Consider the following 72,089-nt stretch of genomic DNA (forward strand, 5'->3'; position numbering starts at 1 on the left):
AATTTAAATTATTACAGCTTGTGGAATGAGGTACTGAAGACAATTCTTCCAGCAGAAATTAAAGTCCATATGAAAATACTTGAGTATCTCGCTTGCAATAGGTTTGTTACTACATTTCAAATTTTCTTTTTTCATTGTCCTTAGGATCCTCCTGACAATCCTAGTGACTCTTGAGTGAGAAGAAAAGTTTTTCCATGTTTATATGGATCAAAATTTATTTCACATCAAAGAAAAGAACCACAATCCAACACAGATATCATTTTGATATATCGTATTATTGAGCAAAATTATAAATAAAGAAAATTACAAACAGACAATATTAAATAATAATAATAATAATAATAATAATAATAATAATACTTATTTACTGGCTTTTAAGCAACCCGGAGGTTCATTGCCGCCCTCACATAAGCCCGCCACTGGTCCCTATCCTGAGCAAGATTAATCCAGTCTCTACCATCATATCCCACCCCCCTCAAATCCATTTTAATATTATCCTCCCATCTACGTCTCGGCCTCCCCGAAGGTCTTTTTCGCTCCGACCTCCCAACTAACACTCTATATGCACTTCTGTATTCACCCATACGTGCTACATGCCCTGCCCATCTCAAACGTCTGGATTTAATGTTCCTAATTATGTCAGGTGAAGAATACAATGCATCCAGTTCTGTGTTGTGTAACTTTCTCCATTCTATATATTATTTTAATGTACCGAAGTACATATGATATTTCCATGCAGATATTCTGCGTCATCATACGATGAAAGAGTAATGGAACGGAGAAAAATTCTCTCCGGCGCCGGGATTTGAACCCGAGTTTTCAGCTCTACGTGCTGATGCTTTATCCATTAAGCCACACCGGATACCACCCCGGCGTCGGACAGAATCGTCTCAGATTAAGTTCCAACTCTTGGGTTCCCTCTAGTGGCCGCCCTCTGCACTACGTCATAGATGTCTATGAACGTAGGACTGAAGTCCACACATGTGCTGAGGTGCACTCGTTATGAGTGACTAGTTGGCCGGAATCCGACGGAATAAGCGCCGTCTTAAATTACGAAGTGATTTACGCATGTCATATATATATATATATATATATATATATATATATATAATTTTAATGTACCGAAGTACATATGATATTTCCATGCAGATATTCTGCGTCATCATACGATGAAAGAGTAATGGAACGGAGAAAAATTCTCCTCTTTCCATACTTAGCGCTTGCTGCCCGCGCAAGACGTCAAGGTCAGAAAAATGCGCTTGCTTCGACATCACTGGCCTATGTATTTCCACATAACAACGAGATAGGCTTGATCGTCGAGTAATTGAGGACTGAATATGGTAAACGATGAAAGTGTCACAATGTCAATTTCTGTTTCTTTGCATCAAACGATAGTAGGCTTACCTATGTGCCGTGCTTTGTAACCTGATAAACGTGGAATGTGCCAGATCCATCCGGTTTAGTCATAATTTTTGTCGTAAGATTTCCCTAATGATGAAAAGGCCTATCTCAGTCGAGTGACACTGGGGAACGCTGGAAGTGCCTCTGCTAGGCGTGATGCCATCTGTAGTTGAAAGGGGCGGCCGGCTTGTTCTTATTTTATTGTATGATTGATTTTTAAAAAATCCAGCTTTTCTTACATCCTTATCCAAATTTTGTCGTGTTTGGTTTTGAGGGATATCTGTTATTTTTTAATGTAGCCTAATAGCCTACAGAATTTTTAAGTCTAATACAAAATACAAATTTGTAGGCCTAATAAGGTAAAATAAAGATTTCGAAAACTAAAATAACAAAATTTTGTAGAATAAATCTTAGTATGTAGGCCCTAATTCATTTATCCCTAATGCTCATTATTTTTTCATAACAATTAGCCTATTCATTAGCCTAATTCTACCAATATACAGTAGGCCTATAAGTTATAGGCTATTATTTCAGTGCAATAAAATATGTTTCTTAATAAAATATGTAGAAATGGTGAACGGTGAAAGTGCCTTAATAAAATATGTGGAAATGGTGAACGATGAAAGTGCCAGAATTATGGAAAAATACTGTTTGGCAAGATTCCCACACATTTTGTTTGAGACACTTTAATCGTTTACCGTATTGAGTCCCCAATTATTGTGTACAGCCTATGTAATTAGATCTAATATCAAGCATAAATGATTGTGATTTGAACTTACACTTCTACCTGCTAGGAGAGACACGAAAATTTCTATTCCGCTGAATGTGCCGACGTCAGTACTCTGTACGGACATGACTTTCTCAGTAGCGTTTAACTTATTTAAGTTATTTATTTATTTAGGCCTATTTATATATTAAGCGGAGCCGTCCCGTGTGCCCCGTCGTGCAGCAGAAAGAAGTAGAGAGCACACCCGCTAGCGCCTACGAACGCACCATAGTGCAGTGTGTTCTCCGCGGGTAACAGACGCTAGTCACAGGGTGCTCTGTGCTGATGACCGCTGCTCTAGAGCGAAGTTAAAAGTAAAGGTGATAGTGCATCTCCTTGCTTTAGTCCACAGTGCATTGGAAACACATCTGATAGAAATTGACATATACGGACTCTGCTGTACGTTTCACTGAGACATTTTAATTAATCGAACTAGTTTCATGGGAATACCAAATTCAATAAGAATATTATATAAAACTTCTCTCTTAATCGATTCTTATGCCATTTTCAAAATATAAATAGGCCTAACTGATGTACTGTAATTTTATAGGTTAACTTACTCCCATTTTTCTACAACATCTGTCGAATACAAATATTTGGTCAATAGTTGATCTATTACGCCTAAAACCACACTGATGATCCCCGATAAATTTCATCTACATATGGAATTAACCTCCACAAAAGAATATTCGACAAAATTGTGTATGACGACAACAAAAGTGATATTGTCCCCCTTCTTAAAGATAGATACCTACAATTATGGACCCCTTCCATTGTTCTAATACAATTTCCTTTTCCCAAATAGCAAGTAAAGTATCACTATTGATGTTAATAAATTTTGAAGGAAACCGAAGTAAAATAACAGTAACTACCAGGGATGAATCAGCCGATATGTGTCTTTTACTTCAATACAATTCCCGTAACCTATGCAAATAAATACATTACGTTATTGTGATATACCTCTTTATAATCATATTTGTTAATTTGACTAAATCTGCATTAACGAACAAAGTACTTCTGTGTACGATGACAGTGAGAACTTTATTTATGAAAGTAGAAATATAATGCAACTTACCAAGTTATCGTCTTGCGATGAAGACTAAATGCCTGACAGTTATCTCTATCCCTGTAGTTTAGAAGTTGCACCACAGACAGCGAAATAAGACGAATCCATGTTGTGCAAGCTGCAAGGTCAACTTTTCCCATAAAAACTAAAAGGCAGGAAGGGAGTTTCGTATGTCAGGAATTATATTGGCATTCTCCTCACATCTGTATCGTGTTCGGTGTGGTGCGCGGAGTGTTTCATTATTCTTAGAATAAATGTGCTTGTAAAGATTTGAATTCTGTGAATTTTGTAAGTAAAATTATCCAGTAGCAATCTGTGATGCGTGTGTCGCCATAAAGGATATTGATTTATTATGTGCTAGATAACACAGACTGTTCTTGTGTATTAATATTTGAAAATGGAAGGAACGAAGATTCCGGATCTTAAAAGGCCTTGATCATTATGCTTATAGATAAAAATTATATTGAGTGTTAAAATACAGCATAAAAATGTTGTGTCATTAGGACATAGGCCTAGTGATGTGTAGTATTGTTCATGAATATCATAAATAATTACGTTGCAATTTTAGTATTGCGTTTATAGATAGATACTGCGTCCGAATTTTATAACCAAGCATTCTACTTCTTCCACATGTAATACATTGCTAGTGGTTTCAGAAAAGCGACGAGTATATTTTTAATAATATAATTCTTTGTATAATTTATTAACTTTTGTTTAAATTTTTATCTCTGTATTTATACGAAAATAAGATGAGTATTCCAATGTATTGCAATTTCCATTATTAACGATAGATGTGTAGAAATTTAATGTGTCTTATTATGTGATATATTCTACAAATGTTTTCATAGTTTGTTAGCAATTCGTAACAGTCTTACGTTGTAGGTTGCACTATTCTCTTCACAGTTTACGTGGAAATATGAGATAATATTGGGTAGCGCGGTGTGATGAAATCTAACCATAATAATGTTCGCGTTCATACGGTAAACACAGAGTGTGTCACTATTTTAACTGATGATTATTCATGCTATGGTAATTGTGAATTACAGGAGCGCCACTTCTTACCTTTTTCAAAATCGCTGAAATAAACTATAAAATTAAAGTATTAAAAAAAATCGTGTTAGAAGATTGAATTTGTGTATTTTTGGTCCAGGGAGCATCCGCTTTTTGGTGCAAAGATAATTCGTTTGGCGTGTTTCTCAATTGAAATTATGAAATGGCGTTCCTATGCTTCACATTTAATAAGTTTACAATAATAGACGTTTTGCAACGTTGTTGGATGGGGAGGAGGGAGTTTAGAAGTACAGCGGGTGGAAGGTGGTTTAGAAGTACACAGTACAGCTCAAGCGGGGTGGAGGGGATCCAACAGATGCTTTGTTCTAATGCAGGAGCGACCGTGACAATACTGTTGTTTACATAAAACGAGCAGCAAATACAAACTTTCAATGTCATTAATAGAACATTATGGTAAATTTACATTTTGTGTAACAATATTGCTCCTTTTTTTATTGTACGTCTAAAAAATAAACTAATGATTTTCTGGACAAAATCACACAAACATTTTTTTTATGCAACATTTTAATCTCTCCCGCTTCCGTAAATCAGTATCATTTTTAAACAAATTCCTGGTTGTGTGACTTTGGAAATGGGGTAAGCAACTCCTAGTTTTGAAAAATCGTTGAGATTCTGCTACAAAAGTTCTCCGATTAAGTTAGGTAACCTTCTTTGAGGAAAACGTTGACGGTATATCTTCTTGCCTTACTTGATATTCCTGAACTGTGAATGACATTGCAAATTGTTTATGGAACACCCTGTACCGAACTGCCATCCGCTCGGCAGTAGAGCTTGAACTCAGCTGACTCGTACTTACGTCTGTGCAGAGTACTGCCTGCTGAACGTTGCTACGTCTCTCACGCCAGAACATTAACAATTTAAGCATGCATTTTTATTTAATTTCACGAAAACGTAATGGAACAAACAAATATTTATTTAAACTAATATTAACTCTTTGCTAGATGTACCTACTGATGTAGCCTATTTGTCTTCGTAATTTTACTAAAGATATAAGCAGTATAACGTAAATAAAATAAAAAGAAATATTTTTTCTGGGACAAATATCAAGTTTTGACCCTATTTTGTATGGACATTTTTGATCCTGTAAACCAGCGGTCCTCAGCGCAGAACACCCTGGGGCTAGCGTCTTTTACCCGCGGAAAACACAGTGCACCATGGTGCACTCGTAGCTGCTAGCGGGTATGCTCTCTACCGCTTCCTGCTGCACGACGGTGCTCACGGGACGGCACCGCTTACCCTTTGCACATTCAGCGAGTGCTGACGACCACTGCTGTAAACTGTCCACAACGACTGTGAAAAGGACAGAACTTATACCCCTTACACTCTGTATTGATATTGCGTCCGAGGTTTAGAACCAAGCATTCTAATTCTTCTCTTCATTGTTTACGTGGAAATAGCCTATGAGATAATATTGGGTAGCGCGATATTATGAAACAACCATATTAATGTTCGCGTGCAGTGTATATATACATGACACATAACAAATAGGCTCGATTGACATAGACTAACAAAATCGCAAAGCAAGGAGTAGAACTCTTCTAAAAAAAAACCTGGCTAAACGTGAAGACTTCATATGACGAATGTAATGCAGATACGCGGAAAGTTTTAAAATCATAATTGTTGTTTTTGTATAACATTGCTCGACGTACCCTACATTTTGACAGCGAAAGGTTAATATCGAACAGCAGCAAAACTTGCTTTCATGATTATCTTTTTAAAATACTTCCTCATAATACTGTCGTGAGAGTTCTTATGACTAGGAGTTTATATCTCGTAGTAAATTTTAAGCTTTACTATTAAACAGAACTATGATGCAGTTTATTGTAATGATGTCATTTTGCTTGAAGTGTGATACTTTCCCAGTAATTTTGTACGAAGTCCGAAGAATAAAATACTGGTGGTACCTTTAGATCAAAGTAGGCTTAAGTGCACAATACCGGAGCGGGCGTCTGGTAATTGCGTAGAAGATGCCAGCTGTTCACATGTGCCACTTTTGAACTACTCTCAAATCTCGTAAGCATTATTGTTTTTTTTTTATTACTGGGTTATTTTACGACGCTGTATCAACATCTCAGGTTATTTAGCGTTTGAATGAAATGAAGGTGATAATACCGGTGAAATGAGTCCGGGGTTCAGCACAGAAAGTTACCCAGCATTTGCTCGTATTGGGTTGAGGGAAAACCTCGGAAAAATCTCATCCAGGTAACTTGCCCCGACCGGGATTCGAACCCGGGCCAGCTGGTTTCGCGGCCAGACGCGCTGACCGTTACTCCACAGGTGTGGACGGCATTATTGTTAACTCTGACAATTTTATCTATGTTTGTTATGCATTATGTTGGTTTTTGACGGTCTGTATAGAAGGGTTATGGCGAAGGTATCTTGGGGGCAGCGGAGGCTACAAGCCCCCGGCTGTATCGTAAATGCAATGAATATCGTCTTTGCAGGTATGTGGAAGCATTGACACACAAATATATAGGCCTATAGATAATATGTAATTTTAGTGCCAGATAATATGTAGTTTTAGTGCTAGGTAATATGTAATTTTAGTGCTCACCTTGAATCTAATTCACGTCTTCATTCGTACTTTTGAATTGTCGATGTGATGTTTTGTAGTAATAAATCACTATTAACATTAACCTATACGGATATCGTTCGTAACATTGAAGTAGGTACACTGCACTGACGGTTCACTGCTCTCTGTTTACTGTTGATTTCACTCAACGCTGGTTAACTGTGTCGTGTTGAGGGAACGTCTGCTTAAACCCTGTTTCAATGCTCGGAATTAACATCGTTGTTGATGCCATCTAGTGTGGAGTTTCTATTACTGAAGGTGTATTTATGTAGGAGATATAGAGCAGGGTTGGGCAGAATTATGCACTCTGTGCTTGCACCACAGTCTACTATATACAGTCACGAAGCTTGAGTTTTGAGGTGCTAGAAACAATAGACTGTGACGGCACTATTTTGCATTGCCTGTAATGAGGCGATATTAGCGATCCTAGTGGTGAGCAACTATGTAATGTATTGAGCTTCGCGATTGTATATACTAGACTGTGCTTGCACGGTGCAGGCCCTACTACGAGAGAAGTGTGCTTATAGAGTGCACGAAAACCGGTTTATTCAAGTTGCGTACGTACTGTATGTTTCAAAAGAAAATGTTATTCTACCAAACTGAATAAGAACACAAAGTAATGAAACACTTCCTTAAACACAAAACAAAACATGTCTGTTGCACATTAATTCATATTACTCAATTTCTCAAGATTTGGAGAAACTGTATTAGCACAAGCTATGCGAAGAACTGCCGTTAAAGCCGTCATTTCTTGTTTGAGATTTGTTTAGTTTCGTAATAGAAAATAACTGTTCACATCTGTAAGTGGAACCAAATAAACACAAAACATTCTCACACAGCTTATGCAGTCCGCAAGCAATGATACGTATTTATTTATTTAAAATAACAATACAGTATGTAAAGAAATCCACTCATAAAAAGTATGTTTTTTATTTTGCATAATATGATTATGTTTAGTTTTTAGGGCTTCATGTTACCTATTATTTGCAATGTATTAGGTACTGGTAGATTACTTTTTATAATTGATAGCATTCCCTTTATTAATTGAAGAATGACTTATAAATTCAATGTAATTTGGCTACCTTTGCGCATTATATTTTGCGTGGTTACTTATGCCCTGTGGTCTAAAAGTACCGGTAAAATAATTTTCGATTCTCTAAAACTTAACAACAGGTCTATACTGATTATCACATATTTATTTCACTCAAGACTTTGATTATAATAAGAACTTGTGTAATCAAGGTGCATGTATTTACGTCTTGTGATCTAAGAGTAATGTATGTTAATATAATTTTTGATTCTCTGAAACCTAACAATATGCTGATTAACGTAAAATTATACATTCTACTGGGTGTTCAGTTCAAAGCGTGTCATGGCTCGCTGTATGCCGTCATGTGGCTAGTTGATGAGCCTAGAGAATTCAATCTTCCTACACTTCCGCAGAGGTGTATTACATATGTGCCAGAGAAGTTGCCTAGCAAGTACGGCGAATACTTACCGATACGTACGGTAACGCCGGTAGTGGCAGGAATGTGAACTGTTTCGAAACATGTACTGAGGTGAGTTTTTTCTTACTGTCGGGATATGGGGAGAGGGTTAAGACGACTATTTACGTATTTGTTGACATTAATTTCGACGGTCAACATGGACACGGAGCATTTGATTTGTGTTGTGGAATGTTGCCGTACGCAACCGATGATAACAAATGCCCTGCGTACGACTTGGCCGCGAAAAGCACAGTTCGAAAGAGGTTATGGTAGCACACCTTACAGACCGTCATCTGTTGCTACGACGTTCAAGTTATACCGTACACGTTATCAAGTACAGATTGAACGCCTTGATTAATAGGCAACTTCTGTGACACAAAAGCTGAAACTCGCTTCAAATCGCTGACTCATCAACAGTGACGTCATGTCACATTTTGAAATGAACACCCAGTATAATGTGTATTGTGTAGGGCTATTTATGGATGTATGAACATGTTTTCTATCAATTGCTGCTTACGTATTTTCTTTCCTTTAATGCTCTGACCCACATCAATGAAACTTTGAATATATTTATTTTGTCCTAATTTTACATTAAACGTCGAAAATGGCCATAATCTGTCAATTTTAGATCATCACAGCGTTAAATTGTGTGATTTATGTACTCCTATTATGCGTCTGCTCTTCATCATCATGGCGGCAAGCGCAGCGTTCAACTTGTCTCGGTTTCCTCGTTCCGCGCAGCCGAGACTGTAGGGACTTAAACTAATCTGTTGTCAAGCATTTTATATTACTTCCGTCGTGTGAACTGAAGCCTTCGGTGGAATGAGGGATGGACTTCAGAGTCTATTCCAAACTACAAAACTCAAACTTCACTGTCATTCACTTATTCAGTAGGTAATTACAACTGATCTATTTGCTTAGAAAATGAATTAACAGACCTATTGGTAAAGAGGAAATTAAAATGCAATCCAAATGATCTAAAAGTTCTTCAAAGTATTAAAAATGACCAATAAATTGCGAAAAAAAAATATAAAATTGACTTATCAGTTCAAAAACATAAAAAAATGCAATATAAGGAATTATTTTTTACGTTGATATTAACATAGGAAGGATTTCTATATTAATAGACATCGTCCTAGTGTGAAAAATAAGAGGATGACTTTTCATCAACATTCGCCCCTACTTAGCCTATTTTCCATGATCACAGACTACTACTTACTTACTTACTGGCTTTTAAGGAACCCGGAGGTTCATTGCCGCCCTCACATAAGCCCGCCATCGGTCCCTATCCTGAGCAAGATTAATCCAGTCTCTACCATCATATCCCACCTCCCTCAAATCAATTTTAATATTATCTTCCCACCTGCGTCTCGACTTCCCCAAAGGTCTTTTTCCTTTCGGCCTCCCAACTAACACTCTATATGCATTTCTGGATTCGCCCATATGTGCTACATGTCCTGCCCATCTCAAACGTCTGGATTTATGTTCCTAATTATGTCAGGTGAAGAATACAATGCGTGCAGTTCTGCGTTGTGTAACTTTCTCCATTCTCCTGTAACTTCATCCCTCTTAGCCCCAAATATTTTCCTAAGAACCTTAATCTCAAACACCCTTAATCTCTGTTCCTCTCAAAGTGAGAGTCCAAGTTTCACAACCATACAGAACAACCGGTAATATAACTGTTTTATAAATTCTAACTTTCAGATTTTTTGACAGAAGACTAGATGGCAAAAGCTTCTTAACCGAATAATGACACGCATTTCCCATATTTATTCTGCGTTTAATTTCCTCACGAGTGTCATTTATATTTGTTACTGTTGCTCCAAGATATTTGAATTTTTCCACCTCTTCGAAAGATAAATCTCCAATTTTTATAGTTCCATTTCGTAAAATATTCGATCACAGATTACTGCAGCACTAAATTCCTCAGCATACGACAGGCAAACACCACCCTCTCGCTGATCCTCTACAGTCTACAGGCAGAAGTTATCAACACAGACATTATGTAAACATCACCCTCTCGCTGACTCTATACAAGCAAAGGGAATCAACTCGGACGTTAGGTAAACATAGGTAGAAATCAAATCTGGAATCCACTCAGACGTCATTCATCAGGATTTGGGGATCTATCCGGACGCGGTCCTCAGAGAGAGGGGAGGCACCACAGCCCCGGACCCGTGCACGTCCTGTCCCTACGAGCCTGCTCTGTCGGCGGGCAAGATGAGTCCACAGTTCCGCTCTCGGATCCAAGTTTGCGCGCATTCTAGAATCTGATACGGAAAGTTTTTTAATTGCTTATTTAACGACGCTGTATCAACTACAAGGTTATTTACCGTCGATGGAATTGGTGATGGCGAGATAATATTCGGCGAAATGAGGTAGAGGATTCGCCATAGATTAACTGACATTCACTTTACGGTTGGGAAAAATCTCTGTAAAAACCCAATCAGGTAATCAGCCCAAGCGGGAATCGAACCCACTCCCGAGCGCACTCCGAATCGGCTGGTAAGCGTCTCAGCTGTCTGAGCTACGCCGGTGGCGGTATGAAGTTCAAGGAATAATATAATACACTTGTTTTATTTGGTTATTTAACGACGCCGTATCAACTACTAGGTTATTTAGTGCTGATGGAATTGGTGATAGCGAGGTGGTATTTGGCGAAATGAGCTCGAGGATTCCCCACAGATTACCTGACATTCGTCTTACGTTTGGGGAAAATCTCGGACAAAACCAACTAATCAGCCCAAGCTGGAATGGAACAGAGAATAGAAGAGAACAATGGAAAACTAAAAAAATACCGAAAGTCTTCGTAAATATTTAAAAGTAAATACGAAACAGGTTATACAGCTATATGCAGTACTACAACTTATTTTATCACTAATGAATGAATGTAAGTTCTTGTTTGCTATAATTTTATGATAATCTGTAGCCTAAGCTTCTTCCGACCATGAAACTGAACAGAGGGTGATCAGTGAGGGGTGGGGAGGGGATGGATAAGGCGTGGTTTCCCTGCTTGCATTCCTGTCCCTCACTTAATCCCAAATTTCGATAATCCGAACAGGTCCCTGTCCCAATTGGTTCGAACTAGCGAGGTTCTACTGTATAGCAGTAGCGGCCATTCGAATGAAGAAGGTGAAGAACATTTCACTTGTTATTTTGCGAGCCACTTGATTTATATTTCATGTATTAAATTATCCAATTTAAAAACTACAGCGCTATAAATCAATAAATGTCAAGTAAGCATCGCCAGGCTGTTTCAATATTCCCGCTGTTCACGTCTCAGTTCCTCGAGCGGCAGCGACGAGGCGATGATTCTCAGATTTAAAATATTATTTTGTTCTTCTATGTTAGGGTAGTTGCTATACTTTATTTTTTTTCATGGAGTGCAGTTTCATAGAAAGGACTTTGCCGACAGATCTTCTACTGCCCCCTACTAATTGGTTGTCATAAATAAATGTGTTCTTACTATGACGGAAATCTTGTCTTCTCTTGTTAGTAACCAATCACAACCCTCGTTCAGAAGAATTGACAGGTGCCCGTCAAATCCACGTGGAGGCAGAGTTGCCGCATCGTTTCCGAATTCCAAGAATCCCGTCAGTTTCACTGCATAATTATGAAGGTCATCAGGATTGTGACAACTGTGCAATGTTGGGATTAGGGGACAGGATGGAATTGTCAGAGCTGTTGTGTAGAAAGTCATAAATCTGTAAATGGGTGTTCAAAGGAGCCACCGAACTGCACTCCTTGAAATAAAATAAGGTATATGACAACGACTGCGACATTTCCCCCCGCACTTCTACATTCTTCAAGAAACGGGTGTTGCTGTGACGAACACGTGTTTGGCCTTCAGCCCAGCCGGTGCGCTTTGTATAATGGGTGACACGGAGATTTGCGACTACTTGTCTGGCCAGCAACATGGCCCGTCCTGAAGAAAATTCTTTCCTAAAAATTCTGCTTCGTCAATTCTTCTTCCCATATAGGTCCTATTATGTTTTATGTTTTTAATTTTTGTGCTGATATCTTCATTCCTTTAATTTTTTATTCTTCTGGCCACAATTTTGCTGTTCCTCATAGGAAAATTCTATTAAAAATTAATACTATGAAAGCAATGGAAAGAAAGTTTGATATTCCGAACATAGCCTTTTTAGTGGAAGTTGAATGAATTTTTGCCTTTCCTCAGTCTGTTTTCGTCGTGTTTTGTGTCGGCAGGCCTATGTCGAGCTATTCAGTTATGATAGGCCTAATTTTTAAAATATAATTTATTTTACTTATCACTTTATTAGGTGAAGATATTAAGTGCATTTCAGTTTTTAATTAATTTCTAATAAGTGTGTTAGGACCTAACATATAGTTTTTGTATATGTGTAAATGAATCCGTTCAATGACACAGTGTGTACATTAATTCAAACCTCGTTTAATCGCTGGTGTGAGCAGTATAAGAGATATCTATTGTTTCTAGACAGAACTCAACCAATTTTAGACATAAACTGTAAAAAGTTAAACTCACAAGCTGGTAAATCATACGAACTTAATTTTACAACTTCATGGTACAGCAAGCATCACTGAGTGGTTGTGTGGGAGCCACTACATTGAAATACTATTTTGTTAGTCATGCCTACTACTTGGAGTTAAAAAACATGTGTGGAATGAAACTGGATTCAGTGATTTTCTAAAATAATGTTAGTCGTGCTCTACAAAAACATGAAAATTCGGCGGAACATTTTTTTAAAGCGCGTGCTGCAGTTCAAAAATTTACAGAAAAATATGAACACTATTGGGAATAACCTGAAAAAAATGCTAGGCTATTGTTAGTGCAATATATTGAAAATGTTTGTTTAAACAGACATGTTATGCGGTCAGTCATCGACACTGCTTTGTATTTAAACAAGCAGGAATTATCATTTCGGGGCCATGACGAAAGCACTTCTTCGCTTAATGTGGAAATTTCAGATGGTCTACTGCACTATGCTAGAATTTTGAACGTAGCAAAAAGTAGAAGTGAATTCTCAGGGAGCAAGTACAGACTGCGGCTACAGTGGAAAAAGTGATGTAGAACATGATCGTAATTACAGGATATTGTTCTTCGTCAGCCTTGCTGATACTTCCAAATTTGACAATTACCTTACTTACTTACTGGCTTTTAAGGAACCCGGAGGTTCATTGCCGCCCTCACATAAGCCCGCCACTGGTCCCTATCCTGAGCAAGATTAATCCAGTCTCTATCATCATATTTCACCTCCCTCAAATCCATTTTAATATTATCTTCCCATCTACGTCTCGGTCTCCCTAAAGGTCTTTTTCCCTCCGGCCTCCCAACTAACACTCTATATGCATTTCTGGATTCGCCCATATGTGCTACATGCCCTGCCCATCTCAAACGTCTGGATTTAATGTTCCTAATTATGTCAGGTGAAGAATACAATGCGTGCAGTTCTGCGTTGTGTAACTTTCTCCATTCTGTAACTTCTTCCCTCTTAGCCCCAAATATTTTCCTAAGAACCTTATTCTCAAACACCCTTAACCTATGTTCCTCTCTCAAAGTGAGAGTCCAAGTTTCACAACCATAAAGAACAACCGGTAATATAACTGATTTATAAATTCTAACTTTCAGATTTTTTGACAGCAGACTGGATGATAAAAGTTTCTCAACCGAATAATAACAGGCATTTCCCATATTTATTCTGTGTTTAATTTCTTCCCGAGTATCATTTATATTTGTTACTGTTGCTCCCAGATATTTGAACTTCTCCACTTCTTCAAAAGATAAATTTCCAATTTTTATATTTCCATTTCGTACAATATTCTCGTCACGAGACATAATCATATACTTTGTCTTTTCGGGATTTACTTCCAAACCTATCGCTTTACTTGCTTCAGGTAAAATTTCCGTGTTTTCCCTAATCGTTTGTGTATTTTCTCCTAACATATTCACGTCATCCGCATAGACAAACAGCTGATGTAACCCATTCAATTCCAAACCCCCTCTGTTATCTTGGACTTTCCTAATGGCATACTCTAGAGCAAAGTTAAAAAGTAAAGGAGATAGTGCATCTTCTTGCTTCAGCCCACAGTGAATTGGAAACGCATCTGACAGAAACTGACCTATAAGTTACCAACTCTGCTGTACGTTTCACTGAGACACATTTTAATTAATCGAACTAGTTTCTTGGGAATACCAAATTCCATAAGAATATCATATATAACTTCTCTCTTAACCGAGTCATATGCCTTTTTGAAATCTATGAATAACTGATGCACTATCCTTATACTCCCATTTTTTCTCCATTATCTGTCGAATACAACATATCTGGTCAATAGTCGATCTGTTACGCCTAAAACCACACTGATGATCCCCGATAATTTCATCTACATATGGAGTTAACCTTCTCAAAAGAATATTGGACAAAATAGACTTCTTCGTGACACAAAGATGTATTTGGAGAAGTGTATGTTATATTCCCTCATTTTAATACTACCGTCTTACTAGCGTACCGGTCGAGAGGAGCTTCTCGTGTTTAAAACGAATAAAAACAAAACAAAGAAACTCAATGTCACAGTAGAGACTGTCAGCGTTAGGGAATATTTCGCTCCAAAAAGATATGTTGGACAAGATGATGGAATCACAGCCCCTCCATGAGAACGTTATTGGCAGGTTCGCGGCCCTGAAGCTATGGAGGATCAACTTAGTGCAAAGATAGGTAAGCAATAAGCATATGAAGAGTCCACTGCAAGAATGATGGATGTCACTTTCTTGTCGGAAATGAACCAAGACTGTTAATGTATAGCTTAAGACATATAGACTGTACATAGAGAGTTATATGGCATTAACACTGATAGTCATTGTCCAGTAATGATCGGAAAATCACAGTTAAGCTTTGATCGCTAAGCATTTCAAACTTTCAATTGCTTCTCCTGAAAAATATATTCCAAATGACATCCATCATTCTTGCAGTGGACTCTTCATATCTTAATTGACATGTACCGGTAAGTGCATTGATAACTGGCAGAAATAAATACAATTAAATCACTTTCACGATTGAAGGGCATGGGAATTTATGGGAGAGAATTACTTTAGTTACATAGACTTCCGATTATCAATGCAAAGGGAGGTCTCTAGTGAAAATTTGGTCAAAATCTGAAAAAAAGTCGAAATTTGTTTTTTGCCATAAATATTATCTTTGGTTCATGGCCGATTCATTTCTACTACATTTTTTAATGTAGCGCCATTTTTAAAGCTCCGTGCGCATCCTTTAAATGTCCGCTGCAGTGGGCGGTTCTCTGTTGTTCGCATTCTCAACATTCTGTGTGATATATTTCAAATTCGGCGCAGATTTTTCGAGTGTATATGAAGAACTATATACTTCTCCCATCTAGTGGTGTACTGGCAGCACTACTTGCAGCTGGGAGGAAGCAGATGTTCTTTTGTTGATACTTGATATCCGGTTGGCGGTTTTAGTTTGTTTACTATTTTTGGGAGCATGCACGTGAGATAATTTCAACGTGTTTTATAATATTTTACTCAGTGACTGTGGTTTTATTGGTATTTATAGTGTGTATATATATAGTATTTTGTAGTTATATATATATACAATGATTTATAAGATTCACATATATATGTATTAGTAATACATACAAAGTTAGTAGGGTCTAGGCCTAAATTAATGTAGGTCATTCTAGTAATTATAGTGTTGAGATTACAGCATGGGAAGATTATCTAGAAGTCGTGCACACAAGAAACGCCCCTCTAAAAGGACACGAAAAGCGCAGCATGCTGTAAAATGCAAATTTGCAAAACAATGTGCTGCAGAAATTAGGCCTAACCTCTATCAAGAGCAGCCAGGTGTATCTAACCTCCCTAATTGTCAGGCAGGTCCATCTGCTATCCATGAGCCTTAGGAAATGTCATCCACCTCTGTATCAACAAACGCCAAGAAGCTAAAGATGTTTGAAACCACTTCTGCAGGTGAGATTGGACAAGCATTTTCTTCAGATTATTTGTTAGTTCATAAAAATGTGTGGGGTGAACTGTTAAAAAATCTGAAGTGTCATGAATGTGACAATACCGCTTTATAATTGCAAATGAGGGAGAACAATGGGTTTGCAACCAAACTAATGGTAAAATATATTGCCTGTGGTACAAACTGTGGTGAGACCTTCAGTAGCCCACAGACAATATCTGATAGTAAGAGACCACCATTTGAAGTAAATAAAAAAATGGTTGAGACCTTTGTTAGCACTGGTTCAGGTTATTCTGCTATGCAGACATTCTGCTCTGTGAGTGGCATGAAAGGTATGGCAATAGGTACATATCAAAGTCATCTTCACAAAATTGCTAAAGAAACAGATTGCTATAACCAAAAAATCCTCTTCCGGTCTCTCAGAGCAGTATGACAAGCTCACGAAGTATGTGACCCTACACTGAAATCCAGCAATGTAATGGACATAGCAGTGTCATATGATGGTAACTGGTATAAACGTGGCCATATTTCACTGTATGGTGTAGGGTTAGTAATAGATGTATTGACTTCCAAAATTTTGCCATGCATGTTCTTTCACTGCTGCTGATCTAGGTCAAAATTCTCCAGAATACACATTTTGGTTAGATGGTCATGAAAAATCTGGGGAGTGCAACAAAAATTACACAGGTAGCTCCAATACTATGGAGATGGTTGCAGCAGAGAGGCTATGGTTGAGGACTGAAAATGAATGTAGCATGTGATACACTACAATACTCTCTGATGGGGATGCGAAGACATACCAGCATTTGTCAAAACTGGCTGTGTATGGAGCAGATGTTGCAATAAGTAAAGAGGAATGCATCAATCATGTTGCAAAGAGAATGGGCACTGGTTTGAGAAATTTAGTAAAAGAAAATAAATCTCAAGGTGTTAAGCTTGGCGGGCGGGGTGTTGGAAAATTAAATGAAAATGCAATTGTAAATGGGATGCCTGATATCAGAGCAATAGGGAGGGGGATTGTTGCAACCTTGGCACATTCAGTGTCGACAGATGAAAAGCCTCATCACGACAGAAGTCCAACTGGACTGGACTCTTGGTGTTTTATAACCGGAGTAAGGCAAAGGGAGAGGAGCCTCATAGTCACCAGAACATGAACTCCAGTTATCAGAAGCAACCCTAATAACACTGTTACCCCTTTACGAGCGTCTGTCCAGTCCTGAAGTGTTCAGTAAATGTACACGTGGCGCTACCCAGAATGCGAATGAGTGTCCATTCTCTTATATGGAGAAAATGTCCTAAAGACACATTTGTCTCAAAAATCAAAATTAATATTGCAGTGGCAAGTGCAGTTGCTGAATTTAATATGGGGTGCCTGCAAAGTCAACTTGTAAAAATAACAATTGGGGAGGGGAAATTGACAGAGATAGCAAAGAATATTCTGGCTAGGCGGGACAGAAAGCGTACTCATACGAGTGAATGGAAAAGGGCAGAGAAACAAAAAAGTGCACAATGAACTAGAAAATTGAACAAAGGTGCAGCAGAAAAGAAAGAAAAGAAAAAGGAAGGCCAAACATATGGTGCTGGGCTGTTCTAGTTATGTAAGTACATTATATGCATGTCTTATTTTAAAAAATTGCCTCTATCTTAAAACTACATTTTTATACCTTCAAAATGCTCTGTGACACATAATTTTCATCTGATTGTTTTCAAATTTGGAAGACACACACTTCGAAAGCTGCTTAAAAAACTGTAGTTTTCACTCTTTATGTAGAATTAAAAATATTCCTGTTAATGGTTGTTAAAAGTCAAAATATGCAAAATTTTCAGCGGAATGGGCAGCACACAATTAATATTTTTTTTATTTCAACATGAAGTGATTGAAAGTTGAAATGACAACTTGGAATTATTAATAAGTGTATAATAAAGTAGGAAAAAAAAATTTACGGCCTATACTGAAAATGTGATTGACGTAGAGCATTTTGAATTTGCATATCATATCATAATTAAAATGTTGATAACTCAGAAACTATTTGTTCGATTGAACTGAAATTTTGCACAGAATGTTGATTTATTACATTCCTTCAGCAGTATGAATTTCATTAAAATTCGGTAAAAACCGAGTCATATGCCTTTTTGAAATCTATGAATAACTGATGCACTGTATCCTTATACTCCCATTTTTTCTCCATTATCTGTCGAATACAACATATCTGGTCAATAGTCGATCTGTTACACCTAAAACCACACTGATGATCCCCGATAATTTCATCTACATATGGAGTTAACCTTCTCAAAAGAATATTGGACAAAATAGACTTCTTCGTGACACAAAGATGTATTTGGAGAAGTGTATAAGTTATATTCCCTCATTTTAATACTACCGTCTTACTAGCGTACCGGTCGAGAGGAGCTTCTCGTGTTTAAAACGAATAAAAACAAAACAAAGAAACTCAATGTCACAGTAGAGACTGTCAGCGTTAGGGAATATTTCGCTCCAAAAAGATATGTTGGACAAGATGATGGAATCACAGCCCCTCCATGAGAACGTTATTGGCAGGTTCACAGCCCTGAAGCTATGGAGGATCAACTTAGTGTAAAGATAGGTAAGCAATAAGCATATGAAGAGTCCACTGCAAGAATGATGGATGCCACTTTCTTGTCGGAAATGAACCAAGACTGTTAATGTATAGCTTAAGACATATAGACTGTACATAGAGAGTTATATGGCATTAACACTGATAGTCATTGTCCAGTAATGATCGGAAAATCACAGTTAAGCTTTGATCGCTAAGCATTTCAAACTTTCAATTGCTTCTCCTGAAAAATATATTCCAAATGACATCCATCATTCTTGCAGTGGACTCTTCATATCTTAATTGACATGTACCGGTAAGTGCATTGATAACTGGCAGAAATAAATACAATTAAATCACTTTCACGATTGAAGGGCATGGGAATTTATGGGAGAGAATTACTTTAGTTACATAGACTTCCGATTATCAATGCAACTAGCCTACATGAGCTTTGAAAACCTTGCAACAATTTTGTGCTTCACCTACTTTTTCAGGTATGAGCCGCTACTCCTGTATACACCCCATAATAATAATTAGGCTTTGTAATTCAGCTACCTATAAACTGGAATGAGGTTGTCTGATACAAAGTACATCACAGCGCAGGTACAGATATGTTCGTATACAAAATAGTTACGCATCCTCTCCTCTCATCCTCTAGTACAGCGGTGACCAAAGTGGGTGTCGTGATTACATCGTGTAATCATAGACATTCAAACGGGTACGAGGAGCTTACTGTACATTGCTGTGTGTTTCATTCACGTACTGAAGGCAAGCAGTGGCGGTATCATGTCGCTCTACAAACTGTGTCTCTACAAGCAATAAGAGGTGGTATCGTAAAGAATGAAGAACGTTTTTCTTGTTCTTTCAGACAAAATGTAATAGGCTATTATGTTTACTTTGCTCAATGGTTCAATTAGGAGAATGTATATAGAAACATTAATTGCCACGCTGAATGATGTATTATTATTTTTAATATTATTATTATTATTATTATTATTATTATTATTATTATTATTATTATTATTATTATTATTATTACTGACCACTAAGTATGTGTTTCTATAATTCTTCTGTACGTGCATGAATATTGATATTTTTAGATCTTCTCCCTAGAAGGGTAAAATTATTAGGTTTTATTTCAATTTTAATCTTCTTAATCTTTAGATGAGGGTAACTGTTACAACTCTAAAAATTTCCTACTAGGACATAAATGCACATATAACAGTTTTAAAGTTATGCTATTTAGTTTTTTTTTTTTTTTTTTTTTTCAATTGGAAAGTGTTATATTTTACGTTGTAACAGTTTTCCATTCTCAACTGTTGCTAAAAGCAATGTTCCATTTTGACTTGTAACACTTTCGCACTGAAAATATCCATGCTTCGAGTTTAGATTTTGCACACCTTGCAGTACTTACAATAATGGTAGCATAATGCTGCCTGCATTGTGTTAAACATAATGTTGTTATTAATTTTGTCTTCACCATCGATGTAGTATTGAAATATTAATCATCGTGCATATTCTTACACATTAGTATTTAATTCACTTTAATCCTTCATATTTTATATCCCTAAGAAAGTTCAATGTTGTATATATACTGCATATAAGAATAGTACAGAAACAGAGAAATTAAACCTGCAAGAAAGTTATAATAGAGATATAAAGAAGAGAAACATCAAGGGCTACAAAACTAAAGATATTGAATCAGCAAAACAGGCTCCAAGCAAAGTTTTGTGCTACTCTGATCTTCAGGTCGTAGGCTACTTCTTTCATCTTGTGGTGAGTGTTCATCTTTATATTATAAAAGAAAACTGTCTGTTACAAACTCACAATATATGAATATGACCACCTCTGTGGTGAGGGTTTTCCTCAACCGTAAGCCAAATGCCAGGAGATTCGGGCCACAATGTCTCTGAATATCACCGGTCTCATTCATCATCGAAATCTTATCCATAACCACTGCCTGCTGGATCACATCCTTTGGCTGCGTAACTGCCTGCTCATTCCTCTTCCTTAGCATTGAGTTTCGTGTGGACATTATTGTCCAGTTTCGACACTAGAGCGCAGCAAGTAACTGCCGTTGAATTGGCTGTACTAAATGTGTAGAATTAATTATACTGTCTTATTTGACATCTTAGAAGTAATTCAGTGTTTGTCAGTTATTGTTTATTAATGATATGATTTTCTTCTTTAAAATAGGCTACATTGGAAGACAGGAACATTCGGTTTGAAATACATTTAATTTTGTGAGATATAAAACTTGGTTTCCTGAAATAACAATATTAATTATAATATATTTGCAATGGTGTCTTGTTGTGCCCCATTCTGCAAAGCGCACAGAGGAAAATTGAAATTCAGAAGATTATCATTTCATGAATTTCCATCTAATAGTGAGCTGCGGGAAAAGTGGTTAAAGGTTAAATATTATATCAAGAGAAGGTGACAAAAGAGGAAGTAAGTGGATTCCTTCTGATCGTTCATGTGTGTGTAGTTTACACTTCAAACAAGAAGATTTTAAAGAAGATACAAAATATAGGAAACTGAAAAATTTGTCGATACCAAGTATATTTCCTGGATATCCTTCATACAAGAAACCTTCTAACAAGAGGAAGAGAAAAGTCAGAAACTCAAGTTCATCATTCTCTGAGAAGACCAACGTCTCAAGATTGGCTGCACAATGTCAGGAGGACATTGAAGCCGAATATCGTGAGAAAGACATAGAAGCCGAAATTATAAAAGACAAGGCAGATGTAAACGTATATTCCAGTCATATTGCTGTTCAAGTAAGTACTGTAAGATTAAGTGAACTGGAATACCATAAAAAATTAAATAAAAATCTTCGAGCGAAAGTGTACAGACTCGAAAACAAAATTGTGGAAATAGAGAAGGAACTTCAAGAGGCGAAGGAAGAAATTAATAGCTATACTGAGACAAAGTCAGTAAAAGGTAAAAGGTAAAGGTATCCCTGTAATATGCCATGAAGGCACTTAGGGGACATGGAGGTATAGCCCCATGGTTTCCATGACCTCGTCACTAAAATGAGGTGGTGTGGTCGGCACCACAGGAAAGACCTGTTAATCAATTTTATAGGAGGATGAGTGAACCTCAGGTCCGTTCTGAAAGTTTGGCAACAAGAAAAAATCCTGTCACCACCTGGGATCGAACCCCGGACCTTCTAGTCCGTAGCCAGTTGCTCTACCAACTGAGCTACCTGAGAGAAAGTCAGTAGATAACAGGAAGGAATCAGCACATGATGGCTACAAAATGGCTGCATATATATACTGGATCAAATTAGAAATTAAAAAAAAAATCGTCCAAAATGGTCCGAGCCAATTATTCGGTACTGCTTATGTTGGCGAATATCGCCTCCTAAAGGCTACGACTTTGGAAGAAATTTGAAATTAATACAAGCACCGTCGCGCAGCATATTAGATAGGCATATGGGCTCAACAGAATATGGCATTGGTGTTTCCCCTTTAATTAAACAGACACTTAAGTTAGAAGCCACAAAATTGAATGAAATTGAGAAAGTAGTTTCTCTTATATGCGATGAAATGGCAATAAAAGAAAGCTTGCTTTATAATAAAGAAAAGGATAAAATTTTTGGTTTAGTCGAAGCTGAAGGAGTTTCTAATAAAGAAATAGGAATAAATCCCGTCTTAGCCAACAAACTTCTGTGTTTAGTTATTCATGGATTATTTACCAAGTACACAATACCGGCAGCATATTTCATGGTACGAAATTTGCAAGGAAATGATCTGCTCTTATTAGTTCAGCAAGTGTTGAAAGCTGTAAAGACTTGGATTTCATGTGCTTCGGCTTGTAACTGATAACCATAGAACTAATACTGCTATGTTTAAGGGTTTAGGCAGCGGAGATCTACAGCCTTGCGTAGCACACCCATGTAACTTGCAACATAATTTATATTTAAGTTTTGATTACTGTCACATCATCAAAAACATCCGTTCACAGTTTCTAGACCAGGATATAGCAGACAGAGAAGGAATGATCAGTTCAAAATACATCAAGGAAATATACAGGATACAAAAGGACTTAGCTGTGAAACCCATTCGATTTCTAATGAGGAAGCATGTCGAACCCAGTTCCTTTGAGGAAATGAACGTTCTTTATGCTGTACAGACATTTTCACTGGAAGTTACAAGCACTTTGGACTATATGAAGGACAATCATATAGTCCTACGTCTGACATCTCGGGTAAATTTTTCAGAAGCAGGACCAACAATACGTTTCATGAAAAATGTGTACAAATTTTTTACTGTACACAACATAAGCGATAAATTATCTGTTTACAGTATTTTACTCGGCATTTCTTTTCGGGGACGGGGGAGAATTTTTTAATGAGCGCAAAATTTATCACACTTCAAATGGGCCTTTTATATATGGGGAAGTTACTTTGTGGCAATACTGAACTTAATAAAACAGTAGACCAAGTGTCCGTATAACAATTTCATGGATTGGAAGATACTGCAGGAAGATACCACATACCGTCGTTAATTCAAACCGTGATTTCCAATAATCTTGTAGCTCGGTTAAAGGAAGCATATATTTTTTCGTAAATATGTTTAAACTTGTTGAAATATTTTATATAAGTTTCAAATATTATTTTTATTACGTTAATTGATTTTAATAATAATTTTAGTAAATGCCTAAAGCAAGTATAGGCCTACTTGTTTGGATGTAGTATCGCTTAGAAAAAAAATTAAGTTTTAATTTCAGTATTAATAGTATTGCATATTAAGCATTGCGGAAGGATTCGGACACCCTGGGCCATCGTTTCCATAAGCCCTTGTCTCTTCTAGTACCTAAGACTTCGTAATAATAGTTATTTTAGGGTATTCTGCATATATTGATAATGTTAATAGTGGTGGGCACTACCTGCCACCTAGCGGCAAAATAACTTTTTTCAAGACTCGCACATAAGCGTTGATTGAGCAGGCAGTGTAAACAGCCATAGGATGTGTTCCAGCAGGCAGTGTCCATAACAAATCAGTAATACATATACAGTCGCCATCTAGTTCACAACAATAGAACTAGTCTCAACAATAGTACACAGGCCTTCGGATTTCACCCAGAAGATTAACTCACGATGTGACCAAAGATGATAAAGCGAGTATAAATAATTGCAGGGGAAAATATATATATGAATGACATCACAAACAGCCAGGACCATTGTTATTTTTGACATGAGGGCTTGGCCAAAAGAAGTTCAAATCAGATTGACACATGTCTCTATAAATTTCTTACTTGTTTGCCAAACACAGTAACAAACCAGGTAATTTTGTTTTTAGACAATTGTGCTGGACAAAACAAGAACAAATTCATTTCCTCATTACTTTTGTACTGCGTAACTAACCTGAGTCATATAATGTCATAACTAGGGAAAGGAAGTTCATGCATTTGCATATTTGTTCTCTATCGTTGTGTGAATATGCTGAAAGATTATCTACATGAATCACAAATTTCTGAATACAATGATATTACTTTTATTGTGCATAAAAGTGCATATTTTGCCTTTTATTTTAACATTTATGCAGGGAAACTCCATATTATGAATGTTTATTTGTCTTTCCCTCATTTTTAAAAGTGTGTAACCTCGTAAACAAGATTAATTTATGTTTATGAATTTTGAACGTAACGATGACGCCTTCATGGGAAGCCTCTCAAGTTAGCAATTTGTATTCCTTTATTGCAGTCTTTAGCAGATTTCGATAGAACAATGTCCAGTTTAACATCAGTTCCAGGAAATGTAGGAGATAAGTGAACGAGAAAACAGCAAATATTCTTTCCAAAAACCCTGGCTATTATCAGCTTAAAGAAATTCAAGATATAGCCTACTCGAAGGAAAAACACCCCACAAACCAACAACATTTCTATAGAACAGCTCCCAGATTTTGTGCAAACCCCTCTTACTTTTTGTGACGTAGAACGAAGTTTTTCGCGCTACAAAGCTATGCTGAGAGACGACAGGCGAAGAATGACAACAGAAAACATACGTCACTGCTTAGTTGTGAACTGTAAGAGCATAAATGGAGCATACAGCAATGAGGCAACCACTTCAAAATCCATAGACTAAACGTAAGTTACCTATACCTTATTATTCTGTTAAAATAATCTCTCAGACTGATAATGCATATTTTGTAGCATATTTATCTATTTTTACGGCATAAATGCATACATATTCTTCACGTTTACAGGGCATGAACTTCCTTTCCCTGGTCATAGCACAGAAATTTTTAATCACAGGTCATACCCAGAATGAGAATGACTGTGCATTTTACTATTGAACGGTGGGGGTGGGAAGAGTTCTTAAAGGAGGACCTATTATACTGCCAACGATGCAATAGGTACCAGTACTGAAATTGGTCAAGAGAAAAGGCAATACCCTATGTACAAAGTCAATGAACTAGATACACCAGACATCTTAGATTTGAAATACTTAACACAACAAATGGAAAATAATTTTTCCAGAAATGAAAATGGTGATAATGTAAACTGGTCTAAGATGAAGACCGTGGAGGTTAGAAAACAGGATCCTTTTGCCATCTCTTTTAAGCACTCCTATGAACAAGGTGATTTAAAAAAAAAACAAGTATTCGACAAAAAAGGAAAGGCAAGTCTTCTTTAGCAATACTAAAGCCAGCATTTTCTTCGCCTCCAGGGATAATTGCGGAGGGGAGGGGATGGGGGAATTTGCTTGATGTTTGTAAAAGTGGTATCATTCCAAGCATCCATGCTCAATTTTTATAAAACTTTGAAAGTTTCCAATGGTGTTGAAGAAAATAGAGTTACATTTGACTAACAAATAAACACATGCTTTTTCTCACTACAAGATGCAATTTATTTATTATTATTATTATTGTAGTCATCCTGGTTGGTGTAATTTATTTCTTTTTATTGTTGTAATAATCCTGATACCAACCAATCTCATTTTGTTTCCAAATCTATATTTGACATATTTTTCCATTGCATTATCTGAACTTATTACATAGTCATATTAGGAAAAACCTGTTGCAAATAATAAAATATTATGTAATACAGTTACAGTATATCTGAGAAGTTTTGTCTGGATATTTTAATGCGAAAGTATTGCAACTAAAAAAAAAGTCACATAAAAATTACATAAAATAAATACCGACAAAATTAATTTCTTAATAAACTTCATCATCATCATCATCATCATCCTTCACGAATTAGGCCTCTGTAGACCTGTTTCAGCCCCATCTAGCAGTCTTCTTAAAGGTCTTCATGGTCGACGATGTCCTCTATGCTTATACTGCATCATAATTTTTGGGATTCTTGAATTTTCCATTCTTCTTACATGATCTAGCCAACTGAATTTGTATCTGCTAATTTTTTCTTCTACTGACTCTACTTCTAATTGTTCTAAAATTTCTTCGTTCCTTTTTCGGTCTAAAAGAGTATATCCTGCTGTCCTGAAAAATTTCATTTCCTTTGCTTTGATTCTGTTCATGTCTCTTTTCTTTAATGTCCAAATCTCACTTCCGTATAAAAGGGAGGGTAATACTAGTGTATTATATATTTTTATTCTTGTAGATTTTTGTACTAATTTAGCTTTTACTGTATTGTTTATTATTCCTAGAATATGTGTAAATTTGGTAATTTTCTTGTTCACATCTTTTTCATTTTGATAAAATATTTCACAACCCATCCTCACCTTCTCGTGGTCCACCCTGTTTCTACCAACGATGAAATGGCGACCGAGTCACAGCGGTATAACTGTTTCATCAAATGCAGAGGAAATGCTGCATTACAAGCCTGTCCAGAGGCTAAAAGTAGCAGCCCCACTACTGGACTACCTAACGATAAGGCTAGTAACCTATCTTAGGGAAAATTACATTACTTTCAAGCCTCAAAAAAGCAGTATAAGGATTTAATAAACTTCTATAACAATAATTAATGTATATACCAATTTTCATTGATGTGAGATGATTATCTGATTTACCATCTACAATGGAAACTTTAGGAAAATGTATTATACATCTTTCGCGTGTTAAATATTTTAGTACCTGGTTAACTAGTTTCAGAGTTCTGAAGATGGCCCATAACAGGCTGATACTAGTTAACCAGGTACTGTAATATTTAACACACAAAACATCATAATACATATTAGGAAGTGATATAGTATTAAAAGTTGTGTAATCAAAATGGAAAACTTTAAATGGCTCTACTGAAAAATCTCTATTTTTGAGTTGTAACAGTCTCGTTCTGAGTCATCAAGTTATTTTTCAATATGATATCATTAAAAGCGACATACGCAGCAGATTAAATCGGTTAAGGCACTTGCCTGCCGATCCTGAGTTGTGCTCGGGCGCGGGTTCGATTCCCGCTTGGGCTGATTTCTGGTTGGGTTTTTTCCGAGGTTTTCCCCAATCGTAAGGAAAATGTCAGGTAATCTATGTCGAATCCTCAGTCTCATCTCGCCAAATACTGTATCTTCTCACTATCACCAATTCCATCGACATTAAATAACCTCGTAGTTGATACAGCGTCGTTAAATAACCAAGTAAATAAATATGCAGTAGATTAGCTGATTTTCATTTAGTATGCCAATTGAAACTATGTTCAGCTATTCACCCCGATATTGACAAACTGGGGAAAGCTAAAAGGTACTAGCATTCCTCTTCAGAACATGTGCACCACGAATAATAATATTATGCGACTGTCTCTATTATATTATTATACGGAAGGCATTCTGGACTCTCAAGTTTATCATACTGGAGAGAACACTCAGCAAAAAACTCAGAATAGAAATATTGGAGACCCGCGTAACTCCTGTACTGTTATATGGGTGTCAGACATGGTCTCTCACTGCCAAACTTCGTCTCCAAATATGCCAAAGGAAGATGCTGAGAAGGATACTAGGCTTATCACTGAGGGACAGAGTTCCAAACGAAGTGCTACAAAATATGTCAGCAATTAAAGATCCAGCACTGCAAGCCACCAATACCAAATGGAAGTGGGGAGACCATGTTGCAAGACTTAGAGATGGAAGATGGACGCAGAAAGTCACACTATGGGACCCCCGCATTGGCAAGAGATCAGCAGAAGACCGAGAAGAAGATGGACCGACCTCTTCAGTGAACGAGTAGGAAGCCATTGGTCAAGCAGAGCAAGAAATAGGGAAGACTGGAAAAACCTAAGAAAACAAGTGAACAGTGACTAAAACCAGTGCGACAGAAACAAGTGAACAATATCAAAACACTGCAGAATGTGAACCAAGTGAACAATTTCAAGCATGTAAACACCTCTTATGGGGAGTAGCTCACAGCGTGAGTCAAATAGAGCTCTCCCTCTATAGGAGGAGGCCTTTGTCCTTAACAGGACATTTTTAGATTAATCATTTCATTTCATTTCAGTGTTCTGTATTGCATTGTGTTACTTACAAACCGCCTTCAAATACGCCACTGGCGACGACATAGCCAGCGATGAGTCAAAGTATATCTCACCCCTACTTATGAGTTTCGCATCCCTGTACTAGACCCTTCAGATTCATCCACTTCATCTGATGAAGAACACATAATTTTAGAAATTTATCGAATAACTGTTTTCAAACATTCTTTTTCTGGCACAGATGGACCTATAAAATTGGCTCACCTCCTTCTTGTTATTTACTTACTGTTATCTTATTTATTTCCTCATAGATATAGTGCTACAGTGCTGGACGATCAATAATATCTATTAAAATATTGTAGATCTAGATGTGAAATACTTTTTGTGGAGTGGCCAATGAGTATTATAATTACTCTTATTAAATTTGTAATATCAAATTCTGTATATTTTCAGAAACCTAATCTTGAACATCATACTTCACGTACCGGGACTTCTCATGAAATACCAGATAATTGTGACCGGATATTGACTTCTGATGAATATAGTCAGGTATGACCAACATTTTACAATATGACTCAATGAAAGTTCTTAAAATATTGGCTAATGTTGTATTAAGTTGTGAAATAAGAATATTAAAATTACCAACGTAATTCCAAATATGAAATAAAAATGTCATGAAAATGATGTTCTTTGCCATTATACAGCAAGGTATGTTAAATATTTGTCCATTGTAAAATTCTTGCAAATCCAGTTTTCTTCCATTGCAGTATTTTTTCTCTTGCTGTAATCCTTCCCCGAGATGAATGATAAGAAAGATGATGGTTTGTTTTTAGCCTCCCCAAAAATATATATATAGACTGTTAAAATTTCTCTCATTTCAATTCCTCAGGATTTGTAAGAGGCTTCTCAAGACACATGCACGCACGCGCACACGCACACACGCACGCACGCACACACACACACACACACGTGTTCTGCCCAAAGGCAGGCCTTTCACTGCAAACCCAGCATTCTCAAATCTTTCCTATTCTCTGCATTCCACTTAGTCTCTGCACATGATCCTTATGCAGTGACACCTCATATATTATTAAACTGACCTTTGAAATGACCTTAAAATTCAAAATATATCATTCAAAGTAAATTCATGATTAATATTTGAGGAGAAAAATTCGCTCTGGTGCCGAGGATCGAACCCGGGTCCTTGGTTCTACGTACCAAGCACTCTGACCACTGAGCTACGCCGAATTCAATCCACAGCACCGGATCGAATTCTCCTCCTTCAATGTTTCCCTTTGTGGCCTGACTGCAAGTTAGGCATATATGTTGACTAATATGTTCAATGTCAACTGCCATTATACTAGGAGCACACTTAGCTGAGTGACTCATATCGTCGTTGTTTCTGCAATAACTCCTATGTGCAAAATACACAAATTTTCAGTAGGAGGAAAAAACACATTTATTCATCTTCATACGTATTGTGAATTCTTACATTTTCGAAAGGAAGAAATATAATTACATATAGGAGATTTTATTATTTGTTGTATCACTATTTAAGTTAATTTAATAGAAAAATAAATCTGAAAATCGATAAATATGTCACATAGGAGTTATTGCAGAAACAACGACGACATGTAGCTACACACAGGGTTGCCAGGTGATGAGTGATATTATGGTAACATGATACCGGTACTGAAGTTATCCTTTTCTACCAAAGATTATAATAAATTCTTACACTACGAAATATGCAGTTTGTATCAGAACTTTATTTTTCACTAAATAAACTCAACCTTAAACCAACAATTCTCTTTATGCCTCAAAACCTTTGATTAAACCAGTTTCATAATGTTGAAAAATTAGACAAGCTAAATGTACAAAATTGTGTTTGTTTTTGAGCAACATTAAACTGACACTGAGAATTTATTTTAACAATACGATAAAATTAAAATTCAGTCATTCAACATTATTCATCTCATATCTATATATAATCAGCTCATGATCTTTGTTATTCTATCAGAATAAATCACAATCTTAACTAATCATTACAGCACGCAGACTTACGATGTGGATTCGTTTCAGCCTAGCAAAATCTTTAAGTGCCACGGCCGATCTTCACAGGAAAAGGAAAACCTCTTTTAGAATTTCAATAATTTCACCAAAATCCCACAATATGCACAAAAGAAAAACTCGGTGGGCTATAATTCAATTAGTTTTAGAGAAAAACCCAAGTACAGTGGCCAGTTTACCTTCACATCATGGGTTGAGATATAGGCCTATGGTTCCCAAACATGGACACCAAGCCTTTCCGGTCTGAGCTGATGGCTCCAGCTCTAGTCAGCTACTGTACAGACTGACTCAGTCTGCACCATCGAACTGGCGGCCAAAGGGCCATCGACGCATGCACGTAGAAACGAGAAAACATATCAGAATTTACCACATCGAAAATCTTTCTCTGAACGCACATGCTCTAAAATTATAAATAAACAGCAATCACACATGTCATTACATCCTGCCGGATTACAAAGACAAATCATTCATACACATACCGTTACAATATCAATATTTACAAAGCAGGGGATGCTTGGATTGTTTTTTTTTAACGGCAGGTCTGCAGTTCTTAACTAATCATGTACAACAGATGGCGAGGGATAAAGATTTTTGTTTGTCATGTAATTCAACGTTTTCGAAGTTACATGAAATTCTGTCCTAACCTTGTATGCATTAAAAGTAAATATGTCGGTTGCTACATTAACCATTTTTTTAGTAGGTTATTTTACGACACTTCATCAACATCTTAGGTTATTTAGCGTCTGAATGAGATGAAGATGATAATGCCGGTGAAATGAGTGCGGGGTCCAGCAACGAAAGTTACCCAGCATTTGCTCATATTGGGTTGACGGAAAACCCCGGAAAGAACCTCAACCAGGTAACTTGCCCCGACTGGGAATCGAACCTGGGCCACCTGGTTTCGTGGCCAGATGCGCTGACCGTTACTCCACAGATGTGGACTTAACCATTGTACAGTATCGTTTACTCTCCGTTGCTTACACTCCCACTCCCCTTTGCGCTGCATATGTCTCGACATTGTGAATTTTCTCTCTTCATTCAATTGCACTTTGGAATTTTTTTCAATTTCACTTGTCGACTATTGATTGCTTCTCAGTTGGGATTATAGCCTGGTTCGTTACGAATCATTTACACAATTGTGAGCGTTCTATCACTTCGCATTCTCGAGTTACACTGCCAAGGCTACTATGGGACCTGCCAATTCGTGCCTAAACTTCCCCTCTACCGCAGTGAAGATAGATGATGTGACTCACTCAACTCAATGATACGTTGGATACATTTACCCTACTGTCGGTCTCCATTTACTTTATTGGAATGTGTCGCGTAGTTTAGGAATTATATGCATGACAAAACTGGCCTGAAAATGTATCTACCGAATTCCTGGGATATTACTTAGTGTTGAACAGAACTTATACACGCTAAAAAAAATAAGAATGGCTTTAGTATAAATTTTCTGGCTTAAACACATTGGAGATTTGAAAGTAGGCTCTATTAATATCCTTCCAGCCTGTTACTGACCAGAAGAAACTAATACACAGGGAATAGGGGTTGCCAATTTCAGCTCTAGAACAAATATTCAACTCAATATCATTAAATGATACAGTGAGTCTACTAGAGCTTAATATTCATAGAGTGAACAGTAAGTAATATCCATAATTTCAGGGAGTTGTTTGAGATATTTCAAACAAAACAGTTTAATACAATTTTGCTCGTTTTTGCTTCCTTTTGGAGATAAAAATTTTTTTATATGAAACATTTCATAGCACGTTTTGGGAAAGCCACTGATTTAATCCCAATATACTCAGTCAATTTAAGAGAGCAATGAATAAAATTATGATAATGAATGATTGAAAGAATTTTAGTTTTGTTCTTCAAATGTGCACAAATTTAATCCGGATAAATGTAAGATTGTTGTTGTTTTCTAATGCCAGGCATATGACAATAAAGTCATTTGACCTCTTGCACTCCAATATTTTTCAAAGATATTATCATGGTCAGCCACTGAAGCACAGATTTTGAGGTGTTCCGAATCCATTTCTTGGTTTCAGTTGCACAATGGGCAGTTAGGGGACTGATATATTCCAATTCTATGCAGGTGTTTGGCCACATAATCATGGCCTGTTGCCAATCTAAATGCGCTACAGACGATTTTCGTGGTAAATCGGGAATTAACTGTGGATTATGATGCAGAGAGTTCCATTTTTTCCCCTTGAGATTGTGTTATCAAATTTTGTTTGTTGAAGTCTAAGTATGTAGATTTAATAAATCTTTTCACAGAGTAATACGTAGATTTAGTAGCAGGCTTGTTCTCTGGAGATCAAGGATCCATCGGTGTATAAATGAAGCCAGTTTTGTGGAGGGTACCTAATATTAATTGTCTCTAAAGACAATTGTTTCATTATTTCAGTGTTTACTTCTGATTTCAGTATTTCTTCTGTTAAATTTAGATTATATTCTATATGTAATAGAGTTAAAGGGTTTGGTTTAATTTGTAAGTTTTCTTTTAAATTCGGGATATTGATTTTCTGTTTTAATTCTTGAACCATGGATATGAAACTTTTTTGAGTTTTCAGTCTACAGAGAGGACTGTATGAATGCCAATTGTTTCCTGGGAATCTGATAAGTTTTTCATATTGAATCAGTGCTTTTTCTTCTATTGTCATTTTGATGCTGTTAATATTAGTGAGGAATCTCATAGAATCTATGGAGTTGTTTTGATTCCACCAGTAATGGCCTGTGAGCTTGGTTTTAAACATATTCTACTTCGTTTATGACAGGTGAAGTAATTAAAATTTCTCCGCAGTATGTCAGCACTGACTGTATAAACATTTTGAATGTAGTTTATAAAGTATTCCTGGAGCATCCCCAATTCTTTCCTGCTAGATTGTAAAATTCTTTTGCTGAACGAGAACGAGAAATTAATGATATTACTTATGGTTCAATCTGTATAAGGAGAAATACAGAAAATTGATTTAAAAAGCAATGGAATATATGAGGCACTGCGTATAGCAGGGGTGAACTCAACAAAGAATCACGATTTCAAGTTTGCTCCTAATACAACGTATCGACAATGCCTCATACTCTTTCCAGCATAATTATTACTATTTTCTTTTCTTCTTCATAGCTGCCGAGTGGTGCATTGCAGTTATCTGATTCAAAGGAGGATCTCCTATAAGATATTCTGCACAACAGTCTTGCTAAGGAAAACAAGGAGATTCTAAGACTGAGAAAAGTACTGGTATTGAAAGTAAGTAATACTTTAGTATATATAAGTTACATAAATCAAAATGTATGTTGCTGACAGACCTTTTATAAATGTTATAACACTGGCTCTTCATCTGACAAACATTTATTGAAATCAATTTTTAAACACATACTTCTTTACTTTGTAGACAAGATATATTCATATCAGCTTTGGGACTGTAAGCTTTCCATTAAGAACTTTATTTTATTTCACTTCCACAAGGAAATACGTATGTGTTATTATTATCTGCTTTATACCCACCTTCCTTTTAGTACATAATAATGAATTGACACACATATCAGTAGAGCCCGGATTTTATGTAATATGGAAATGAGAAATATGTACTGTACATAAAGTGGCAAAATATGTAGATAAATATGTAATAAATAGGGCAAGGTAATTAATGATTTTACATCTTTTTCTTATGAAGGTTTAAACATTGCTAGCATATATGGAAATGTATGACATTAAAAACCGGGTTAAATAAAAGCAATTCGTTAGGGCATTTTTTTGCATTTTCTTAATTTTTTTACGGATGTCATTTTTTAGCAATTTTTAGGTTATTTTGAGCATTTTTTACACTTTTTAGGAAGGCTGTGACATTATTTGTATTTGATTTGAGATTTTTATTATAATTCAGTATTTTCCTTGTCAATACAATTTCTTGGAATTAAGTAGATGTTTGCTAGCTTCTACCCCTATTTTTCAAGGTATGTGCATAATGAACTTGCCCACTTCTAGGAATTTTATTCAAATTCCTAGAGCGTATGCTAGCTTGTACCCCTATTTTTCAAGGCATAATGAACTTGCCCACTTCTAGGAATTTACCCACACTCCCACAGAGATTCCTTTCTCCAGGTAAACTGGCATTGTTATGCTGTTAATTGAGGTGGTCAGTTGTTTCTAGTCGTCTGTGTGAACAGGTCAAGAGCAAAATGCCTAAAGTAAAGGAAACTGCTAGTGTTAAATTAAAGGCATTTGTTTCAAAATATGGAGAAAATATTTTTTCAATGGAGAGTGGCTGCTGAAAAAAAGTATATGATAGAACAACACATGTCACGGGAGAAACATAAACGTGGCCTGCAGAGACTTGAAAATAAATCCAGTGTAAACTTACAGCAAATGCTTCTGGGGGATACGTGTTCAACGTTTTCGCCATTTTGTGAGAAACTATGCGAAGCTTTTCTATCGGCTGATATTCCACTTCACAAACTGAATCATCCTAAGCTCCGAACTTTCTTAGAAGAGGAGACCGGAAAATTAATTCCAGATCCTAGAACATTGAGAAGAACATACATAGCTCGGTGCTATGACAAAACTTTGAAAAAAATAAGAGAAATGATTGGAGAAAGAAATGTATTCGTATCCATTGACGAGACAACAGACTCTATGGGCTGTTATGTAGCTAATGTTATTGTTGGAGTTTTAGAAGCACGCAGCCCTGGAGAACAATTTCTACTACATTGTGAGCGTCTGGACAAAGTCAACTGCTCGACGATCAGCTTAGTATTTGACCATGCATTGAGAATACTTTGGCCTGATGGGATTCGAAATTCCAATGTATTGCTTTTTATAACAGATGCAGCACCCTACATGATGAAAGCAGCTGCTTCTTTAAGTGCACTGTACCCAAAAATGGTACATGTGACGTGTTTAGCGCATGCATTACACCGGGTTGCAGAAGAAGTACGTGCAAATTTTCCTGAAGTGGATAAATTAATTGGATGCGTGAAGAAAGTATTCTTGAAAGTCCCCTCTCGAATTTCAGCATTCAAAACAGAAGCTCCAGAAATCCAATTGCCATTTTCACCTGTTTTGACTAGATGGGGAACATGGCTCCAAGCTTGCAGTTATTATTGCAAGAATTTCGATGTTGTGAAGAAAGTGGTTGATTCTTTTGATAATGGTGAGTCAGTGTCAATAAAAAAGGCGCAAGAACTGTTAGCTGATAAAGAAATTGCTGGTAAACTTTCTTACATAAATACTAATTTTGGATTCCTTCCTGATGTCATAACTGCACTGGCAAAATCCCAAGTGACATTAGTGGAACAGCTACAAATAGTGGATAAAGTGGTGAATGATTTGAGCCGTGCATGTGGTAAAGTGGGTGATGCAGTGTCAATGAAAATGAAAAACTGTCTAAGCAAGAACAGGGGGTACACAACATTGTGTTCAATTGGCAGAGCTTTGTCTGGTGACAATTTTTCTCTTCCTGACTGTGAATTAAATCCAGGAGATATTGCTTGCTTTTAGTTTGCTCCAATTGTTTCCGTTGAAGTAGAGAGAAGCTTTTCCGTTTATAAGTCGGTACTAGCAGACAATAGACAATCATTTTTGTTTGAAAATCTCCGCCAAGTTTTGATTGTTAACTGCAATTCAAAATTGTTGTAAAAGTGCACTTGAAATGAATTTTCTGCAATACAAGGTACTGTAACATGGATTTTTTTTAATTTTATGTAGTTCAGTAATCAAGTGAGTACTTAACGTAATTAAAAGTATTTTCATTGGCAATGCTTTACTTTTTATTGGTCATTTTTTTGTTTTTTTTTAGGTCATTTTTTGTATTTTTTAGGTCATAAATGCATTTTTTATTTTGCATTTTTTACCAATTTATAGGTCATTAAATGCCTTGCCCTAGTAATAAATAAAAAATATGTAACTTAAAAATTAAACTTTATTGGATGTATTTTTGCACACTAATGAAAAATTACAGGTGCACATGTGATTCAACCTCAATTAATTATTGTTTGGTGGCGCAATTAATAATTGAATATTTTTTTCCATATTTTTTGCTGTCATTGATCGTCTCGTCAGTGGCAACCCATAAGTAGAAATCATCAAGTTCAGCTCTAATCGTTTCCATTGTGTCAATGTAGCAGGAGTTCAAATAATTTTTATGGAGTATTGATTCATGCGAAATATTGAAGTTGCGGTATTTGCGTAGGAAAGCTTGAAACTTTGGAACTCCAAGTTTATACCATGGTATGTTTGCAGCAACCATTGCCACGCACAAATTTTTATTAAATTCACTGGTACAAGACGAAGAATGTTGCACCACCACTTGTGTAACAAGAACTTGTTTCTTTTCAACGGAGCACGTTTTTTATTTCTCACATGAAGTTCAATTTTTAAATGCTGTTCTAACTGTGACTTCATGGAGCAACCAATGTGTTCGCCACACACTTTGCATAGCACGATTTTACCGTCGTAGTAAAGGAATCGTCAATTGAAATCCAGCAGTAGACTAGCTATTTGTATCACCTGATGTCAAAATAAGCTTCATAAAAAAACAGAAAAAAAAAAACTATTGTTTTCTTTTAGAGCAATTGATTGGAGATGTTTGTGGGAAATGGTTATACCCATAGGGTAACTTTCACTTTTTCCTTCACCGCGTTAGCAGTACAATGACCCACCCTTCGCAGTGGTATTTGATCCTACTTTACCGTTACTTCTTAAGGGATATACACACTATTAGCATTGCAAACAAATGTCCATTTTTTCACAGAATACGTTACTATTTTCAATTATTAAATTATATTTACGCACTGGAGACGAAGAAATAAGCTTTATAAACAATTTTAAAACATATAACTTAAGAATTAAGTAGAGGGAAAATTGGTGAAAAAAATGCGTATTCTTTCAAAATATGTGAAATATGCCAAAATATTTATTATGCACCAAAATGTGTAAAAATATGTAACTTTAAAACATTGGAATAATGATCTCTTTGATATGATTCGCCAACATTTTAGCTTTCCTTATAGCTACATACAGTGATGGACAGAAATATTCGTATGAACCCTTTATCTTCATTAAATTAAACATTCTGACGAATTAACGTTATAATTGTACTAATTTTTCTTTTTATCATAACATAATTCCTTATTGTTTCTATCTATACAGAGAAATCGGTGCCAAACTGAACATAAAGCGACTAGCAATCGTTTGAACCATAATATGCTAGGACAGGATTATTCGAATATTGCAATCGTGGAGACAAAAATGCTGTATACATTCGCTAGTGCTTCAACCATCGTTTTGATGCAGTCGATAGACAAACGAGTCACAATATTCTCCTAACACGCAAAGCTGTAACACGTGCTAGTGTAATGGGACGTAAAGGTAAAGAGACAACTATTCAAGAAAGAAGAATTACTGTATTATAAATTTACACAAACAACAGAAGACGTATGCCGAAATTGCAAATGCTGTCAACAGAAGCTGTTCTACAGTGTGCAGTATTATAAAAAATGTTAGAGAACGGAAGACATTAATAAATAGAGAGCGCACAGGTCGTCCACGGAAGCTAACCAACAGGAAAGAAAGGGAGATTATTAAGACAGTGAAGAAAAATCCAAAGGTGAGTGCATCAGAAATAGCAGCTAATTTACAGGACGATTTTGGTACAGATGTTCATCCTAAAATGGTAGCCAGAGCTCTTCACCGGGCCGGGTACAATGCCAGGGTGCCATGGAGGAAACCCTGTATAAGTAAGGTAAATAAATAGAAGAGACTACTGTTCGCAAATGAATTTGTCGACAAAGCTGCAGGGTTCTGGAACAAAGTTATATTTTCAGATGAAAGTAAATTTAATATATTTCATTCTGATGGGAGAAAACCGAACACAGAATTAGACTAGAAGAATATTATATCAACAGTTAAGCATGGAGGTGGAGATGTCATGGTGTGGGGGTGCATGTCGGCCACTGGTGTAGGAGAACTGGTATTTACTGACAATTTACCCTTGGACAAGTTCAAGTACATGCAGATATTCCAGGACAATCTTAAGAAGAGTGCAGATAAACTTGGTCTTTTAGGGGATTATTATTTTCAACAAGATAATGACCCAAAACATACCGCAGAAATTTTTCGTTTGTGGATTGTCTACAATACACCTCACACTTTGCACACTCCACCCCAATCCCCTGACTTGAATCCAATCGAACATTTGTGGTCTGAACTGCAGAAACGAGTCCGGAAACATCGAATATCCAACAGGAATGATCTCAGACAGAAACTTCTAGAGGAATGGCATCACATAGGGCGGAATGTCACTGAAAAATTAGTTTCTTCCATGCCTGTACGATTGAAAGAAGTCATTCGCAGGAGATGGTGGGCAACTAAGTACTAATGTTTGTTTTGTTTATATTTTGTGTCTATTTTTGAATACTTTTGTCCAAGCTTCTTGTAGCCAAATCATACAATGTTTTTCTATATACATTTATAACATATGACAATACAATTATTTATTTTCTGTATACATTTATAACATATGACAATACAATTATTTATTTTCAGAAGCATTCTCATTTCTCTTCATTACATTCCCACCTACAAGTAATTTAAAAGCTAATTATTACTTTCCCGAATACTTTTGTCCATCACTGTATATAGGAACAAAATATGTAATTACATAAAATCCGGGCTCTACATATCAGTGATGAAGCTAAGGTATAAATACTGGGTAGCCTAAGCTGAAAAAATTTGCTTACTTTATATATTTTTATATAGCAGAAGATTCTCGGCTTTTCTATCATTTCTTTTTGTGACAGACCCCTCAAGAAGGTGAGGTCCACTCATTTTCACCCCAGAAGAGAATACAGATACTCGTATATCGTTGTTGTTCCTGCAATAACTCCTATGTGCAAAATATAAAAGTTTTCAGTAGGAAGAAAAAACACATTTATTCAGCCTATGGCAGCCGTACATAGAAGACTGTGAATTCTTACATTTTCGAAAGAAAGAAATATAATTGCAAATAGGAGATTTTATTATTTGCTGTATCACTATTTAAGTTATTTAATAGAGCAAAAACCTAAAAATGATAAATATGTCACATAGGAGTTATTGCAGGAACAACGACGATATGTCTCATAACACTCTGTTAGCGAAGCATATTTCTTATATCATGAAAATTGAAAATTTATACTTTGTTTTCCTCCATGTGCTTTTTTAATATGTAAATTCGGTGTCGATCTTCTGTCTTTGTAAGCACATTTTGTTTCATACATCCAACTTGAATAGGGCCTACAGTTTCTCTTTTAATTCTACAAATAATGACTTCAATGTGCCATTTTACACAAAATTAATATGCACAACACATATTCACTTTTGATCAAACTAATACTCAAAACGCAGCTCATTCAGAGAAAACCAATATGGTTGGTTGGTTGGTTTGTAGCCAAAGTTCTGGTATCATGGCAATGAAGCCATTAGCTCTCTTGCAGTCTAGTATTTTTCCGTGATGTTGAGGTGAACAGGCAAGGCTTCTCAATTTTCCGGGTGGTACTTATCCATGATTACGTCCTTTCCACATAACACACAATTGGGTAAGAGGGAGATGCTGATTCTATGTAAATGAGCTGCCAAAGAATCATGCCCGGTCAGAAGGTAGAAGGCTGTCACTGCTGAATTTCTTGGTTCTTCAGGGATGATGTTTATATTTTGGAGGAGGGGTTCCCATGATTTATCTTTAGCTGATTCCTTTATTCTGTTCAGAAATTTTTGTTTGTATTGAATTTTTTTATTTAATGTGACAGAAATAAATGATTTTTGAGTAACATGTTTTGTGTTACGGTGCAGCCTTTCGCAGCCAGTTGCCCACCAATTCATTCCCTGTAATGCGCAGTGCGCTGGAACCTATTGCACAACTATTTTCTTGCCAGTTTTTGGAGCTGCTTGATCAGGGTGCAGCACTGAGAAGTTGTGTGGAGTCCTTCCTGACTTCTTTATAGAGAAAAATTTATAAGTTCCTCCAGCTCCTGCAGCATCAAAATCGGTTAGTAAAGATCAATCGCTGTAAATGTGTAGCCAGGTTTCACAACGATATTCACTATTAATTATTTTGCTACGTTTGGATTTGTATCGTTTTTAACAATTGTTTATTGTTAGTAAAATAACATGTGCAAAAATACACTCTTAATTCTTACCTGAAGGAGTAAAAAACTCGTGCTCAGGGAGTTATCTAAACACATACTTAACACAAACAAAGATAATTATTTGACACAAAGTGGGTCAAGAAAAAAACAATTATAGGAATAAAATACAATTTCAATTTTAACAATTTAAATCATACAAATACATACACATATTAAATTAACATACTAGGGTTGGATAAAAAGTAATGGCAACAGTTCGATATTTCCGACATGGCTTTATTCACAGGGGTACAACATTTACGTACCTTCTATATAGTCGCCCCCCTTATTTATTACCTTTTGCCAAATGTTTGGAAGGCGTCGTACACCATCAGCGTGTCCATCTTTGTTGATGTTCTGTATTGACCACCCTAAAGTATGGATAAGTTCATCTCTGATATTGTATCAGGTCCCTCGCAGTGGTTCTTTCACTTTGGTGAAAAGATCGTAATTGCATGGATCATATCGGGTGAGTACGGTGGATGTTCCAGTAGTCCGCGCTTTCCGTCTGCCTTGGAGGTACAGCGTGGTGCAGTATTACCCCATCAATGTCATACGCCACAATGAACATCTTCACAGCACTTTGTGTAGGGCGCACTTTCTTTGGACAAGGAGAACCAGGATGCTTCCATTCATTTGATTGACATTTCAAGTTTGGTTCATACGAGCGAGTCCAGGTTTCGTCCATAGCGACGATTCGTCCAAGAAAGTAGTCACCTTCCCTTTGGTACCGGTGCAACAAGGCCTTCGCGGAACGCTTTAACCCATCGTGCAACTGTGCGATATGGCAACGCTGCATCGCCATATGCTTCACGCAGTCCCTGAAAACATTCTTGTGCACTATGACCTCGTGCCATTTCAATTTTGATCCAGGAATGTTGCTCTAGTATTGTAAGGATGGTCGTAGGGTGCTCGCACTATCCCTATGAAAGTGAACGTTCTACACACTGCAGTAAATTGATGGAGTATTGTCGCCGCTGGCTGCACTAACTCATCTAACAGTCCTTGTTCATGTCCACACAGCTGGCAGCTCTCGAATGCACCATCGTCACGTGACAGCAGTGCTGCCATTACTTTTTATCCAACCTATGTATATTCTTTAAAAATGAAATTCCTAACGCTACTTTTTAAATTTTTTATACTAAAATTTTCCAAATTTGGGTATTTTTCAATTATTTTATTGTATAACCTTGGACCATAGTAGGTATCATAGCTAAGAGCTGGGCTTGTTAAACACTTCGTTTCCTCTAGTCGTATAAAATCAGATCTTTTAGTTACATATTTATGATGATACAATTTGAATTTATTACGATTTTTATCTATGAAGTTTAATAAGGCAATATAGTAAATCTGTTTAATTTTCAAAACATTAAAATCAGTGAACAAAAGCTCGGATGAGTAATCAATTGGTTTATTTTAATTATTCTTTTCTGAATAAGTATTAGTGGAGTGAAATTAGAATTACAAGCATTTCCACATCCTAAAATTCCACATTGGAGAATGGATTGAAATAAAGTTAAGTAAATGAGACGAAAAAAATATTGACTGGTAAATATGACTGAAGTATAACAAAGATATAAAGTTTTACGTAATCTATTGCATGAATATGTAGTACGTTTATTCCATCGTAAATGTTGGTCAATTGTAATGCCTAAATTCCTAACTTCTGAGGATTCGGTTAATATAGGACATTCACAATTTTAAGAAGAACAATAAGAATGACGAATTTTGAGCCTACAAGAAGATTGAGGAGATTTAAGACCATTGGACCTTAGTGAAAACGGAACAACAGTTGTTTTGGATATGTTTAAGGGAAGAGCATTTGGTTTGGTTTGGTTCCAATAAGTTGTTTCCAGTTTGAATAGTTATGTATTCCAAGGGATTTTGTCGGATTTGTGACATTTCAATGTTAGTTTGGGGAATGAGATGCGTTTGTAATCTTTTAACTTTCTGCATAAATCCTTCTTGTGTGTTTAATTTAGTAACTTAGGGAAGATTTTGTATTTTCTCCAATAGTCTGCATTAGACAGTCTAATTAATTTCTCATACCGGATTTCTGCTTGTTCTTGAAAGTCGTGTATCAGTGGCTTTTGTTGAGTAAGTTGTCTCATTGAATCTGTTGGTGTGGATTTCCCTGCACCTATAATTAAATGTACTGCTTGGTTTTGAAATTTTTCTAATTTATTTCATTGTTGTGGGGTGCATGTGATGAGTATTTCACTACAATATTTGAGGACAGGTTTCATGTACATATAAGTGGAATTTAGTGTACCGGTACATCTCTGGCTTCCCCATTTGCAGCCAGCTAATCTTTTTAACAGATTTAATCTCTTTTTGGCTTTTTCTATTACAGTATTAATATCATCTTTTCAAGATAATTTGTTACCAGTATCAAATATGACTCCTAGATATTGTGAATTGATTGCTCTTTGTAAGGGAAGTCCATTAAGCTTGATGTTTATGTTAACTGGTTTAGTGACATTTGTGAATATTTGATATTTAGTTTTGTCTGCATTTACTTGCATTAGGTTAGTAGAGCACCAATATTCCAATTTAGTGATAGCTGTGTTAATTTGGGTTTCCAATGACTTGAGCTTATTCTTTGGTTTTGAAATCCAGATGACGAGGTCATCAGCAAAAAATGCAAACTTTACTTTTTTGCCAAATATTTAGGAAGATCGTTGATAAATATATTAAATAATGTTGTACTCAACACTGCTCCTTGAAGTACACCCATAGCTGTGTGTTTGTATTTTGAAAACTATGACTGATATTTAACTGTGTTGAATCGCTGTGTGATAAAGTCTTGTAACTAACAGAGCATATTACCTCAGATTCCTATTTTGTGCAATTTGTCTACAAGCTTAGGCTACTCCTCCATATGCTGTCATAAGCAGATTTGAAATCAACGAAAACAACTGCAGTATGTTCTTTTTTGTTCATGGCTTCTTTAATACCCTGACTGAAATAAACAACTTGTTCGTTAGGTGAGTGCAGTGGTGATATTCGGCCGGCTCGCACCAGTATTGACGAACCGGTTGTTAAATTTTTCTAGGTAATATTTGCAATTACCATGGACATATACAGTATATGTTTAACATACATTACTGATTGTTAAACTTTTTGAATATCATCACTGGGTGAGTGGTATTGTATAAAGCAAGGGCGTGCAGTGTAATTTTTGTGTGGGTAAGCTCTGAAGTTTTCTTATTGACATTTCTTTTATACATATTAGTCATGACTTATGAAACTTACAGCTTTTCTAAATATATATATATATACATACAGTGTGATTAACGAGGATTTACCGTCCCTTACGGAGCTTATTTTTAGCATCAGAAAACTAGCCAATTAAAGAAATGGCACTTCTGAATAGTTCATTCTCTATTTGTAATATTTTTTTCCCGTAAAACTAAAGAAAAAAGGTATTTTACTAACAACTTCAAATTGATGTAACTGAAAATATTGTGATTAGAACAAACGTTTATATGACTTTTTTCTCAGAATGTCTTCGCAAATAAGCTCCATAAGTGACTGTAAATCCTCGTGAATCACCCTGTATATATATATATATATATATATATATATATATATATATATAGACTGTTTTAGCTACAGTACTACAAAATGTCAATAAATAATATTATAGCATTCTTTCATTAGGCTTACTTACATGTAATATGGCGATGAACAGCAACGACAGTAGCTGTAGAAATGTATTACAGTACTTATAAGTAAAGTCCATTCTTCTTTCTTGTTTTGTGAACTTTTTGATTACATCTTCATAAAATGTGGCAGATTGTATCACTTATGAAGAAGTCCCTTTCCAATGGATAGAAGTGCTAACCCGTTAAGACGTTCTTGGCTTTGTGTTGATCGCTGGTATGATTTTATCCTTCTAAGTGCAGAGAATGTTCGCTCTACGGAAGCTGTGGTGCTAGGGATAGTGACAGTAAGTAATCCAAGTTTATAGACTTCTGGTAATGCTGTGTCAAGTTGTTTTTTCTTGAGTGTATTAACACCTGGTACGGATGTTGTCCAGAAAATTCATCATAAGAGTAGAGCACAATGAGTTCATTTTTCAGACTGATAAAATCAAACGTGTCCGACTGATTTTCTTTCAAAATGTTAAATATAATAGCAGGAAAGTTCACCCTAAATTCTTCGTACTTCTGAGGTTGTAACAAAGCCACAAAGTTTAAGTTATGCATAGAACTAAATCTTTCGTCAATTTGAAAAACTATTGTATCGATTATCTCAATGTAAAGGGCCTTTCTTGCAACTTCAGGGTCTTGTTCTGTGCGACGACATTTACTTGGAGTTCCATCATCTTCATGGTGGTAAACTACAGTTTCTATCCTTATAGAATCCCAAAATTTTCTGAGATTTTGGATATGTCTTTTTTGTTTCTGTAATTTTTTCACAGCAATGCTGGATATCTAAAGATTTGAACTGTAGTATATTGAAAAGTATGTCAGTGTAGCTGAATATCTTACTGAAAATAACTAATAACAGTGATGTCTCAAAACTGGTCAGAAATGTAAGGAAGCCTTGTGCAGTAACAACTGTTACACTGTCCCAGGTAGAACTGTCTTCTAATATGTCTTGAAAAAATCCAATGAATTCATCCCTATGTTCCTTTACAGTCTGAATAAGACGCGGTGTGAAATTCCATCTAGTTGGAGCATGTCTAGGCATTTTCTTTGAGGTATATTCCTTAAGCCGTTGTTCTTTTGGATGATTTACTGAAGAAAGAACCCAAACCAGTTAAAGTCTGTAAAAATATTCTGCTCTCTTTCAAATACGTAAGTGATTGGGGCAAGATTAAATTTAATTTATGACAAACAGTGCACAAATATTGCCTTAGAATATTTTTCAAGAAATTTAGTTCTCAGACCATTTGTGTGACCAGCCATGACAGCAGCTCCATCGAACGTTTGAGCAACGAGCTTGTTGCTTATGTCATACTCAGTGGCTATACTTTGGACATGTTCGAATAAACCACTAGCAGATCTATCATTGCTTACATCAGTAAAACATATGAATCTTTCATTAATCTCACCATTCTCTGAATCAACATACCTAAGAGTGGTTGAAAGCTGGGATGCATTCATAATGTCTGAAATTTCGTCTAGCATGATTGCAACAAATGACGTTTTTGAAAGTTCTTGTTTTATGTTATCCATAACAACATCACTTACAGCGAGAATCAAATCATTCTGTATTCGATTTGAAGTTCCGCGGAACGTGGCAGAAGTTTCCAGATGATGGCTGAGGGTTAAGTCATATTTTGCAAGGTAATTGAGCGCACCTAAATATACTCCTTTGTTAACTGCCTCTTCTGACTCACAATGACCACGAAATGGCAATTCATGTATGGCTAGAAAATAGATTGTATCAATTAACCTCTTCAATATTTCCCTGTTCTTTCGCATCATTTCATTGTGTTGCTCGACAGTGACACGAAGTTGTGAATCTGACTGTACATCTATTCGAGATGATCCAAATGACTTAAATTGTAAAACACTAAAAATATGTGCCTGTGACTTTTCATGTTTATTAATGGCATTGTGCAGATTTTTCAGATTATCATAACCATTATTTTTAGACCAAACTGTTTCTTCTTTAGAAAACATAAGACAGGGCCAGTGAAAGAGTTTATTTAATTTCGCACTTCCTGCAATCCACTGAGTTGGGACGCTTGAAAATATCGAGTATATTCTTTTCCTTTGTCTTTATGAGCTGCAAAAAGCGTTGGCATTTCAGGACATGATCAATCACTTAGTATTATGTTTAATTTTTCTTCTAAAGGATGTAATCGAAATGTGTGTTTCAATAATTGTTCAATAGGACATAATGAATCACCCATTCTTAATCAATACCGTATTTAGCTTATACACAGAAAACTACGACATAAATTGTCACTCACAAAGAAACAAAATCTTCAAATAACTGAAAGATCCTGAACACTATCTCAATTGACAAACAAATCTCATGTTTCACACACACTGCCAAATTCTACACTGGTATTCTTCTGCAGGAAGTCAAGTCTGGACAAGCGATAATCCCAGCGCTTATTCTGGCTGTGTACTGGCGTATAGGCAATACAGTGGTATACGAGGAAATTTTCCATCCTTGTCTACTGTCTGCGCATGCACCAGCACTGTAAAATGAGGCTTCAGGCAAGCTGTGAACGAAGAGCTGCCTTACTGCAGAAATGTAGTTAATCCAGAACACTTATATATAAAGTGCAGAATACACTTTATTAAAAAATGTTCATCTATAAGCTGAATGAGATAAAATTGATACATTAATTTGAAGTGTGTCTACTAGGGTATGCGGCGCTTACCCCACTTGCCCTAAATGCACGCCCCTGGTATAAACCCAGATTGCTGTTTTGAAAACAAGTTGTTGGATTCAAGGAACCAATTGTGACGTGCAGCAATCATTCTTTCCATATTTTCCATATCTGGCTTGTAAGAGAAATAGGTGTGTAGTTATTAATATTAGATGAAGTTTTACCTTTCTTCAAAATGGGTATAATACTGGTAATGATTTTCTTTTTCAGTTAGCAGATGCTGGTATTGTAAAACTTGTCTCCAAGGTTCTTGATAAATTCTGAATGAATTAAATCTGGACCAGAGACTTCATTGCATTTAAGAGTCCCAATAGCTCCATCTAGTTCATGGATTGTGAAACTAACAACAAACATTTCTCTTGTGTTTCATGTAAACACACCTCTTTTGCTCATCTTGATATTTTTTCATGTTTTTTTCTAACTTTTTGTGAGTTGTTGTGATTCTATATATTATTGTATATGTACTTAAAAAGGCGTTTGCAATAACCTGGGGGTCTGTTAGTTGTGTATTTTTGTAAATTATAAGTGAATTACTTGGTGGATTACTCTTTGTGATATTAGATATAAATTCGGGTAAGCTTTTATACCATCTTTTCTATACCGGTAGTCCATTTTAGAGATAAAATTGTTAAAACATTGCCTACAAGGGCGCACCCACGGGGGGGGGGGGTCCATCGGGCCCGGACCCCCCCCCCCCAAAGTTGTAACATTACTACTGAATTTTTAAGCGTTGATAGCATATAATTCTGTTTACTCTAATTTCACCGAAATGATTCACGTCCATGTACAGTACGTAACACTTCTGATTTTTCCTGCTAGCCAAGTCCATCTAATGGCATCCTACTATAATCGTTGGTAGCTAGAGCTCTCTGCTGCTGAAAACGTAGCCGAGTGCCATCAGCCAACAAAGAATGCACAATTCTGTACTTGCTGTGTTCCAACCATCACGTTGTCATCACTGCTTAGCAGATTGAGTTCAATGTTGCCAAAGTATCTATCATTGATTATAATAAGTATTGGCGGTATTTGACTGGTCTGTGTTTGATTTTCCAAGTATCTGTGTCTTGAAGAATTATTAATGTGAAGTCGTGAAAACTGTTATGTGATATATTAACTTAATAGTAGTATTAGCACAAGTGCTCACAATGCAAAAACATAAAATTACCAGTTTTTTCAGCTCGGTTCCATCAAAGATGGCTAAGTGCAATATTGAGACTGTACCTAACCTACAACCAACGAGTTAGAAAGAGAAAGATATAGAGTGGTCATTGCCCCGCCATGTTTGAAGAAAATTGAACGACCGTTGGTAATGAACTTATGCGCCCAAAACAAAGTGGGCGTTGTGATAACTGACATTAGAATCGTCAGCTGTCTTAATTTCGTTTGCATAAATCAGTTAAACTGAAGTGGAAAAACCTAGTATTTCGTCAAATACGTGATAGGAACTTAATCTAAACTTATGTACGCTAAATTTAAAACACTTGAGCTATTCCTAGAAGGAATGCTTAAAAGAATAACCTAAGCAAATTTGTCATGTATTATGACAAGAAGTCCTAGCAAATATACTGAAGAAAATGTTAATATTCCTAGGTTCTTTTAAATGCGACCTGCAACATTGCCTATAAAATGAACGAGTATGATTCGGATGATTTTATTAAGTTGTTTTCCCAGTCTCTACACGTTGCAAAACTATTTACTATACCATAAGATATAGAATGAAAGTAGGCCCTATCTGTAGGCCAAGCTTATAACGTGGGTGAAACATGACAAAACACACTTTCAGTTTTTTTGTTACAGTAAAGTATAATTATTATCGAAATGTGAACGTGAGGCCAACAGCCGGCTGGTCTGTCTGAGCCTTTCAAGGGCTGTGGCACCACAGATAATTATTAGTGTATAATTGAGCACCCACGTACAATAATGGGGTAAGTAGTTACGAAATATATTCATACTTACCCCATTATTGCACGTGGGTGCTCAATTATGTTCTTTCATGTCCTTCCAGTCAAAATACTAACAACAATACGACCTACCCCAGAGTTTTGCGTTATTTTGGATGCGAGTGTCGAAATACAATTTTAATATTTGATTGCTATTACTAGGTTTGAAACGGAATTGCAGCGGTTTTATCCGTATTTAGTTTAACTTTATTACTAGTGAATCATTTATTTGATTAATCGTTTGTCTTCGAAATAGGCCTAACTTCTTATAAGCTACAGCTCATCGTCTTCTTGTATAAGCAGTAAGGACAGAAGGAGCAGAAATAAAGGATGCTGGTGTCGAAATACAGTTTTAATATTGTATTGCTATTTGTTTTTCACTGGGTCTGAAACGGAATTGTATTGGTTTTATCCGTATTTAGTTTAAGTACATTACCAGTGAACCATTTATTTTGTTTATGCCGGGCGTTGTTACACATTTAAGCATGAAAAAAAAATGCTCCTAATTAACAAAACTATGGACTTAACTTCATAAATTTACATGAAATATGATATATCAGTTGTGTTTTTCCTTTTGACATTGCAGTTATATGCAGCACACACAACAGGCATGTTTTTTCTTCGTTTTTTTTGTACTTCTTACCTCCGTTATACAACATTGTAAGCAGACGAATTTTTACAAAGGTGGGCGCTTAGCTCAGATCTGCCGTGTTTCGCGGTGGCACCGCAAAGAGCACTGTACAGGACAACATGGCCACTCTATAGTCTTCTCTTTCTAACTCGTTGCCTACAACATGATGCCAATATAGGTATTCTTGAACCGTCTGCATCGTCATCATCAACCCCAACATCGGTATTACTGAATGTGGACTCTAGTGGTAAAGATATAAGTTCTTTTGTTAACAGAGTACTTTCATCAAGGGAGAAATTTGAGACACTAAATTCCATTTGGGTGCCGAATGAGAATTTCAAGTTCCCAGTAAAACCAGTTGGAAAGAAAAAAAAAAAACCTCAGTTTCCAAAAGAGATGGCTCCAACGATGGAAGTGGTTAGCTTATTCAGACAAACAAAGCGGTGCATTTTGTAAATACTGTGTTTTGTTTGCACCTCAAGAGGTTGGAATGCACGAAGCTACACCAACAGGAAGGTTAGTGAATCAGCCATTTGACAATTGGAAACATGCATGTGAAACATTTAACAGGCATGAAAAGTTACAGTATCACCTGAATTCTGTGGATACTTACACTAAATTAAAATCTATCGAACAAGGTAACGAATTGCCAGTTTCTTTGCAGATTGATAAAGCATGAAGAGAGCAAGGGAATGTAAATGTTCAAAGGATACTCCCGATAATTAAAACCGTTATATTTTGTGGCCGCCAAGGCATACCATTACGTGGGCATAAGGACTTCGGTCCCTTTGATTTGGAAAATCCACCAAATCATAATGAGGGAAATTTTAGAGCTTTGTTAAGGGAGCGTGTTGATGCAGGAGATGATAACTTAAAGAGCCATCTATTAGTCTGTGGAAAAAATGCAAGTTACATAAGCTGGAAGACACAAAATGAAATTATATCAGCCTGTAACTATATTATTCGTAGCCAAATAGTAGTGAGAGTGACTGAGGCAAGATGTTTTGCTATCTTAGCTGATGAAAGTGTAGATGTCAGTGGGACTGAACAGTTTTCTCTGTCAGTACGTTTCCTTGAAAATGATAGCATCAGAGAAGAATTCCTACAGTTTATTCCAGTTTCTGAGACAACTGGAATAAATTTGGCTAGAACAATTCTTGAGAGCCTCACTCGATTTAATGTTGATTTGAAATATATGAGAGGGCAAGGATATGATGGTGCAAGTGCAATGAGTGGACAGTTTCAAGGTGCCCAGGCCTTTATTCTCAAAGAATGCCCTGCCGCTTTATATGTCCATTGTGCTTCTCACAGTTTGAACCTCGCCATATCAGATGCATGTTGTGTTCCAGAAATCAGGAATTGCATTGGCATTGTAGGTAAAGTGTGTGAATTTTTCAACACTCCCAAAAGGCAAGATGTATTAATAAATAGTATAAAAGAGCTTTGTCCTGAAAATAAAAGAAGCAAACTCGTCCAAATGTGTGCTACTAGATGGATAGAAAGACATGACTCTGTGATGATATTAATGGAACTGATGGATGCTGTCCTCCTGCATTGAAAACCATTTCTTTGTGGACTGACAAGGATGTATCTTCCAAAGCCGATATGCTGAATTCTTCAGTGACCAAGCCTGCATTCCTAATTTCCCTTCACGTAATCAACAAGCTCTTCTGTGTAACAAAAATCTTAAGTGAATACCTTCAGAAGACAGATATGAATTTGGAAAAAGCACTTAACCATGTAGAAAATGTTTTAGAAGTGTTACAAGAGGTTAGTGATGCAGCAAAAGACCAGTTTAAATCTATATTCTCAACGGTTTCTACTCAGCTGTCGTCACTTGGAGAGGAAATTAGAATCCGTCGATGTGCATCTGGACAACGTTCACAATTCCGCAGCAATGTTCCTGCTGATAATGCTGAGGAATATTACAGGAGGACTGTATTTTTGCCATTCCTATCTAATATGCAGTCTCAGATAAAAACAAGATTTGCTAAACATAACATTTTGACAAAATTTTTGCGTCTGATCAAGGAAGATGGGGTTGCTAGTGATTTTATAGTTCTGGCCAAGTTTTATTCTCAAGTAGATACTAATTTTTGTGTCCAAGATGAGGAATTGGTATGTGAATTTGAACTCTGGAACACATTTTGTAAAGGAAAACAGTACAAGTCAGTGTGGGAAATGTAGCCTATATTGCATGTGAATATGATTTCTATCCTCATGTGAAAGAGCTGTTGAAGATTTTATTAACATTGCCAGTGTCCACAAGTACAAGTGAAAGGTCGTTTTCGACTCTTAAGAGATTAAAGTCATACCTGAGAAACACCATGGGAAATGATCGTCTAAATGGTCTTGCTTTGCTAAACATCCATCATGATATCACAGTTTCTCCACAAGATGTGGTTACTGCACTAAAGATAAAGCCAAGAAGACTGGATTTTGTTTTGTAAAAAGAAATTGAAAGAGGTATGTTTGTGTGTATATGTGTGCGTGCGTGCATTTATGTAACTTGACGTTCTTTCATTGGACCCCCCCCCCCCAAGAAAATTCCTGGGTGTGCCCTGGCTGAGAGTACTTCTTTCTTAAATGTGGCCACTTTACAAGTTTCCAGTCTATAAAATTGTCTCTATTACTGTTCTCTTCTGCTTGTTTTCTGGCTGAATCACGAGCTACTTTTGATGTCATTGATTCTGGTTCACGTTAACATTTTGTTTAAAAAACTTAAAATTGTTTAAACACACGTTAAAAGTGTTAAAATTTTTTAAGAAGGTTATGTACCTTAGACAGACGGCCCGTTTTGATGCCGGTTCTGTATCATCTTCAGTATCCTACGAACTACTGATGTTCCTGTTGATCTTGCATACTGCCATTTGCATTCGTCAGTTGTAGGGGTGGGGGTGAGTTGCTCCTATGGTGGGGGTGTTTGTTTGTGTGCTATGTATCATGATGTCGAATAATGTGTGGGTATTGAACTGTAATTGTGTATTAAGTATATGTTGTGGGTGTGTTATTGTATGTTTGTATATTTCGTATTGTTCTAAGATGTTTAACTGTGGACTTTTTGGTGTGATGTGTAGAATTTCCATATCTGTTTCTATATTATTGTAGTCATGATTATTGTTGATAATATGTTCTGCGTAATTTGATGTGATGTATGGTTTGGTTATATCTTTAATGTGTTCTTTATATCTTGTTTGAAAGGTTCTTCCTGTCTGTCCTATGTAAAAATGTGGGCAACTATTGCATTTTAGTTTCTAAACCCCAGTTGAATTATATTTATTTGAATGTTTGATGTGATTATTTAGATTTTTCTGTGTTGTGTTATTTGTTTTGTATGCTATCTAGTATTTTAGTTTTCTGAATGAAATTGCAATTTTGTAAGTATTGGTTGTGATATGTTAATGTTATTTATTTATTCTCACGTGGTGTTTGTGTTGGTTTGTTCTGTTTTTGTTTTGACTTTTTTATTAGTGTGTCTATCATGTTAGAGTTATACCCATTGTCTTGTGCTATATATTTTATTGTGTTTATTTCTTCAGTATTGTTGTCATTGTTCATTGGTATGTTAATTAATCTGTGTGTCTTTGTACGGAAAACTGCATGTTTATGTTGTATGGGATGGTTAGACGAATTGTGTATGTGTGTTGCAGTTGTGGTGGGCTTCCTGTATATTTTGAATTCATGTCTATTATTTGTTTTGGTTATGGTGATGTCTAAGAAATTTATAACTTGGTTACGTTCTGTTTCTATTGTATACATTAATTTGGGATGTATTTTGTTGAGTTGTTGATGTAGGTTTTCTATTTGTCTTTTGTTTCCATTATATAGGGCTATTATGTTACCTACATATCGATGCCAGTACATTATTCTCTCTGCGTGTTTGTTGTTGTCAGTGTTTAGTATGTGTGTTTGTTCTATATTATGAATGAAGATTTCAGCTAATATACTTGATATAGGTGAACCCATTGGTAATCCTTCAGTTTGTGTATAATATTTATTGTTATGTGTGAAATAATTTTGTTTTGTATTAATCTTTTTTTTAATGTTTCTTCCCTTTAGATCCCAAAGCAAGCAAAGAGCTAGTGGCATACTAGTTGGCATCAAAAGAGGAATACGGTAACTTTAACCTTCAACATTATTAAACAAATGACTGAGGAAGACAAATCTGAAGTAACGAATATATTATGCAAATCTGGCTTTCAGGTAGAAGCTCCCTGTTGTAGAAGTGTCATTTGCAGAATTTGATAACAAATGAGTTCCATCAATTCATACCCTTCCAATTATTGCATTTATACTGGTAACGATAGAGTTATAAATTCCTAACAGTGAGTAGTTTCAATACTAATGTAGTAAAGTCACAAGAAGTATTTCCTTGATGTGCAATATTTCACGAGAATAAAATAAAATTCTCATAGTAACAGCTAAAATGCCTTGTCCATACTAGTTAAGTATTTAAAATGGAGCACGATTATGTACAGAAAAAGCACTGTTTAATAATGTAATTGAAAAAAAAATTAAAGAAACATTTGATATTATCAAAACTTCTGCATTTGTGTCTGACTTTATATTTCCTTATAATATGATTGCATAATTACTCTAGTCCAGTAAATCAGTCAGCTCTGTTACACCATTCTGTTCCTATGGGTACACAGTTGAAAAAGAAATCCACCAATGTCAGCACAAGCCAAGATGATGCACAAAAAATCATCTTGATTGTACTGCTATGTTCACCCATTTTGATTTGTTTGTGTGTCATACTCTTGCTTTATGTTTTAGTCTAAGCATTAATTTTTACTCTGTCAGATCTGTTAGTGTTGTGTTTTCCACAAATAACAAGATATAAAGTCAAGATCAAGAGGACATAATAGTACACGTGTGCAGTAGTTAAGTTGCTATTTTGGAGATTTTTAAGCCAAAAAAAAAAAAAAACTTTAGGTTCGCACATGCTTATTTGCTTTGTCATGTCTGTTACCTGTCAGATCTGTTACTCCATGTCATGTCTGTTACATCATTCAAAACAGAGCCTCAATTTTTTTCTAATTATCTATCATTAAAGAAATTAAAGCTCAAATATCTTCGCCTTAAGGGCAATCTACTAAGATAATTGTTACTGAAAGAATGGTTCGGAGACTTGAAAGCATATAAATGTCCTACTAATCGGTTGCTAGCCGAGGAGTAGTAAGTTCAGTGGTGGGGTTGCCACCTTATAGCCTTTGGACCGGCTTTGGGACTCCGTTCCAGACTCCCAAGACAAATTCTCCACTATATACCACATGGAAGACGATCTTTGGGACGCCCCCTGAAAAGATGGACAGAGACCATAACAGGCCACTAGGCCTAATACCTGCAATGACGATGATGATGACGATGATGATGATGTTGATGATGATGATGATGGTTTCTGTTAATTACTGAACAAGTTATTATTTTATATTAGGTAAAAGATTTGATATTAAGATATTTAATATACTAATTGTTCATTTTTGATCTGAAGTTAGTTCTGTTACTATTCTAAGAACTATGCACTGTTTGAAGAATATCTGATATAAAAACAAAGGAATTCTATTTCTATAAAGATCCACTGTCTTGTCCCATAACACTCCTGACATTTCGTCGTGCCATCAAAGATTCATCGATGCTTGTAGAGAATGCTGTAAAGAAAGGTCAGTGTACAGTGGCTGATTACTATGGCAGAGACATTGCACTATATTAATACATGCAGAATATGCACTAAATAATACTTTAATTTTGACGTTCTCAATCGTCCATTTGTCATACAAATTTCGCAAATGACCCAGAAATGTATTGTAGTTCTTGAAAACAAAGAACTGTAATTGTTCAGCTGCAACATTGGCTTCCATTATTGCAAACATATCAATGTCTTTATCTATTAGAATTTTATGTATTTTAGTTTTCTTGGCTTGATTAAGGCCCCCAGCATTCCACTGTAAGACCTTCAGCTGAGGTAGAATTATATTGTGTTTTGTCTTCTTATGTGTTGCTAAAATATTCCCCGTCCGGAGATCCGAATGAGGGGACTTTTTTACCTCCGAAATATTTTACTTCGGATTGTATTTGTCATTGGAGCATGTTGGATGGTCGTTTTTTTTCTATGTTCATTAAACATAGTTCAGGGGGTACCACGAGAAGGCGACCATCATCACCCCCAGAACACCAATATAGTGTGACATATTATTTTGGCAGAAGGCTAGCCTTGTTTCATACTGAGATGTAGTGAATTGATATCTCCTCTCTTGTCCCCTTCAAGCTTCCGAGTCAAGGTCGTAGCCATGCCTTTTTAGAGGTTTAGAGACTTCTGCCACAAATCTCGCACCAAACTCTGCATCCTGGAATGACTGTCAACAGTGAAGGATGTGAGTGAAAACCAAGTCTTACGATACATCATTATTGCAAACGTATAGACCTATTGTTACTAGGTATAATAACTCAATTTTTTTGGGTCTGCTAAGAATCAAAATCTATTAATTTGAGAAAAAAAAATTCCGGCACCTGGAATCGAACCCGGAACCTCTCAGCTGTGCGCACTGAATGCTCTTTCCATCTGACCCACACCGGGACATGATCCATGGTGACGGCCGAACTTCTCTCATTGTATTATCAATAGCCTACTACCTGCAATTAAGACATTCAAGCCATGTATGCAGGAGCGCATATTTAAATGGCTTCATGGTCATTTTCAACAACAGTTCATGAGTTACTGTTAACATTGATATATACATATATATTTTTATATGAGGTCTCGCCATCCTCATTGAATAATCAATGGCTATAAGTAGCCATCAGAGGTCTGCATCGACGTTTTCGCTCGAGCGCTAAGTAGTTCATAGCATAATCGATAGGTAGCGCACATGCATGATGGGTAAAATTGTCATGAGCGATAAATCCTCGAACGGTATAAGCTGAGCGTTAGACATTCGTTCTTGTTACAGTGATGAACTGTGTAGTAACATCAAAGATGTTTATCATTTCAAAACTTTGCAGTGTTTAACTAACCTCTCCATAGTACAATTACAAAACTTGCAGGAATGATTCTGTTTTTGCCATATCTGATAGATGTTATTGGATGTAAATGTAATTATTATAAACGGAGAACACAATCACGATAATGCAAGAACTGTATCAAGTTTTCTAGTAATAATAATAATAATAATAATAATCTCTAATAATTAGTGTATCAATCTTTGCGTCTGTAACAGTTGTGCAGCTTGATTATTCGTTTTATTATATTTTCTGTGACGTTATCTCTGTACTAATATTGTTATTAATCTACTGCTATATCAATAATATTTTGTAAAACGTTTCTACATTGTCGCAGTATATAGGCGGAACACTATGTATGGACCTATCAAATTATATATGTGGTAAATCAAATATTGAATAATTATGAATTAGCAATAATAACTGTATATCGAAGTTTTTCATACTATTTTATTGATAACTTCATGTTCCTGTTTTGGTACGTTCCACTGACTGTTCCATTAAACGTTTGTCATAAATGCAGAAAATAAAGCCTTATTTTTACCGTGTGAGCAAAACATATGTGTATCTTATTTGTCGCCTTCCATACAAGATAAGACATGTTGGTGAGATGACCTTGTACTGTGCTTCTATTTATTACGAGCGTATCATGACCGATCTTACCTCACTCAAGGGTGCGACACTCGACCGAGTTCAAGCGAGCGATTTAACTCCAATGCAGCATTCTGATAGCTATACTGTAAATATCTATTAATTTGAGAAAAATTCGTTCCAGCACCTGGAATCGATTCATTGATTATTCAGTGAGGATGGCGAGACCTCATATAAGAATATATATGTACCGGTAGGCTATATGAGCCTCAAAAGCCTCTTAAGAGCTTAGTCACTGACAGATATTCCCCTCAGAATTTGTCATTTGAGCTCAGCACGTGGAACGGCCAGGCGCTACATGCCCAGCAGAGTAGGCGAACTGTCTGGTCTTGCCTAGGCTCTCTGCCCCGATCATGGAACCTGTATGTAGTTTCGAAACGTTAGAAATATTAGCTCCAGGACATAGTGCAATATCCAAATCACATTCACCGTGAAAACCTAAAAAACACATATAATTTAAGGTTATATAGAAGGTCTAACTCCAAACTTGTTAGCAGAATTTTTGTAATGTGACATTGTTTATGCATTGCCAAGTAGAGACAAATGATACTTTGGAGAAATTGCATTAATGCAATCTAAAGCATAAATGAATTCAGAACTGTGTTTTGTACATGTCGAAATGGAAATTAAATAAAACTTGGTTTAATGTAACATAGTAGCAGCAGCAGTATCTATTGCCCAGACACTTGGAAGTTCTCCATTCACCTTCTAACTTTGCAGTATAATTTAGAGTCCGAATCCAAAAAATCTGATGCCAAAGCTGGACATTTTCGTAAATGTTCTTGATTCATCAAAGAGTCTTCTAGATTACACAGGATGCATTTTGGTGAACAAAAAATTTCAATTTTAAACAGGGTGCTGCAAACAGTCATGACCAGTTAGCATCCGAAATTTTGCTACTGAATCATGTCGAAAAGAATCAGATACCTTATATATTCTTTTTCAGTAAGTAATACTGACCAAGATTTATTATTGCTGTTTTCTTAAAATTTCTTCAGAATTTTCATTTGAAATTTAATTTTAATGTAACATAACATGACTTAAAATACAGATTAGCCTAAAAAAAGTATACACTGTTCGTTTATAAATAACTTTAGAACAAATTCAGATAAAATTCTCATTTTCGGGGAAATTGTAGCTTAATGGATAGGTCGAAGAGGTGCTGTCGAGTACCCAGCACAGTCCCCAAACCTAACACCAATTTCTACATATGGGGGACCCTAAAGGATGTTGTTTATTGGGAAACGCCAGCTACACTGGATGTGCTATGAGAACAAATCAAAATTTAACGTCATGTGCAGCTATGACACTGGACACATTACGGAACTTAGTTCGTGGAGCAGTTCAGCGGCATCAGTAGTGTTTGGATGCTGTTGGTGGTCACTTTGAACAATTTCATGAAAAACGAGAATTTTTTCTCAATTTGTTTCACTGTTTTAGGACCCCATCTTCTTTCATTCAGAGCAGAACTAAGTACAGATCTAATACTTTTCTTCTTAGGCATAATTGACAACTTATCCAACTAAATATAACAACTATAAATAAACAGAACACTACAACTATACTTATTTCACTATTTTTAGGTCTATGTAAATGTTTCTGTGTAAATGAAACACTCAGCAAACGAATATAAACCCACAACACAAAACTAAACACTCAACTAACGATTATAAATGCACAAAACAAACCAAACAAAGCTGCAGGCCGAGTTTGATAACCAGTCTACTATTGTAATATGAAGTTACGACATGTGTATTGTACAAAGTTTCATCTGCTTTGATAAAAAAAATAATGTAAAATTGAATATTGTCTAAATGTAAAATTTTTATTGCCAGCTATATACATTTGCTTTGTAGGTGATCGATTCATATAGAGGGCCTTGTACGAGAAACATTTGAAGCTATATACATTTGCTTTGTAGGTGATCGATTCATATAGAGGGCCATGTACAAGAAACATTTGAAGAATGTTATTATTGTCGGTACTGTCACCATGACTATTTATAAATATAAGTGTCAATGGTATTGCATTAACAGCTGTACTGATTTATTAATTCCAACAAAATCGCGACAGAGGTATGAAGAGGAATATAAGAAGTTTTAAGAGTGTGTAAAAAAAAAGTAGAGAATATTTCTGAAAAGTTTATGCTTGAATATTGTTAAATGAAAAGTGAAAAGAAGAAATCAAGTTCTCAGTGGATTCATTATTCTATGCTGCGGTGTACGGTATCACTGAAGAAAAACGTGGACATCAATCAGTAAGTAGACACAATAATTGTTAGCTTTTTAAAGCAAAAAAGTGAATTGTGAAAATGTTACCATTAATGTGTATAACAAATAAAAAGCTTACAAGGACTCATTACTGGTAGTTTTTCCGAGGTTTTCTCCAACCATAAGACGAATGCGAATGTCAGGTAATCTATGACGAACCCTCAGCCTCATCTTCCCAAATACCATCACGCTATTACCAATACAATCAATGCCAAATATCCTAGTAGTTAATACAGGGTCGTTAAATAACCAACTAAAAAAATTGCAGAGAGCAATCAGAGTAGTATAATGAAGCATTAATGGTTGAAGTGTTGATCAAAACTTTTTAGTGGTTGTGGTAGCAGTATGTGTAAGAAAAGTAAATAGTTGGTGTACTATGGTTGATGTTTAAGAAAGTGCGAAGTTAATGCAGTGCTAATAGTACCTCCATCCATGCCAACAACTCTGCTACAGAAAAGAATAATAAAGTTATGCCTTAATAAACTCTTGATAACCCTTCAGAACTGTTGTATTCAGGATTTAAAGTATTTGACTTCCATCAAATTTATAACAATGTATTATTGAATTTCGTACATAAAAACCGAAATATATTTAATTTATATTCACATAAATCAGTGATGTCAATTGATGCCCATAGGAGCAAGCGCGTGCTTTAGAGCTCAGGAGAGCCTGTTCAGGGATGGTCAGCACTGATTCAATAGATAAAGGGAAGAGAACTTATTAAAACTGTATCCATGTTAAATTTTAGATTTGTCTGTAAGTATAATTGCATTATAAGAATGTAAGTTTTAATTTTAATGTTCATTTTTCACAAGTTTGATTTTTTTGTTCAAAAGAAATATTTTCTCAACTTTCTTTATAGACAAGTGAAATTTTCAGATACAGGCCTATTTATTTAGTAGCCTTACAGAATGTTTTCGTTAATTTAATATACCGTAAATGCATATTACTGAAGATAGTGTATTGAAAGTTTTGAAAATATTCGCATGGAAATGAATGACTAACAAAGCAACTACTGTTACATCATAAGCAAAAGATACATCCCCATGTGTTGTAAAAATGTCAGCTCTATAGCTTCAGCACATTTTGAGAAAATAATTTAATATTCTGATGATAGGAAGTTGCTCACCAATATCACCTTAAAAGCATAATGTGATAAGAGTTTTGTTATGGAATATTAGTTACACTTAAAACATATACAGCACCTAGGTAACTTTGCTTTGTACTGTAATATTTTCTTGATTAGTTGATTGATTATTTTTATAGGGCTAAAGGTATCATCAATATCAATTACAACTTGTCATGTCATACTCAATCTCTTTTTTTGGGATATTTAGTACAGTATAGTTGTACTACTATGGAATTTATGTGAATATTCCTTCTTAACTCTTAATTATGTTATTAACATTTAAAAACAACTGCAATATTAAGAAATTGGTATTAGTACTTTTGTTTTACAGACAATATAGATAATATCAAACAGAAAGAAGCCATATAAAAATAATGACATAAAATGTCACGTTCCGTTTGAAGTTTGTGCACCACTGTTTTCTTAATCCTACAGGCTGCTTACTCATATACACAACCCTTCCTCTTTCCATACTTAGCGCTTGATGCCCGCGCACGACGTCAAGGTCAGAAAAATGCGCTTGCTTTGACATCACTGACATAAATATAAAACCAAAAGATCAGAAAACATATATTATGCTTAACAGAACCTAAATGTATCATAACTGTAGCATATAATCACAGTAGCAATTTCGGTGCAAGGCTTTTTAACATGGTAACTTAATAGCTAAATTCCCAAATATACACTATCTACAAAAAAGTAATTGGGCACTATTTTTGCCCCTTTAGAACCTCGTGGTACCACCTCTTGTTGCTATAACAGCAGCCACCCTTTCAGGCATGTTTTCCACTAGTTTGTGTGGGATATCCACTGGAATGCGTCGCCATTCCTCTTGCAATATGGCACTCAGTTGGACAATGGAAGTTGGCCGAATTTCCCGAAACCTCAATCGCCGGTCCAATTCGTCTTAAAGGTGCTCAGTGTGATTGAGATCAGGACTCTGTGCAGGCCAGTTCAACTGGTCACCTTATTGTCTGCATACCACTGCACAGTAGAAACATGACTTCTAGCAATTACTTTTTGGTAGATAGTGTACAATTTACTAATGCTCCTTATTTTAAAAAATCAATTAAAAATTCCTGTCTAGAGAGAAAATTTAAAGTTCAATTATTCTGATATGTTTTTCTTCTTCTTTTTTCTTTTTCTTTTTTTACTTTTTACTCTGTTATTTAATAAAATATCTTAACATTATGTGGAATGCCCTCTGAGCACGAGTACGTAACTTACTCTTTCTGGGGATGCTAGAATGTTTTTATATAAAAAAAGCAATATGTATCTTTGTTCTACGAGGGCTATTCATAAAGTAGCCATTTATTTTTTACAAACCTGTGAATGACGTTACAGAATTGGGTTACAATACGTTTGAAATTGTACACTCTAATTTATTTTTCCACACATTTTCCAGTCACATTGAGACACTTGTCGTAGCATTTGACGAGCTTTGAAATTCCACAATCGTAGAATTCGGCCAACCTACGACGCTGATTCTCAACTCTTCGTCATTGTCAAAGCACTTCGAGCCAAGCCACGTCTTCATGTGCATGAAGAGATGGTAATCGCTAGGTACCAAATGTGGGCTATAGGGAGGGCGATCCAATACTTCCCATCGGAGTTTGGTCACAGTATGACGCGCTGTATACGGCCGGGTGTTGTCATACAGGAAAATCACCCCAGAGCTCAACATTTGTTGTGACGTTTGTTTTAAATTGCACTTTTCAAGTTTGTTAGTGTGTTACAGTAACGCTCAGCGTTAATTGTGGCATTCCTCTCCAAGAACTTCATTAGCAAAATTCCTTTTCTGTCCCAGAAGACAGTTGCCACAAGTTTCCTCGTGGAAAGTGTTTGACGACACTTTGTGGAATTTTTCAGGGAGTGAGTATGGCCCCACTGCATTGATTGAAGCTTTGTTTCTGCATTCACATACCGCACCCAAGTCTCATCTCCTTTCATAATCTGATCGAGAAAAGCATCACCTTCTCTTTCGTAATGCTCAAGAAAGGACAGTGCTGCTCCCATCGGCTGAGCCTTTTGTTCCTCAGAAAGGAGTTTAGGAACCCATCTGGCAGAAAGTTTCCAGTAGCCCAAATCTTCGGTAATCACTTTGTACACAAGAGTACGACTAATCTGTGGAAAATCCTCACAAAGCTCTGACATGGTAAACCTGCGGTTTACTCTAACCTTTTTGTCAACCAAACAAATCAGATCTGCATTCACGATACTCGGTCGAGGTTCTCTCTTCATCATGGACATTGGTTCGCCCATTTTTGAACATACGGCACCATCCAATTTTTAACAGTCTCCCGACTTCCGCATTTCTCTTCTCTTCAAACTTTTTCCTACCTTAGTTTTGCATAATGTAAAAATTAATTGAAACATTTAATTTTTACGTGGTTGAAGGTGATTTATATGATGGATTCTCTTGTTCCAGAGATGCCCTGGAATGTACAGCTAAGCTTATACAAAGAGTGTTTTCTGTTATGAACATTAAGTAAACAGATATATACATACATTCGTATATATGGTCTCGCATCCACATTGAATAATCAAGACAACTATTTTTTGTTGGTAGTCAACATGTAGATACCTATTAATTTTGAGAAAAATTCGTTCCAGCACCGGGAATCGAACCCAGGACGTCTCAACTCTGCGTGCTGAGCGCTCTTTCCAACTGAGCTATGCCGGGACACGATGCACAGTGCCAGCCGAACTCTCCTCATTATATCATCAATGGCCTACTACCTGCAATTTAGACATATACCGGTAAGTCATATATGCAGGAGCACATATTTAAATGACTTTATGGCCAATTTTAACAAGCTTGTTAACATTGATATATACCTATACTCACATATGAAGTCTCGCAATCCTCAGATGTTCGAAAAAGGAGCGCGACACTTTAATCAAATCAGAACTGCAAATCACAGTCAACTTCAATTACTCATGTAGGAAATTTTTACAATTTGTTTGAAACTATTACGCTAGGTAAAATATCTCAAAATACTTTAATTTAAGCCTAACTGCCAAAATGTACAATAAAATTCTTTTTAGTGCCGCTAACTGAATTTAATAATTTATCAATTTTTTATGTGAAATATTGTAGACCACTTAGTCTCCCATATTTTCTTCAAAAATAGTTGGCAACCCTAGCACCAACACTATTTCTACCCAAGTCTTCAACAGAAATCAGAGTGAAAAGTCCATGTGCTTGTGTAATACTCATACATGTTTTCCATCTATTAGGAATATTCACAGTTTGCTGTATCTTCAAATGATTCTTTGGACATTCTGTAATATTCTGTGAATTTGTCTGGATGCTGTTCTAACTCCACCAATAAAACACTACAAGCACCATGATTTTCAACGTTTTGAACCAATGAATCCGAAACCTATGCCTTTATCTTCGCATTCTTATTATTGACAATAGCAGAAGATCTCCATCTGATGACTCCACACTGAATGACTCATTAGATCAAATAACATGGCGTTATGTGTCACGCTCCATGTGCCATGCATCATGTTTCTTGCATCATCCGGTGTGTTAACATGCAGGGTCGAATCTAGCTACTTGACGCCTCTAGGCAGAGAAAAATATTTCTGCCCCTTATTTCGCCCTATATGCGTCATTTGGATCAAATGAAATAATTGATTCTGCGTCATTATTACTGTTTCTAATATCAGAAACGCCTGACTAAAATGAACCACACGCTGCACTATTTTCGGTAACTGCTGTTCACCACATTATTACACTCTGATGTACCTGGACTCGAACTGGAACAAGCTGGCTATGTTTGTTTTTTAAATAACACATATTTTTGCACTTTTTCTCACCATTTCCTCTCTTTTTATTGCCTTGTCTTTCTCGAGTTTCCGGTATTGTTGTTTAGTCAACTGTCCGAAGACAGGTCTGGAACCCACAAGTGACACCATCAAGGCATCACTCATAAGGCAACTAGGCCAGGAGATAATGGGGTAGGGTGACCAGTTCCTTTCCCCCTCCATTGCATACAACGCTAACTAGCTACATATTACACTAATGAGATTTTAGATGCAGTTCATCCTCTGACACATATCGTCAAATGAGATGTACTGTCTGGTAATAGATTTACATATCAGCCAGAACCTCAATAAGAGGTGTTTCTAGTATTGAGAACCACTGAGATTTTTCCGACTTTCACTCATTATAATGAATATTAAAATATAAATCACCTAGGTACAAAACAACTGCACCCTTTACCGTTTGAAATTAAACTGAACTCCCAAGCGTCCGGCTGATACAATGACTGGCGGTATTTTCTTTGAATTTAAGTCTGAATGGGGATTGCTGAGTGTTGATACTGGCTACTCTTATGACAGAGTTAGCGGCGTTCTCATCAGTTCATTACAAAGCTTGTGATTGCGAGCAACGAGATTTGCCTTCCTAACATATCATAATATAATACCATAAGTTCTTTAATGTTATTATGTGACACTCTCACAGTGAGAGGGCATAACACTTTTTCTGTGCGTTTTCTGACCATTAGTTAATGGAGAAAATGGTGTTAAAAGATAGAGAGAAAGACTCTGCGCTACACTACTACATTTCCAGAAAACTTTAATTTTTCTCTCTGAGTAAAGAACACGTCTGCTTGTCATGTGGTTCTGAAAATGGGTGTATTTCCTGCTTTTGTTGTGTTTATTTAATTTGTGGGATAACGTAATAGTGTATTTGTGTATTACGCTGTGCTAAGTAGGCCTCCTTGAACTTATATTTTTGTAGTGAGTTATAGCGAGGCAATCCACTTTGGGATAGTTTTTTGTGAAATGCTTTCCTCCCATATTCCACACAACAAATCCACCATTTCAGATCGAGATGTTTTCCTCATATTAAGGCGCTGCCACTCTTGTAGTCTTTCATTCCACATATCCTTCAGAGGTTTGAAGCATGCTTTGTCCAGTGGCTGAAGGGTTTCTGTTGTGTGTGGAGGAAGCTTTAATATGGTAATATGTTGCTCTCTAGCTTTTTCTAGAGTTGTCAGGTCCAAATGTGATAGATATCCATCAAATATTAATAGCAAAGGCCTTTCTTTAACCAGACTACATAATTTTATAAACCAATCTTGAAAAATGACTGAAGTCATATACCCTTTGTCAAAACTTGCATAAAAAGTTCCTTTTATGTCATGTTTTCCTTTCCTAATTGTCCACAAGTGCTGACCAGTAAAAATTATTAATGGAGGAAGCACTTTTCCATCTGCTGAACAACAAGCAAGAATGCTAGTGTTGTCTTTGCCGGATCCTTGTACATTCTGATGTGCCTTCTGACCTTTACCAGCAACACATTTCAATCTTACAGGATTACTGCAAATGTAAGTCTCATCCAAATTATAAATATGAGATGGCTTACCCCCAATGCCTAATGAAGCAGTGACTTCTTCTAATCTATCATAAAATTAATATATGATAAATGGATCAGCAGTGGTTGTTCTTCTGTTCATCTATAATTTCTCCAAATTTCTAATGCTTAGGTTATGTCTTCGTAAGAAATTTGTCATCCAATCCTTTCCTGGCCTTCCTGTGTTGCTATTAAAGGGTGTACTGATGTTATTTTGGGAAACATAGTCGGCTACTACATTTTTTATTTCCTTAGTGGTTAAAGCAAATCCCCACTGAGCCATATCCCTTAAATGCGAAGCCAGCTTTCCTTCAGCCTCTAAACTTATTGCTGTCTTTCTTCCACGTTTCTGCAACATCTGTCCAGAAATACGCCTACTTAATAATGATTTATCTAAATTGTACTTTTTTGCAATGTTTCTCAGTGAATCTTTCTTTTCTTTCCACTCTCCCACAGCACTCTGTGCATCATCTTCATTGATTTTATTCTTTTTCGCATAAGACCTAGGCATTTTTATAGGTTAGACCTAGGCAGTACACAATGCTAGTCAACCTGCAACAAATGATGCAGCCAAAATAGCAATGGTTCCAAAAGCACCAATAACAATATCACTGCGAATAATTGCACATGCTCTTACCTGACTGTCTTCTTTTTCCCCCTCTTCAATATTTTCTTTTGAAACTGAATTTCAGATCTTCAAACAACACCATTTCTCTATCAACTCTGCAGCAAACTAACCAGAAAGCACTATGACTGCTGTAAAGCCTGGTAACAGCTCACCCAACCGTGTAGATACAAAATAACTAGGAAAGTTTGGAGGGAAAATTTGAATTTGTTCTACGAAAATTAGTATGCATGCATTTCCCCCTAGCCCCCCAAATTCATTAAATATTTTTTTACATTCTTTATCTTGTAAAGGATGTTTCTATACTTACTGAAGAGTGTTGTAAATTAAATATATATTTTTGTCTACTAAAATATACGCATAATAAACTTGTTTTACCCCACTTTCTCTGTGTCTCATATTTACCTCTCCTGACCCCTATGTGACTAATCCCACATCACCTAAGCCTTCTCAATCTAATTCTAGGACAACTGCATACCACAGCGAAGAGATAGAACACAATTCACAGGAATTGTCAACTACTCAAAAAGAGGTTCAATCTCAAAAACGAGTCTCTACTAAGCTAAATAAAACTCCATTCATTGCCTTTATTAATAACATTATACAGGAAGCACCTGACTATATCAGACCCTAGTTGGAAGATTTGAAAACTACTTTTGCATGGATAGACTCCAAATCCTATATTGGAATGCCAGAAGTCTAAACAACAAGATTCATGACATATCATACTTGGTATCCAAAAAATTTTATCATATAATCATTATTACAGAGACTTGGTTTCAAAATTATCGACAACAGAACATTAAATCCTACCATTTAATCTCCGCCAACCAGGAACATATTGGAGGTGGTGTCGCAATGTATATCCACAAGTCTGTTCACCTTACTAAGAAATATGAAATGTTTAATATTAATAATAAAATACAAATCATCTCTATCACAGTCAACAATATAAGTATCATGGGTGTATACTGAAAACCCAGGGAGAATATATCATTACACCAATGGAATCATATTTTAACAAACGTTTCTACTCTTTCAATACTAATATGTGGCGATTTTAATATAGCCAACTTTCATATGCATAGACGATGGCAGCAAATCCATCATCCTCTCATAGAATTTGCTATATTACATGATTGGCAACTTGCATCTGAACATATTTTAACTAGAAAAGGAAGATGGGGTCAGGATGATTCTCAACCAGACTTAATTTGGTCATCCGAAGACTTACTACAGCATATTAATATTAATAAAATTTTGGATACTATGAATAGTGGTCACTATCCGCTTGATATAGATTTATACTTAAACCAAGCCATTTTCCTCAATCAACCTAATCCAGCACAACCCAGACATATTAATAGTAACAGGGTGGATGAGATAATATCTAAATTACAGAGTTTTCAGGATACAATAAAGGATTTTGACGACATACATAACTTGTTAATAGAAGAATGCCGGAAATGTCCTCTCTCTAAACAATCTGCTAGAAATAAAACTCCTCCCAAACCACCTTGGTGGAATGAAGCCTGCAACAGAGCAGTCGCCAAACAAGAGGGCTTGATATATGAGAGGAGTTCATAAGCCGGATTAAGTGTAATCTGTCAAGAAGCTTCTCTCAACTACCAGAGGAGCGCCACAAGCAAGCAAAAAATTGCGGGAATTTCAAAAGACTTCTCTTCACCTGCCCTGTATAGCCTATTATTATTTACAATTTATTACTTATAAATACTCTGCACCTCTCTGTTATATTAATATTTATATCAATGTTTGAAATATAACCATCCCTATTAATATTTTGATTTTTTGTTGTTGGAATGAAGATCTCGAGCCAACACCATCAGCATTTTCTGATCGTGATATGCCAGGAAGTGAAGGAAGGAAAAGGATTGTGAAATATGAAATGAATTAGACATGACCTACCAAATCTGTCGTGGTTAGAATGCATTAAATTTATTTAGGTAACAATATTTTTTTCATAAACATACAATATTATATTTTGTTACAATTAACTTCTACAGTCTTATTGCAATACAGAAAGATTTCATGATCCTATTAGTGCAATAATAATTACAATTAACAACATCACAGGGAAGTGTTGTATAAAAAAATCATATGTATACTTGTCTATTGGAAATCGGAGATTATTTCATAAAAAATGTAAAGGCAGTTTATTTAATTTTCTTCAATTTCTAGATATATTATTAGAGTTATTGTGTTATCATCCTCAGTAGAAATCGAAGTCTGCAATGCTGTATTCTTAAAGTCTTATACAAATATATATTGATGTTGCAAATAAGCAGTTACAATGTGTGTGTGTTTTGCCTTGTGATAACATAGAAGGCTAGTGTAACTGTCATTGTGTTTAAATTATATGAAATGTTAAATATGATATATGCAGTACCTTTCACAAGCTTTGTTTAGTGTGTCGAGAAGATAGCTCCTGTGTTTTATATACAACCCTGGCCACAATGTGTATTACACAATAGCGTATTACCAGGATCACTTTCTGCATCCAGTTTCACAAGCACATGTAAAGTCCAAAAGGCACACAGCTCTTCAAATCTTCGTAATGAAATTTTTATTCTGATACACCATCAGTGCTAAGAGGAACACCTAGATGAAGAAGCTTGACATTGCCCCAGAAGTTTCTCCACTTAGAATGCAGACAGAAATAGTTGAACAACATTCACTCCCGTTCTCTTCTGGAAAGACAGTAACACCAAAAAGGAGGAAAATTCGAAGTCTTCGCATCCAACTGTACCGCTAGAGTATGGAAAGGGAAAACAAGGTACGAGAAGAACTGAAGACAGAACAAGCCCTGTGCACAATGAGGCAAGTTGTGCCTAAGCAATTACATGAACCAATAAAGAAATTGTACAGCTCTTGTTCACAATTTGCTCAGGGATGTCACTGCTCATCAGAATTGAAATGTAAAACCCTTAATATTTACTTACAAAGTCCAAGTGCAACAGAATTTTCAGAAAGTCATTGAAATTTCCTTCTGAAGCCATACTTCTACATAAGTTTGCTAAATATACAAATGATGCTGATTTTGTGAGAAAATATTATATGAGCTAAAATATGCTTGTGACAAAATGACTGCCAGGTGAGCCGCGCTGTCACATATGCAATGAAATGCCACTAAATATCAGTTTAACTTGTAGCAATAATAATGAGGATACTGTTGATGGGTTTGGAAACACTCATTATCAGGTAAAACTGCAAATCAGGTGCTTGTGTGTGTTTACGGCAACTGGTCTTTGTCATAATTACAAGCAGGTACAGAATTAGTTTTTAACAAATTCCGGTACTCCTGATACATATCTAGTAGACTTCATTTTCAATGCAATTCAGACATTACAGAATGTTGGCCTTAAGGTAATAGCAACTGTATATGAGCATAGGCTTAATAATCAAAAAGCTTACATCTTGCTTGGGGTAAAGCCAGATCAACCATTCTATTCAGCAAATGGTCAGATAAGAATTGTTTAATTTTTTTACACAAACCATCTCTTAAAATGTACACGAAATATGTCGAAAAAGTATAATGCAATAGTTCAAGACCAATATAGGAAAATGGAAACACGGACATTAAGCCATGCAGTAGCTGCAGACATTTCCTGCTAGCCAAGACTGGCAGTACATGCAGGAGATGCAACACATAGAGCAGAATTTGTAGGCAACATGGACAAGACATTTGATTCACTGAATGGAAGTACAGTTTTCGAGAATAGGAAGACAGTATGTGCGGCTGTGGAAGAAAAGTCTATGCATGTATTCACCTGGAATGAAATGTTGAATTTTTAGTAGTGTCAATTTTATAAATAGTGACAAACTGTGCATGTGCCATCCACATCTCGTTGAATTTATGACTTAAATGGAGCAAAATTACTATGGGAAGTTGTTAAAAATTTACACTGATATGCACTCGCTCTAAATTTGGAGTATTAATCAAGATTATTTAGAGATTTACTTTTGCATAATTAGAAATAAGGATGGTAGAACAAGCCAGATAACTCTTCCTGCAATGATATTCAGTACAGTAATCGGGCATTGCTGCTTAAAATAATGTTATGTTCTAGTAACAAATGAAATTGTGAAAGAGGTTAATAGCTGGTGAGGGAATCTTTTAATTTCTCCGATGTTGATAATGAGATCGTGAATGCAAATGCATTATAATATATTCCTGGTTATATTGGTAAGAAGGCATGTGATGCTAAACAGTGTGTTTATTGTCGTGCAGCTCTTTCAGACAATGAAAAATACTTACAAGAGGGCATAACATTCATGTTCAAAGAATATGAAAAAGTAAATGAAGATCCTCAGTTGCCCTCAACGCATTTATTAGAATGTGTAACACTGATGACCAAAATGTTTCATAACAGCTTAGAAAATCTGCTGTCAGACAATGATATAATAAAGCAATTTAATGAGCTTTATTCATGATAGTGTTAATTTTGATTTTCTTTCACACTGTAACTTCGAATGCAAAAATTATTTTTTTTTCTCACTATAATGTTAAATCAATGCAAGACTCAGAAAACTGAATGAAAATATGTCTTCTGATAATATCAAAAAAAAAAAAAACAAAAAAACAAAATTCATCTTGCACCAATAAATTGCTAACATTAAATAGCATAAATGTAATATAATCTGAAATTATATTACATAAAACTCCATTTTATTGATGCAGGACTTTTTTCATTTTCTTTCCTTCCTTTCTGTAATCATCACTTGACAGATTTTCATTCATTCGCCGTAATCTTGCATGAATCAGCACTCTTGTGAACAACGAAACCAAATATCTTTTACAATCAGAATTACAATTAGGTGCAAGGAAATCAAAACAAACTTCATCCTGAATGAGGCTAGTAAATCTCTGTACTACAGCAGACATAGAAATCAGGTTTTTGAAGTTATTATCAAACTTATGTGTCATATCTTCAACACATTTAAGTAAATTCGCTGAAGGATATTGGAGAACATTCGTAACTTTTTCATATTCCTTAAAAATAGGAAATGTTATACCAGCTGGGAGGACTTTTTCAGAGTCAAGAACAGCTGTGCAACAGTAATTACAGCACTGTTTTGCAGAACAGAGCTTTTTGGCAAGATAACCAGCAACATAAAACATAGCATTGCTGTTAACAAGATCATTACTCAGATCAGAGAAATTACAACTGCGTGCAATGAACTGATTCACCTCAGAGTTTGGTGGGTTAACCACCATCTCACAACTAGTACCTGTTGACCCTATAGATGCTAGGACAACATCATAGTCAATTTCACAATTTCCCTTGTCACTACATATTAGCATATTCTGGGCAGCAACTGCTCGGAAAGCATAACAAAAGTCGTTACACGAAGGGTTGTCTCTATTACCACCTTTCCTTCTGATTATACAAAATGTATTTTCCAAACAATTTTGGTTTATCCTCCCCATCAAAAGTGAGTGCATGCCCTCTTTCTTAGCAACCTCCCACAACAATTTTGCAGCATAAAAATGTTGTACCCAACCATATGTGGATGGTGCATGTATTGTCTTTCCTTCAGTATTTATAAATTGGACAGACTGAAAAAAACTCGCCATTTCCTCCCAGACTCCATGGCGGCTGGTACCT

The 72,089-nt window shown here is 36.0% G+C and overlaps 1 long non-coding RNA gene across 4 annotated transcripts; it reads left to right on the plus strand.

Moving 5' to 3' along the window:
* Positions 1-15,577: 15,577 nt before the first annotated feature.
* On the plus strand, positions 15,578-60,088 carry LOC138711692 (uncharacterized). Of its 4 annotated transcripts, XR_011335425.1 has the most exons (6): positions 15,578-15,903; positions 16,064-17,919; positions 28,717-28,812; positions 33,452-33,574; positions 49,693-49,933; positions 53,477-60,088. It is a non-coding gene; the product is annotated as an uncharacterized lncRNA (long non-coding RNA). The 4 variants fall into 4 exon arrangements; XR_011335426.1 differs by lacking the exon at positions 15,578-15,903 and having other exon boundaries at positions 15,940-18,924; XR_011335427.1 differs by lacking the exon at positions 15,578-15,903 and having other exon boundaries at positions 15,940-16,326.
* The last annotated feature ends 12,001 nt before the right edge of the window (positions 60,089-72,089 follow it).

This window comes from Periplaneta americana, chromosome 2, assembly GCF_040183065.1.
Source record: "Periplaneta americana isolate PAMFEO1 chromosome 2, P.americana_PAMFEO1_priV1, whole genome shotgun sequence".
Taxonomy (NCBI): Eukaryota; Metazoa; Arthropoda; class Insecta; order Blattodea; family Blattidae; genus Periplaneta; species Periplaneta americana.